The 72,089-nt window shown below is 39.5% G+C and overlaps 2 long non-coding RNA genes across 8 annotated transcripts; one reads left to right on the top strand and one right to left on the bottom strand.

The window, feature by feature from the left end:
* Nucleotides 1-42,520: 42,520 nt before the first annotated feature.
* LOC144589251 (uncharacterized) lies at nt 42,521-48,096 on the bottom strand. 4 transcript variants are annotated; one of them, XR_013545280.1, is made up of 3 exons: nt 45,847-45,884; nt 43,703-43,863; nt 42,521-42,821 (listed from the first exon to the last, which is right to left on the bottom strand). It is a non-coding gene; the product is annotated as an uncharacterized LOC144589251 (long non-coding RNA). The 4 variants fall into 4 exon arrangements; XR_013545282.1 differs by lacking the exon at nt 43,703-43,863 and adding an exon at nt 43,089-43,246 and having other exon boundaries at nt 45,847-45,883; XR_013545281.1 differs by lacking the exon at nt 43,703-43,863 and having other exon boundaries at nt 45,847-48,096.
* Nucleotides 48,097-48,199: 103 nt separating this feature from the next.
* LOC144589250 (uncharacterized) lies at nt 48,200-51,666 on the top strand. 4 transcript variants are annotated; one of them, XR_013545276.1, is made up of 3 exons: nt 48,303-48,340; nt 50,324-50,484; nt 51,366-51,666. It is a non-coding gene; the product is annotated as an uncharacterized LOC144589250 (long non-coding RNA). The 4 variants fall into 4 exon arrangements; XR_013545277.1 differs by lacking the exon at nt 50,324-50,484 and adding an exon at nt 50,941-51,098 and having other exon boundaries at nt 48,304-48,340; XR_013545278.1 differs by lacking the exon at nt 50,324-50,484 and having other exon boundaries at nt 48,200-48,340.
* The last annotated feature ends 20,423 nt before the right edge of the window (nt 51,667-72,089 follow it).

Raw genomic sequence — 72,089 nt, 5'->3', positions numbered from 1 at the left:
TAGGATTTTTGTTGATGAAACACATGAGACAAGTAGCAATAATTATTTGGGCCATGTTCTTTATAATTTGTACAAACTATCTCTGTGCAAAACCAGTGTCCTTTTTCTTTGGGAATCCAAGAACACATGTACACAGCAAGCATTAATTGACTGGCTGATTGTATAACTAGATAATACAACCGTCAGATGCTTCTTAGTGGTCCTTGCAACAAAATCCAGGCAGTATAGTGGCAGTGACTGCCATTTTGTGCAATGCACATAATTTGCTTTAAATCATGATTTGCACAAAAGTAATGCTCTTGGTGAGAGTGCTGTAAAATACTCTATGAATGATGAGAATCATTTTGTGGTTCCTCATTCTCATGTGCAAAGGTTTCTGTTCCCAACTAGGGCATTTACAACACTTGGGAAATGTTACATTTTTTAAGTAAATTTTCTAGGATCTCACAGCCAGTATAGGCTTCAGAGAATTTTAGTATTAAAATGTAACTTTTCCAGGCTATGGGGACGTAGATGAGATTTAGAAGCTTTCTGGCATCCTCCTTGAGTTCTGGATGGAACATTTTCATGATTCCTCTTTGCTTCGGCTGTGGATGATCAGGTCATACAGGCCAAAGAAAGAGAGTGTTGCTTTTCTAATCCAAGGATATCATCAACACATTAATATTTCAAGTGAATGAAGTCTCATTCTGTCTAGTGAGAGGCACAATTAAGACTCTCCTTTGCCATTCACAGACTTTGAAAAAAATCACCACTGTGAACGCCACTATTTGGCTAAAACCAAACTGTCAACAAAATACACAGTGGCATTTAGGCAGCCCATAAAATAAAGTTTCCAACACGATTTTTCACCCTGGAATTAATTGTCTGTATACAAGGTGGCTTACTAGCTCGATGAGGCATTGTTTGCCTTCAGGCATAGTCCTATTGTAAACAGGCTTATTTCCTTTCACAGATGTTCTTGCAGAAACATTTCCTGACAAAACGTTTTATCAAACTAACAAAAATATCAGCTTTTATTGAGTTGGTAGAGACTCAGCAATGCTTAGAGCAAATCCATAGAAATCAATTGAACATTTTGACCAACACTAATATTTAGGTCCTATTGATTTTAATGGTTCTTAATGCAATTTTCTTTGGATGTATAAGAAGATATTTAAACACATAAACATATTAACACTGTGTAGGATAAATCAGGGAATGTCATCATCTTGGACAAATATGAGTTTTTCAATTGTTACACTTTTTGAGGAGTGTTAAGAATGTCTCCTGCCTCTAAAAATGCATGTTTGAGGTGAAGCATGATATAATGATTTCAGTCCTCTCCTGTCTATTGTTGTTTGCAAATAAGCCATATATTTGTAAATTGGCTGCTCTTGCTGGAATATGCATCCAACAATGCTGGATGAGTACCAAGTAAAACTATTATGAATACCAAATTGTATTATTTTATTTACAGAATCATATTTTCATCGGCTATTTTCCCAGCCCAAAGAAAAGGAGGTGGAGGGTATTTGAGAGTGGTTGAGTGTTTAGGAAAGAGAGATGAGTAGAGAGAGAGACAGATAATGTTTGGCTCAGATAGGCTTCAATATAAATTGAGAAGTTTGGATTAGATTTAGGATAGATAAGAGGCTATATGAAAGATGGTTAGGATGGTTAGGATAGAGATGATTGCAATAGTATGCTAGATGGATGATTCACATAAACGTTACAAAGAGAGTGAATAATTTGGTGGTGCATCATATAAAGAAATACAAAGGACTTTCCCATTTTCCCCCATCTGACAGTTTAAATCATCCTTATCCTGTTTTTCCCCCAATTATCATTTGCACCTTTTGTGATTTAATTTGTTATCAACTATCACACATACTAACTGCTTAGTCTCAACTGAAATAAGAGAAATAAAGGGATGGGGAGAGGAAAAGGTATCTTTTAAATCTTTCCAGTTTGAAAACTAATGGTAGCAGTGTTACCTGATGGTTTAAGTTTCTTCAGAGACATGAAAGTTACCCCACAAAAGTACAGTAGTGGCTTCATGGCCACACACACACTGTCACAACAGAATAACACATTGCACACTAAGGGTGGCAGGGGGTGGAAGAAAAAGTCCAGGTGTCCCAACTGTGTGAAGGCAACAGTGTGAAAGGGCACACTGAGTATCTGTTAGAGCAGTGATAGGATCAGATCAAAGGACCAGACTCCATGTGCTCTCTGTAAAGTGGCAACTCAGCTGAGGCTTCATGAGATTGTCATGTATGGCATAAGAAAACATGTATGTTTCTCTATTTGTTCAATGCAGTGCTTTAATTAAAATAATAATAAGAGAAAGCTTCACAATTTAATGGAATCCCTATTTTCTTCATATCCATGCAATATAGATCATTAAAATTTATTTTGTCCACTAAGGTTATACTTTAAAGAATACTTACCAGGAAGTATGTCCCAATGAGATCAATGCAACTGAGCTCTGATTATGCTTACTAGGTTGCGAAGTGAAAGTACCTCCTGAGTTCATAACTAAACTGTCTTTGACCTTCATATCCAACTACTGTATAGTATTCGTTGATATCAAATAGAATGATTGTACATTCAAGCCACTTGCAGTTGTTTGAGCATAGATAATCTGAAGCCTCCAAGTGGCAACTTGAGGGAGGCTTCAAGTCTCATATCTTGCACACACACATACCACTGCACACCATGCTCTGACACAACAGAAGAAGCCATGACATTCTATTTGCAGGTTAGCACCTGAACAGTGTTGACAAGGATGCAACCCTTTGGAATTCATGAATTCATATGATCACTGTAAGGTCAGAAGGAATTAATGCATTTTGAACACAACAACAGACTTGATATACTTAATAACACCACACATTTGCACACGTATATTTAACCTGGATTATGGTGAAATTCACTTCTTTAAAAATTTCCAGTTTATGAATGTGGGATATTGTGATTCGACTATATCCATGATTCAAAATGTCAGGAAATGCCCTGATATTGCTCCACCATTCACAAAGTGACATCAAGCTAGAGAAAATCCCAGAAGCAGATTCCTTTTTTCATCTTTTTTAAAATTTTGATGCAGTATCTTGAAAAGGATTTGTTTGTTTTTGTTTTTCAAAACTGCACACCAACTGTTACAAAGAGGATTGAAAGTCCATTGCATGACGTGTGAAATAAGTGTAAGTGACTCTGAGGTAAAAAAATATATAGCAAAGAACAAAGATGTGAAACTTTATTAAATGTACCAACTGAACATACTCACCAAATAAAAAATACTCAGTGTAAATACTTTGTTTTACCAATCAACAAATGATCTTTTAAAAATAGAAATTGCAACCTTAATTTGAACTCTTGTTATCCAGCAACCTTCAAAAAGCCTTACTGTTGTCTTAAAAATCTCCCCTTTAGCATTTGCTTTGAACTTCAATGGTATGCAGAGGCAGAGGTTGGGAATTCAGTTCCCTGCTGTGCTTCCTTGGTACAGGCTGGACTCAATGATCCATCGTGTCCCTTTCAGCTCTGCCATTGTAAGATTACTGCGGCTGCTGCTACTTTCCATGCCAAGTGCCATTTAGTCATGTCTTCAAAATTGTAACTTGATATTTTACTAGGTTTTTCTGTTAATGTTTGCTTCATCTCACACATAAATGTTTTGCTTGACATTTACTACTTACCAGATTTTATGTTTGTTTCTCTGTGTGTGTGTGTGTGTGTGTGTGTGTTGTGTTATCTGTGTTGTTTACTTGATTATCAAATGATAAGCAAAACCAGAGTTCTTTGCATCTCAAATAATGTCCTCCACATAAAGCAACTCTTTACCCAAAGCCACTTAGGAGAAGTAACCATGCAGAATGATGGCAGGAATTAGGTTTAAAGTCTTCACTGCTGATGTGAAGAATACTCACCGAATTTCTTTTTCTTGTCCATTTCAGCTATCTTCATACAACCTCAGGGAGAAATCATCAAACACTACAAGTTTCCTCACTTCTGAGCAAGAGCAAGACAATGTTTCCACAATTTGCACATTATTTCTCTGTGCAAAGATAGTGTCCTTTTCCTCTGAGAAGTAAAGCCCACCCATTTCAAGTACAGAAGGACAAGGCGATAGTTCAGAGATGCAAAAGGGCAAATGCCATTCAACATTTTTAATGCCGAACAGTCCAGGATTGCTTAGTAATATGGAATAATTGTTACAGTGGTTGCTATAATAATATGGAATAATTTTATTTTTAATTATTTGTGCTATTGGGTTACTTGCACCATTTTCACCATCTTTCCATCTTGCAGGGAAGAAAAAAAATGTGGTGGTTTCTTGTTCTCACGCATGACGAAACAAATGAAAATGTATACTCTTATTTTCCACCTCTGTGGTCCAGGTATAATTCATTCCAACCTCATACATATAGCTTCTATTTATGCATTTTAAATGGCCATAAAGATTGAATTTACTTAGTTAACATGACCGCCTAACTTGAGTCTTTGTTAACCAAACCTCCCTTCAAAAAATAAAAAAGCCAGATAATCTATCATGCATTTGTAAGTTAAAGGTAAAGGTAAAGGTTTCCCTTGACAATTTTTGTCAAGTCGTGTTCAACTCTGGGGGGCAGTGCTCATCCCCGTTTCCAAGCCATAGAGCCAGCGTTTTTTGTCTGAAGACAATCTTTCCGTGGTCACATGGCCAGTGCGACTTAGACACGGAATGCTGTTACCTTCCCACCGAGGTGGTCCCTATTGATCTACTTGCATTTGCATGATTTTGAACCGCTAGGTTGGCGGGAGCTCGGACAAGTGACGGGCACTCATTCCGTCGCGTGGATTTGATCTTATGACTGCTTGGTCTTCTGACCCTGCAGCACAGGCTTCTGCGGTTTAGCCCACAGCGCCACCACGTCCCCTATCTGTAAGTTATCCTCCCAATAATTTGCATTGTTTCCTGACTATTTCCAGTGGGCCTGGGGCCCAGAGTATGTGACTTCGCATTCTTTGAAACAATTAGAAACATTAAGTACCCTAGCTGCTGTCTCTTTCTGCAATTAACATTAAAGTGTATTATTTCTTAGAAAATGCCACTGAAAAATGCATACAAAGGAGGAACATAAGACTGGAATGGCTTCCATCAGTACAAACATAGAAGTGAGAGAGGGGATGATTAGAGAAAAACATTCCCATGATTGTCCTTAAAATCTCCACCTGTACAAAGTCCACTGAAAATGACTGAAACCTTTAGCTGAACAGTTTGAGGATCAGGATCTCAGGAGCATATTCCAGGAGAAGATATGAAACATTTAATTTTAGGCTTTGCCACTTCACCGGAGCAGAAAATGAAAGTAGAACAATTAAGACCTTACAGAGCACCAGCAATCCCCCTAAGAATAATGTTTTATGATAAAGGTAGGAGGAAAAGTAAATGAGAAGAGCCTAGGGCTTCTTCTGTGTGATATTGAGCAAAGGCCAAAACAAAAGTTGTTTCCTTGTGGGGTTTACACTTACAGACTTTGCTTTAAAATATGGTGGAAAAAAGAAAGCCTTACTAAGAATTTGGAATCCTAAATTCAGGGTTTGTTTTTCAGTTAGACTTTGGGCCTGTTTACCCAATAACTGGTCATAATACCTCTGCGCAGTGATAGCTGCTTGCTGATGGAAAACTGCCAGAATCATGTGTAATTAGCAGAACCTCCTATTCTGCATAACATTAATTCCAGCATCCTGATTCAGCAGGCTCAAAGCACAGATGCAAATGGGAGCTGTGTGTGCATTTCCTGCAATTTTTAAGGTCTTGCAATCAGAAAAGTCTAATCCAGGGATCTGTGTCGCTTCACACAGCCTCTTGGAATCTCTGTGATGGCTTCAAACTTGAGGGAGGGGGAAGCAGAAAGAAATGTATCCAACTTCTCCTCTTAGACGTGGTCTAGAGGGGCGGGGTATAAATTTAATAAATAAATAAAATAAAATAAAATTATCCCCAAGTATAGTATAGTATAGATGTATGCTATTATTACGAAGACTGTGAGGAAGACACTGGCTTCTGAATCAGCTTTTTATTTTATTTTTTTTTTAATCCTAGAGAAAACCAAACACAGAACCAATTAACATAAAAATGGGGAGGAAGACATAAAGTGACCCATTATTGTTTTAATGAGAAATGTGAAATGAATACAGATATGGCCTGGTGCCCAAGCCGTTCCAGACCAAATCAAATGGACACTTCAGGCTTTGATGCCGATGAAGCACCCTGTCCAGGTCCTCCTTCTCCAGTGACTGTCCAGTCCAGGAAGGTGCTTGGGCTTCCCTGCCCCATCTCCTCCATCAGACACTCACTCAAGGGCTACGCAGTCAGAATCTCCGTCCCACGTCCTTTTCTGAGGAGCCAAAAGCAGCACTGGTGTTTTTAGGCTTTGCTATGTCACAGGCTAGAGAGATAGATCCACTGCCTAGTATGTTTACATCTAAGAGCAACTTTCCTGGCAAAATCCATCTTGCTGTGAATTTTTGGACCTCAAGTTCTTCACACTAGTACAAACCACAGAAGCTTGCACATTGTATAATGATTTCTTAAGTGGTTTATAAAAGTATTGTCTATTTTTGCATTTGTATTTCATTGTGTTTGGACCACACAGGTACCCTTTATTTCAATGCCTAGTTCTAAATAGTGCAGGTCTACTGAATCACTGCCACTTCCATTGGGGGTGACTTCCCAAGTTCCAGTAATTCAGTGAGTCTACACTGGTTAGGATTTTTCCCGTGTGCCCTGTCCCCTCAGGATGAATAAGGTAAAACATAACATAGGCAAATTCTGCAAGTCAGAGCTCCAGACTTTTTAATATTATTGCAACACTATCTGCAGTTAAGGATAATGAAATACATTTATATTAGGTTAAGGCATAAGCACACTCCTGACCATTTTGCTCACCCAACATGGGTGGCTAATTTGCAGCTGTCAGACCTCTTTGGCAGGTCCTGCTGACAGTAGTGTCCACACATTTTCAACAGGCACATCCAGCCTTAGTGTTTTGTTTTTTTTCAATGCCACACAGCTATTCTTTCCAAAACATGCTGCTGCTGCTAATAAACATAGATTAGCTAGCTGGCTCAGAATTTCTAACAAACGACCCAAAGAATTTACTCAACCTCTCTTTCTTTCTTTCTTTCTTTCTTTCTTTCTTTCTTTCTTTCTTTCTTTCTTTCTTTCTTTCTTTCTTTCTTTCTTTCTTTCTTTCTTTCTTTCTTTCTTTCTTTCTTTCTTCCTTTCTTTGCCTGATTTCAGAGCATATTCATTAATCATAGCCATGGATGTTTTGTCTTGGTAGGAAATAAAATATCATTTTCTGGAATCCACTCAGGTCCCTGGCACCAGATGGAAGGAACAGGACGACACATTGTATATGGATGGGAAGCTACACAATACTCTCTCCCATGCTTGGTGCTGAAATTAGGGAGGAGAAAGAAGAGGAGAGATGGAGGGGGCAGTTCCTGCTTTTGAGACAGAGTGTCACATCTGTACACTTCATTGCAGAGGAATAGACAGACAAAGGGACAAAAGAAATTACTGCTGCAGTTAGTACTGAGAAGACCAATTTGAGCATCTCAGCAAGATTTCTCAAAGCAGCAATGAGTAATATTTATCTGGCAGGCAATAATGTAAAGGTATATGTGTCAGTTTTCTCCTATGCTGGAAACAACCAGAAATATCAGCACCCACTTTTATATTGTATTAAAGACAAGTTGCCTTTTGGATTGCAGGACAAGTCTGAGTTTGCTTACAGCAATGTGTGCATACTTACATGCAAACCTAGACATCTTAGAAATAACATGCATTTTGTGGGATTTATTCACAGGTTATTGAATATAGGATTAGAAAGCAGTTCAAACCCCTTACTGAAAATAAGCTGGTGAAGCTAAATGTTATTCCTTAGGGGTTTGGATGGAATAAGCCAATTTTCTTCTATGTTTTTAAGTGTGCATGTGCATTGGTTGTGAGTAAATATTTAAATCCAACAAATTCAAAGAGCTGATTCGCAACATCTTATTTATCATGCTATCTTATATGTATTTAATCACTGGCACATGAGCAAGAATCTTGACTGAGGAAAATGTTGCTTTACAGGGCTGTGTAGTCGTTTATGTTGGTGGCACTGGTTCAGGATTGCCATTCATTTTTTTTTCTAATAGGCTCCTCGTTAGAGATGGGGTATTTGTACTGTTATATGAATACCCCCACACAGGTGGAGATAACACCAAGAATAGTCCACTCACCGATGTGCTAACGCTGCGAGGCCCACACTCCCATCCTATTGCTCCGGAGATTGCAATCACTAAGCCACTCCTGGCTTAGTGATTGCAAGCCTCTCTGCCAGGTTGAAGAGTGGCTTGGCAATCGCAATCTCTGGAGTGAAAGAATGGGAGTGCGGACCCCATGGAGTTAGCACATCGGTGAGTGGACCGTCCGGCCCCATGGGGCCAGACCCTTGTTATCTCCACCTGTGCAGGAGTATTCATATTTAAATACGAATACCCCTATCTCTAGTCCCCATCTTAAGCAGTTACATGGCAGGCAGAAATAACATGATCTCATCTGTGCTTCTAATAATGGTTCCATTTCAATTTAGCTAGTATAATGAAAGGTGGGTTTTTGTTTTTGTTTTTCCTTTTTGGGGCATAAGAACTTGGTGAAGTCCATTCAATCCTTCAGGAGAGAAATAGAAACTTGAGTTTTTCACAATTATAACAGGAAAGAAAGTGAAATGCACAAATTTGTCCATTGCAAAGTTTACCACTGACCATTTAAAGGGAGTCATCTTAATTTAACATATGCAGTAAATGCAAGCAATAAATCTGCAGCTGAGAGAAAGATCAAATTGTATTGCGTGCTCAATGCATTTCCCCAGATGTTTATTTTTGTTTATTTTCATTATCTTTTAGACTTGTAAAGCAATTTCATATTTCTTAATGTTGTCAGCATGAACGCAGTCACCCTGTCTGCACAAACCTCAGTTCTAATAACCAATCAGCAACAGCATCATCACATGAGCTGTATCTCTGGGATGCAGCAGCTGTGAGATATTGATCTCTAGAGCACCCTATGGAGATAACAGATGGAAATCTCCAGAATTAGTAGGCAACCATGTAGCTCAATCACAATTTTACTTTCACTTTTTAACTTTTAATTTGGTATTTGTATAACTGTTGAAAGATTGCAGTATGTTGCAAGTGCCATGAATATCAAAAAAGAAAATAGATGCAATAAATTTACCTCAACAAACTAAGGCTCTGTCTTCCCAGTTTTATTTCTACATGACTAGTTAAGCCGGGGGGGGGGGGGATAATGAAATCATCTTAGGCTTCCCTGATTCCTCTATGTGCAGCTATCATCTTCAAAGTATTGAAGAGAAGGGTGTATTTTTCCAGGTACCACTCAATTGTTGTGATCTATTCTATACCTTAAGTAATGTATATGGCTTGGCCTTGAATGGTTAATCAAAACCAATGAGATTTACACAGAACTTGTGCATGGAGGAGATGACAACTGGGAGAATCAATTTATTGGTATGAATCAAGATAGCCCATGGCACTGTTTCAGTCACATAATGCTCCAAATTTACCCCATACCATTTGGCATGATTCAAAAAGTGAACATTTCTTTAAAGTGGAAGGTGCAACATCTTTTTTTAAAAAAAGTTAATAGGTGCAACATCTCTCAGCCCCATACTTGGAGGTCAGTTAGATTTTAAGAATCTCTCAAGACCCTTAACATCCCCAGCTTCAAGAAATCATTCAATTGGTTGTTAGTCCGCCTTTCCCCTTATCCAGTTTCTATCACAATCTGAATGGGTCATTTCCACATTAGCAAGCTGAGAATCACCACAGTGTGTGAACCCCCCCTCCTGCATTCTCAGAGCAGTTCATTATTATTTGGTGAGCTCAACATTCCAGAATGGATGCAGTCCTGAGTAGTTATCATTGAATTAAGGACTTCTGCATTCAACCAAAACTATGTTGGGAGTTAACTCAGTAGAATTTACATAATGAGGTTGGAACTGGAAAATGTTTTCTAAGAAGTTTAACAAGTAGAAGCAATAGCCTCCAGCATCATGACTCATCTGAAGCAATATTTCCCCCACTGATGCCACCATGTCACAAAAGCTGTTCTTTTGTGTTTTCCTTTATGGATTACCTATGTTACTGTTTGCTTTTCTCTTATGAGCAATCCCCACCCTCTGTCCTAGAGCCTCACAGTCTCACCTACACGTATTGATAAGAGTAGCAGCAGGTACAGCATAGATCACCTGATTGTGTAACTTTGCTACAGCAGGACACTGACATTCCCAGTATGTTCTAACTCACAGACTGTGTGTTTCCTAAGCAAGAGCAAGTTAAGAGCTTAATTGGAATAGACTTTGTTAATAATATAAATTAAAGATGGAGTCTCTATATTCTGCTTACCTTTCTTTCCATTCTTTTGTTAATTACTCCTTGCTCCTTGGTGAAAAATAACTGTTACTGCCAGCTAGGGCAGCCCATAGACTTTGGTTGGAAATGCCTCATCCTGACATTATGGGGAGGTTCCTCCCTGCCTATGACTGCAAGGCACACTTAAATGTAAATAACACGCCAATATTAGCTTAGTTTTAGCATACCAGCTGTTATTTCAGCAGTCTGATTTATCTTGTTTATCTTAGTAAAATACTGTTTCTTGTATCTAGAGCTGTGGTACATGGGTCATAGTTTCAAATGTTTTACTTCTTCCACCAAGAAATGAATGTGGACACAGGTTAAACACATTCAGGTGAAAGCAACAGATATTCTGCTCCTGCTCTGGAACATGTAATGAGACCAAAGGAATGTATACATTGCCTGGGTCTCCTGGGCTACCCACCCACTGGATTTCTCTTCTTATCAATTAAGAACACAAGCCAATTCACTAGAATAAAGCGACATGGTAAGAAAGTGGACTGCTCCATGGATCCATCTGAAAAAAGCTGGTGTGAGTAAGACCTAGACAAATATCAGCAACTGAAATTTTCTGCAAGCACCAGTATTTACTGATGTGATTCAGACAAGGCAAAAGTTCAACAGTATATCATGAGACTATAACTACCACTGGGCATCAGAGGAAAACTAGTTTTGCTTTTGCACTTGCTGGATGAACTTTCCTTATAATTTTCTTAAAGGAATAGTACACCACAATGGAGATTTACTGTCAAATTTCCACTTTGCTGAGAAGTGAAGGAGATACGGAGTGTATTTGAGCTGAGCTAGTTGAAAGGCACACAATGATTTTTACAAAAAGGTTTGAGCTGCAGGAAGGACCTTGCAAAGTCCTTGAACTGCAAGACCGGGTTTGCCCTTCTCGGATCCGGAGGACGTGAGGCAAGCTCCGGTCACGTGGAAAAGAAGGAGGGGGCGAGCATCTACTTAACAGGAATGCATGCCCCGAAGCATCCTCTTTCTTGTTCGGGCACCCACTCGCTCACCCTCTTTCTGGTGTGATTTTGGTCACCTTCATGGGACTGGATAGGAATATTTGACCTTTATACTGATTGGCCATCGGATGGAGGGATTTTTCACCTATCCCACACTAGAGAAGGGTTGTTGGCATTTATTTGGTGGTTATTCTTGGTCACACTGGTGGGTAGTACAGGAAAAAACTGGTTGTCTCAGTGTGTCCGTTTGATAATTATGGTCAGCCAACAGCGCATCCGACCTCCCGGCTTTGCGGATCGTGCGATTACAGGACCGGAGGCAGCAAGATGCGCTGGGCCACTTTCGGACCAACAGTTGTCAAATAAAGATGGCTCAAGGTCTGGGGTGTTTAAAAGAGGCCACCCGGGTTCCTGCTGTTGTCAAGACCACTGGAACCTGGGTCCTGGGACTTGCCCATTGACTGATATGGGTATCGTGGGTGCCCTGCATTTCTTTCTCCGCACTACCGCAGTCTCCCTCATTTGATGAGGACAATGATATCTATAATCGGAATTGATTTAATAAAGTATGGCCCATATTTAATCCATATCACTGTCTCGCGTCTTCATTTCGGGTCCTGGGAGGGCAAGACTGGTCAGCAGAAGTGAAATGTTTTCTTCTGATTTAACTTTTACCAAAGCTAGAGGAGAGTCTAAGGGCTTGTCAATGCCCTTTGACTTGACTGAGTTCCCATTCTCCATTGCCTTGCAAAGTCCTTCAACATCTCTAACAAACATTTAAAGATTCAAGTCTGCAAGTGATCATCTCTTTAGAGGGGCGAAACAGCCCAGTGACAGAAAAGATGCTTTGCATACAGAAGGTCACCACTTCAACTTCCAGCATCTCCCATTCAGAAGAACAGGCAGCATGTGATGGGAAAGACCTTGTCCTGAAACCCTCATGAGCCACTACCATTGAGAGGCTGGCAAGTAAAATTTGGTATAAAGCAGCATATGCAGCTTGTGGGTCCCAGTAGAGGGACACATTTATTCCCAAAATATGGGGGTCAGGTATCTCTTCAGTTAGTGTCATGAGCCCCTTCTGTAGGCTGCTTACTACATTTTCCACCATGTTCTGACCAAAGAATGGTACAAGAAATAGCCAGATTAACAGAGGAACTCACAAAATGATGCCCAATTCCTTTTAAAGCTTCTGAGTTGGCCTTACTTCTTGGTCATGACATTGTCTCCTTGATTTTGCAGAAGATTCATCTGACATCCAAATCAGTATGCACATGGTACTTTCGCTACACAATTTTTTTCATCTTTACAAACTGATATTTAATGATATTTGTGTTTGAACATGATAAAAGACAAAAATGGGAGGGACCTAACAGAAGCAGAAGACGTCAAGAAGAGGTGGCAAGAATACACGGAGGAATTATATCAGAAAGATGTGGATATCCCGGACAACCCAGACAATGTAGTTGCTGACCTTGAGCCAGACATCCTGGAGAGCGAAGTCAAGTGGGCCTTAGAAAGCCTGGCTAACAACAAGGCCAGTGGAGGTGATGGCATTCCAGTTGAACTATTTAAAATCTTGAAAGATGATGCTGTTAAGGTGCTACATTCAATATGCCAGCAAGTTTGGAAAACTCAACAGTGGCCAGAGGATTGGAAAAGATCAGTCTACATCCCAATCCCAAAGAAAGGCAGTGCCAAAGAATGCTCCAACTACCGTACAATTGCACTCATTTCGCACGCTAGCAAGGTTATGCTCAAAATCCTACAAGGTAGGCTTCAGCAGTATGTGGACCGAGAACTCCCAGAAGTACAAGCTGGATTCCGAAGAGGCAGAAGAACTCGAGACCAAATTGCTAACTTGCGCTGGATTATGGAGAAAGCCAGAGAGTTCCAGAAAAATATCTACTTCTGCTTCATTGACTATGCGAAAGCCTTTGACTGTGTGGACCACAGCAAACTATGGCAAGTTCTTAAAGAAATGGGAGTGCCTGACCACTTTATCTGTCTCCTGAGAAACCTATATGTGGGACAGGAAGCAACAGTTAGAACTGGTCATGGAACAACTGAGTGGTTCAAAATTGGGAAAGGAGTACGGCAAGGCTGTATATTGTCCCCCAGCTTATTTAACTTATATGCAGAATACATCATGCGGAAGGCTGGACTGGAAGAAACCCAAGCCGGAATTAAGATTGCCGGAAGAAATATCAACAACCTCCGATATGCAGATGATACCACTCTGATGGCAGAAAGTGAGGAGGAATTAAAGAACCTTGTAATGAGAGTGAAAGAGGAGAGTGCAAAAAACGGTCTGAAACTCAACATCAAAAAAACTAAGATCATGGCCACTGGTCCCATCACCTCCTGGGAAATAGAAGGGGAAGATATGGAGGCAGTGTCAAATTTTATCTTCCTGGGCTCCATGATCACTGCAGATGGAGACAGCAGCCCTGAAATTAAAAGGTGCCTTCTTCTTGGGAGGAAAGCGATGACAAATCTGGACAGCATCTTGAAAAGCAGAGACATCACCTTGCCAACAAAAGTCCGAATAGTCAAAGCTATGGTTTTTCCTGTCGTGATGTATGGAAGTGAGAGCTGGACCATAAAGAAAGCAGACCGCCGAAGAATTGATGCCTTTGAATTGTGGTGCTGGAGGAGGCTCTTGAGAATCCCCTGGACTGCAAGGAGAACAAACCTATCAGTTCTAAAGGAAATCAACCCTGAGTGCTCACTGGAAGGACAGATCCTGAAGCTGAGGCTCCAGTACTTTGGCCATCTAATGAGAAGAAAAGACTCCCTGGAAAAGACCCTGATGTTGGGAAAGTGTGATGGCAAGAGGAGAAGGGGACGACCGAGGATGAGATGGCTGGACAGTGTCTGCGAAGCAACCAACATGAACCTGACACAACTCCGGGAGGCAGTAGAAGACAGGAGGGCCTGGCGTGCTGTGGTCCATGGGGTCACGAAGAGTCGGACACGACTAAACGACTAAACACACACACACGTGTTTGCCATTGCATGTGAAAGCAAACATGTGCAAAACAGCACATAGTTTTCAAGCATTCCTGGTCATATTAGTCATCGCCATTACTTTTGTTTTTGTTTTTACAGCAGTTATGGTTGTTATGACACAACTGCCTGAATTTGCTGTAAAGCTTTTTCCTTTTAAAGACATGCTCCTCACAGCAGCCTTAAGGCACAAATTCGGCTCCATTGAATTGTGGCACTAGTAGGTAAACACACCATAAACTCGCAAGCTTTTAAAACTCTAAGAAACACTTTCCTGAAGCATTATCCAGTTTATTTCCTAGATTTAATTCAAAGCCTTTGTAATCTGATGCAATAAATAGAGGTTTATTTTTAAGCCTCACAAACCTTACTAAATATGAGGGCTGAGAACCAGACAAAGATGGGCAAAACTATGAGAAATCTTCTCAAATGAAAAATAAGTAAATGGAAGTGAGAGGTTTTCCTTGAGCCATTACGAACATTGACCCAGACACAGTTTACAAACTCCAAGTTTGACAGAATATACGTATATAAATATGTACATGGCTCAAGGAAAACCTGAATACCTCAAGGAAAACATTCTTACACAGCCCTCAAGGCTGTTTGTATGGCCTCAGTCTCCCATAGAGCCCCTCACAATTCTTCATGCAAAACCAAAGTTACTATAGGAAATGTTTTCTCCTTTCCCGGAACCCTCTAGATTTTGTATGCAGGAGTTGCAAGGCAACCAGTCATATCCAGTTGTGCCCCCCTGCCCCGGGGGGGGCACAACTTTTGTATTTCTGAACCAGATGGGGTTGCAAAGTCTCAGGGAATATACATGGAGAAATCTCAGGGCAAGCAGGCTGTTAAAGGCAATGTGTCAAGATCTCGGACATCAGCTAATTTCAAAAGAGAAACTCTGGTAAGTTTTGAAAGAGCCCTATACAAAGTCATACAAAGGGACTGAAGTAAACACATGAGGGAAGGAGATTGCTAGCCTTGCCCTCTCCCTCATAGCTCTCTGCTTCTTTACAGCTAAAACTGAAGAGGAGATCTGTGACTCTCTATGGACCATTTCCATACAATAAAAAAAGTCCTGGCAACAGCAAAACAAGCTTCCAGGAAGGAAGCACCAATACTAAACCCTTTATGAGCAAGAGAAAAAAAATAGAGAAAGTGTGTGTATCAGAGAGAGAGAGAGCTCCAGGAGAGGGTGATGGTGGCTCCAGTATCTGCAGATCAGTGAATTTGCTCAGGAGATTTGTTCTACAAATATGTATACAGTCGTGCCCCGCTTTACAATTACCCTGTTTAACGAGGAATCCGTTTGACAGTGAGGTTTTTGCGATTACTTTTGCTATCGCAAAATGATGGTTTGAATGGGGTTTTTCCACTTTGCGATGATTGGTTCCCTGCTTCGGGAAACAATTTTCGCACTTTACGATGATCAAAAACAGCTGATTGTCGGGTTTCAAAATGGCCACTGGCTGAAGAAAATGGCCGCCCACTGTGCTTAGGGACGGATTCCTTGCTGCACAGGCATGGAAAATGGCCACCTCTATGGAGGATCTTCGCTGGACGGTGAGTTTTCAGCCCATTGGAACACATTGAATGGGTTTTGATGCATTTCAATTGGGTTTTTTATTTCGCTTTACGATGTTTTCACTCTACAGCAATTTCACTGGAACAAATTAACGTCGTCAAGTGAGGCACCACTGTATATTTGTGGTTTTTTGAATGCTGTGCTGCCTGGAGCATTACAAGTCCAAAACTTCAAATTAGAACACCTCCGGACTGCAGAACACATAATAATGGCTTTAATTTACAGGAAGCCAGATTTCCATTGAATATCAGGGGAAACTTCCTAACTGTTGGAGCAGTATGACAATGGATCTAATTACTTTGGGCATTGGTGAACACTCCAGTGCTGCAAGAATTTTTGAAAAAAATTAGACAACCATCTGGCAGATATCTTCCAATTTTGATTCCTGCCTTGAGCAGGCTGGGCTTCATGGCCTTATAGACCCAGTTCCATTATTCTGTGATTTATTTATTTATTTATTTATTTATTTATTTATTTATTTATTTATTTATTTATTTATTTATTTATTTATTTATAGGCTGTGGAGGAATGCCCACATCACTCCTGTCCATCATATGGAGCTCAAGTGCAGGAGCTTATGTAGGACAGGAGGGGCTGAGTTAGGGGGACAGTTAGACAGTTAGAGAGGGAGAGTTAGAGAGAGACAGACAATTCCAGTGAGGAAGTGAGAGAGCATGGATACTGAATTGAGAGACTTAGGACAGAGATTGGAAAGTTGGAGCATTATAGAGAATAGGAAAGAGTTAAAGGGAATAGAGAACAGATAGATGATTAAAGAATATTGTTAAAGAGGTTAATGTGAATAAAAACTCTTACAAGTAAACGTGTGATCAAATCCTATTCAATGAATGATCCTCCACAACTGTGATTTACATCTGTGATTTACATACCAACTTAATGATCACTAAACCTGTTATATTGGCAGCACGTATCTGAGATATATTTGGTATATGGTGGACTAGATCCACTGGTGGCACCGTAAAAAGAGGCAACACATCCCGAGGGTGGACCTATGTTTGGGGAGAACAAACAAGGGACACTAGGGAGATGCGACACAGCCCAAATAGTGTCAGGCAGTAGTTTATTTATTTATTTATTTATTCAGTTTTTACCCCACCCCTCTAGACAACGTCTACTCGGGGCGGCTTACAAAAATTAAAACACCTTAAACAATGTAAAAAAAAATAACTAGCATAGTGCAATTATTATATTATGTTTCAACAGGCACTCTCCAATGTGTGGAACTCTTTTCTGGAAATCAGTTAAGCACCTTGGATAGCTTATTTAAGTTTCAGATGAAAACCCAATGTGGAGTCTCCACTCTACTTTGGAAGAAAGAGGACTGCAGGATGAACTGGAATCTGAAAACCATCTTTTTAGGACACAATTCTTTAAAAAAAACATAAATATTTGGCCTTCTGGTACTCATTTCCATAGTTAAATGGACCCAAAAGTTGGTCTGTCTTCATGGTGGGTTGGTAACCTTAAAAAAGGAGTAGATGGCTTTTCAGAAGTGAAGTGAACTTAGAACGAGAGAGAGAGAGACCCCATTTTTAATATGTGATATTTAATTGCTAACACATCCTATCTAGTATACCAGAAATTTTCCTAATGTGCACTAGAAGACACCAGTAAGCAATGTGCTAAAGGAAACAAAGCATTAGTGTATAATATTTCCTGAGCCATCCTCATTATCTATTGTTTGCAGTGGCCTGTTGTTCTTATAAAGCACGCTTAATTATTTGGAAAAAGAAGACACTTGTTGTAAAACAATGGTAACAAATTGGGAAGAAGATTTAACTATGGCATTAGGAATCATGATATTTTTGTCTGATTATATGACAAATGCCTCATCATCAGCCTGACTTTGAGATGTTTTGGCAATTGAATGTGTTTTAGCTGATTTGCTAAGGTTGATTTCCCCCCCCCCCACCCAGCCACCTTATCAACTATTCAGCTCCTGCAATAACAACCAAATACTGATGCAGTTCTCAGGGATTGCCAAGGAGCAGCTAAGCAGATGCACTTGGACACCTCTGCCAGGCTTTTCTTTTTCTTCTTATTTGTTTATTTATTTATTTATTTATTTAATTTATACCCCGCCTATCTGGCCCACCGGACCACACTAGGCGGCTTCCAAATATAAAATCAAATAATAAAACATAGACAAATACATAATAATCAAACAAGAACAGCAGTAAAAATAAAAAGGAAAAGTAAGAAAAAATCAAGCGTTAGCTGGAGGGAAGGCCTGAATAAACAGCCATGTTTTTAATTGGGCCCAGCGTGGGGGCCGCGCGAATCGCCGGAGGGAGATTGTTCCAGAGGCGAGGAGCCACTGCCGAGAAGGCCCGGTTTCGTGTCTTCTCCTTCCGGGCCTCTCTCGGCGTCAGGCTCCTCAGCCTCACCTCCTGACTCGCGCGGGTGATCCGGGTGGACCTTGGTGGGAGGAGGCGTTCCGCCAAATATCGAAATTATATGATTTCAAAATGTATCAATTAGTACTAGGAAGATAACAAAGCAGATAGCTGCTCCTCTGTTGTTAATTGGTTATGCTTTGTAATCGCTAAGCAGTGAATAACAACCTAGCTGCACCTGGCTTTAGGCATGCATTTGTGAAAACCCCAGACAGAATAGAATGCTATTAAATGTCATACATCAGAAGCAAAGTCACACAGTCAATGCACCCTTCTAGAGACCACATTTGGCATATGTAAAAATACTCCAAGTCCTGCCACTGCATTCAGTTTTAAAATCAGATTAAGGAAATCCATTATTCACTGGATAAAATGATCATGATTATTTTTTTGTAGTTAATCCTAAACAACTTAGATTAAAGTCTTAATCCTGTATATACTTAAATTCCTGTAGAAAGATTTTGGGCACACACTTTACAGCCATCTGCTTAAGTGGATGATGTAAGGTCACATACAAAGTAATTCTTCAATGGATTCCCCTCCCCCATGAACATACCAAAGAAAAGTGGGGGGAGTCCAGTATTGCTGGAGCTATAGATGCTTTTGAATCATTTGTCTGTGGAACGTGAAGGCATACAGATGAAGTTATTAGACTCAGTAATTCAAAGACAAAAATGCATCATAAATTGGGGAATTTCTAATGGCACATCATTTGTGCTGCTTGTACCTGTTATTCGGTAAAATAGATGTCCCATCTTGCATATTTGAACTCAGGTTTGAAATAGCTCATTGTGAAATCACAGTGAATAATGTCACGCTTAATGTTGTGCAGTGGGTCACTGAAAAGGCATCACACATCAGGATGTCACAGTGAATCAAGCCAACCTAGTTCACAAAAAATCTGAGCAGCACAACATGAGCTAGTCTGGTGATAGTATATGAAGAAGATCCTGAAGAGCTGGCAAAGAAATAGGTTGTATTTGATAATGTTGTGAGAAGAATAGGTTTGGTTCAAAATTGGTGCAGAAACTTCCACCGCCATCAAAATGAAGGCAAGCAACCTAATCATGTTATCCATTGCCTTAAATCCAATTTTGGGAACTTCTTTCAATACAAGGGAATTCTGGGAACTGTAGTCCAAAAGCACAAATTTGCACATCTCTTATTTTCAGATAATTTCAGTGAACATAGAACTCTCATCGCATGCATGCATGTATGATGGATTTTTTGAGCACAACAATCCTTTTGCAGAGGCTGTGTGTTCACCCTTCACACAGTGATAGTTTACAGTACAATCACAGATCCTGTTCCATAAAAGTAAACTTATCAGACTGACTGGGGCTTCCTTTTGAGTAAATCAAAGTGTGCTGCTTATATATCACCCCATTGTGCTTAAAGCACACACTGGGAGATTTACAGTTTAATTATGCAGGCTACCCATTGCCCCCATGGGCTGGGTACTCAATTTACTGGTCCTCAGAAGGACTGAAGTCTGAGTCAGTCCTGAGCCAGCTACCTGAGTCTATCAGGATCAAAGTCAGGTCATGAGCAGAGTCTTTATGGCAGTTTGACCACTGCACCTTAGGGCTCCTTAGATATCTATAGGACTTCACTTGACCCTAGTGCTTACATCAGCTGATAGGTTTTAAGAAAACAAAAGAATACTTTGTAGTTCTTTCTAATCTGATGCTGTTTGGCCATTTGGCCATTTTTCTGCATTGCACATGCATACAAATGTGCACACACATGTTCAGTGTTCTTCAGAGAGGTCCTTGCATAGTTAATTCTACTTTTGGATTGCTGTGACGCAATAGCAGAGCATATGCTTGACACACAAAATACCTTAAGATTAACTCCAAGCATTGCTAGGAAAGATCTCTGTCAGAAGTCTATGCCTGTTAATGTAAAAAAATGCCAAGCTAAACAGACAGGCCAAAGATCTGACTCAATGACAGGCAGGTTCCTCTGTATTTGTGGATGTGGGAGAAGAGAATCAATAACTTGTGGTTCTTTGCAACCGAGCAATTCTAGGTAATATCTGTTAATGAAAAATATTATCACAGAAGAAAAACACAAACACTGGAATTTACCCTAAAGAAGTATCTGTTCTCTCTCGTTTTTAGCTGTGCCAACCAAATCCTGCAGCTTTCTAGGACCAATGTGAAACCATGTATAATATATATAATCCACAAACTGTTTTGAAAGATCTAACGAATGATGAGAAGGAATTTAGTTGAGAATTATTAATTCTTTCTCCCCCCAAGATCTTCCATGCTGCTGATGGATAAAGAGATGAAAAAGTAGTCATTTAGGATGCTTCCAGACAGAGCTTTTATTCTACAAGCACCTTGTATCATTCATGGACATTTTCAAGGAGGTGAATTCCAGATAGTGTTGTATTCACACTTTCAACCCTTTCATATTTTCAGCATAATACCTTGTGAGTGCAACGTGTAGGGAAAAAAATGAGCTCTTGATTTAGCACCTGAACCATCTCTTAAACACCCTAATCCTATGTACACCTCACTGTGATTTTGCAGGACAAAGAGAGATGGAATAGCATGCTTGGCAGAGATCCTGATTGCATGGAACAGGCCCTTTGTGTGTACAAGATACTCAGTGCAGATGTGACGATTGGGAGGAACATCACAATCCTGTTTCTGTACCTTTCAATACACTGCGAAATGTTGCTGAGGCCAGTGAGATAGCCATGTTTATGTGATTCGTAATAAATTGTGCTTTTCCTCTGAATAACTCCATTCTCTCTAAAATCCTTTTCTCAGTTGAAAGTAATATTTATACTCTGTGTGTGTGTGTGTCTGTCTGTCTGTCTGTGTGCGTGCGCACACACGACTGCATCTGTGCTTCATTTGTGTGTATTTTTTAACTGCCTTTCTGAATCACTAAAAGCAAGTGCTATTTTCTTGTTTGTCTTTAAAGCATGAACGGTTGGAATCTCAACTCAGTTTTCAAGCCCAATCTAAGACATGTACCATTTCTCTCACATTCTGGACACGTGGCTAACCCAGAGATTTTCCAGCATTAGCACTCAACTCATCGGGTTTTGCACCACAGCTGAATGAGCTTTGGTCACAGACTCAACCTTCATGACCTCCCCTCCCTACACTGTCCTTCTTTGCTAATCACTCCACCATCAGTCCCTAAAAAGCAATCTTACATAATCTGTAGCCAGCAAAGGGAACTGTAAGTAATTCTCATGAACCACCGTACTGCTCTCATCCAGTTACAAAACAAAAATTAAATGCTAAAGGCACACTTAGAGCTATTAGTATTAGTTTATTTGGGATTGAAATGGCAAGTTCAAGAGCATCTGAGGGTCCCAGATGATGAGGTCATCTGAAGAATGTGTTGCTTTGTACTGAATCAAGGTCAGTTTTCAGCTGTGGCATATAGTACTGTTCACAAAGTCTTATGCCTGACAGCATAATCAGACTGAGGGAGAGGAGAGGGAGGGAGAAACATTAGTCCCTTGTTGATCTTGCATTGTCCTGACATTTGTATCGCAAAAAATATTACAGGACTTTCACGGCCACTGCAGAAAAATTGTCATGTGTGCTTGTTATTTTGTCTTTCTTTGAAGAACTGTCTCACTCATGATTTGCAAAGCAGACAGCAACACAATGTTATTTAGAGAGAAGGAAAAAGACATCATATATTCCTAAATTCCAGTTTACCAATGGGATGAGTAAATTATATTCCTATATTTAATACTATAATTTTCTTTAGAATTCAGCTGTAGTTTACATCAGATTACAGCTTCTATGCAAAATTAATGTAGATCAAAGTCTTCAAAACCACATAAACTCACATGACCTAGGGCACATTTTCTGTCCGTAGGTAAGTAAGCAAGGATATAGCTTATAATGTAGATTCACAGCTAAACAGAGAGAACATCCACATAACACACTTGCTCTCAAGACATTTGCTTCCAAGATAATTGCTGGAATGATGAAAGTGGAACTATGGTGAGTTCTCACCAAATACTGTGGTGTGTTCTCAACCATCCTTCACTGCAGTCTCTTTCACCGGCTGCTTTTCTTTTAAGCTCCCTTATCTTCACTTTCTTTTTCCTTCTCTTTCACTTCTTTCCCCCATCTTTCCTCTGTGTTGTTTATTATTATATCTCATTTCTCAAAATGTGCTCTTGTTTTGAGTTCTCTCAGAATTACCACTTGATCGTCTCTTTCCCTCCTTTGCTTGTGCATGAATTGACATTACATTAGAGCTAGGTTGGCCCTCAAAGAAAAATATTTCTACATGCCAAGAATTCCATTAGGAGGAATCACAGAATAAGCTTTAGTCTCTCTAGGCCAGGTTTAATGATATTACTCAGGGACTCAGGAGGAGGAGAGATTGACTGGGAATATGTGTAATCATGATGTAGCCTTCAGATATTCTTTTCCTGACTACTGTTTGAAAATATTTTACTACCCACCTTTTTAATCAATAAGGTGACTTATTGATGTTATTAAAGGCCTAAACTGCTTTTCTTCAGAATTAGATGGAACAAATAATCTCCTGTGAATTGTTTAGGGTTCTGCTAAACTTCTTTCACACAAATGGCAAGAATATAAATTTGATCTTAATGTGACAAAGGCAGAAGCAGAACTTTGTTGGAGCATTACTCAGAAAGGAAATGGATTCTAAGCTAACATGTTCCAGGAAAAACAATCAGCTGAAAATTTCAGATTTCTCATTCATTCTCCTCACCATTCTGCTTCTTCTCCCAACCTTCTGTCCTGTCTATTCATGCCCTTTTAAAATTATCTCTCACACTGCTTTTTGCTTCTGACTACAAATGGGCACAAAGCAAAAATGAACCAAGAAATTTGTCTAAAATTGCTAATTCATTGATTCAGATCAGTTCAGGTTAATCCAAACTGAAGATTTTTATGAACCTCCTGGTTTATTACCCCCCTGCAGCCTGCCCCACCCCCTTCCCACTGCCCCCATTGCCTCCCTTCATTTTCCTTCCACTGCCTCTTCTTCAGCCACTGCCACCACCATCTTGAGAGCCCCACTGCAGGCCAGTGGCATTTGCGCATGTCTCTGCCTCTCAAGTAGTAGGCAGGGGACATGTATAAATGGCCCCTGGCCATCTGATAGGCCAGCTAGCTAGCTAGCTAGCTAGCTAGCTGACTAACTAACTAACTAACTAACTAACTAACTAAATAAATAAATAAATAAATAAATAAATAAATAAACAAACAAACAAACAAACAAATAAATAAATAAATAAATAAATAAATAAATAAATAAATAAATAAATAAATAAATAAATAAATAAATAAAATTCCTAAATATAATTAAGAGGGGGCCTTTGTTCATGTCCCCGCCTACCTGGTGAGAGGTAGGGACATGTGCATTTGGCCCCAAGCCAGCTGACAGGTGGCTGACTATAATAATAATAATAATAATAATAATAATAATAATAATAATAATAATAATAATAATAATAATAATAATAATAATAATAATAATAATAATAGTAGTAGTAGTAGTAGTAGTAGTAGTAGTAGTAGTAGTAGTAGTAGTAGTAGTAGTAGTAATTTTATTTATTGAATTTATACCTTGCCCATCTAGTCAACTGACTACTCTGGGCGGCTAACTACATATAATATAAACAATTTAAAATATTAAAAAAGTAACACATCAATAGACAGTACTCAAGATGGAAAGAAAAGTAAATCAGGTAGTGGCTGGAGGGAAGGCTTGCCTAAACAGCCAGATTTTCAATTGGCCTTTGAAAATACCCAGCGAAGGGGCCATACGGATCTCAGAAGGGAGGTTATTCCAAAGGCGAGGAGCCACTGCCGAGAAGGCCTGGTTTCTTGTTTTTTTCCTTCCGGGCCTCCCTCGGCGTTAGGCTCCTCAACCTCACCTCCTGGCTGGATCAAGTGATACGAGTAGATTTAGGTGGGAGAAGGCGTTCCGCCAGATATCAAGACCCTAAACTGTTTAGGGCTTTATAAGTAAGCATTAAGACTTTGAAATCAATGCGGAACCAAACAGGCAGCCAGTGTAAGGCGGCCAGAGTGGGAGTGATATGCTGATGTTTCCTCACCACACTAAGAAGTCTGGCTGCTGCATTCTGCACCATTTGGAGTGTCTGCATATATCCCAAAGGTAACCTCACGTAGAGAGCATTACAGTAGTCTAATCTCAAGATTACGAGCACATGGACCAGAGTGGTGAGCGACCCAACATCTAGATAGAGACACAGCTGGGCTATCCGCCAGAGATGGAAATAGGCGGTGCGGACCACAGACACCACCTGGGATTCCATGGTATGTGCCTGGTCCAGATGGATCTCTAACCTGCGAACCTCACTCTTCGCGTTGAGAGTCGCCCCCCCCAAAAAAGAGAGGGCGCCCACCCTCGTGCCCCTTTTGCTTGACCTTCAAGCCTCAGAGCACATGAAGGTAAACACTCACTTCTTTTCACTGCTGCCACCAGGCGATCTCTAAATCACCAGTACTTCAGAAAGATTCAGGTCCACACTTCAAGTTCCTTTAAATAAAACTTTGGTTTATTGATTACAGAGATTGTTTCATTAATTTCTTCAGTAGCTAATCACACCTCAGAATTTCCCAAACTACACGCTCTATTACTTTCTCTGACTTTTCTCTACTGCCTGACCTTTACATTTCTCTTACTTATTCAATCTACCCCTTGACTCTCTTACTTATTCAATCTACCCCTTGACTCTCTTTTAGTATCTCTCTCGGCTCTGCCTCTCAGAAACATTAATATGCATGAATCATTCCATTACATAACAGACATGAACCACTACATAATATAACATGAACCATTGACCTAATAAATATAGAACGCTACAGTGAGTTTCCCAAACTGCTGATGGTAGGTCCACCCACCCTCAGGACCTCCGTCTTGTCCAGGTTCAGCCTCAGCCCATTTTCCTGCATCCATTGCAGTACAGAGCTGAAACAGCGCTGCAGGGATAGAACAGCATCCACTCTAGTTGGAAAAAAGGAGATGTAGAGCTGTGTGTCATCAGCATATTGATGGCACGCCACTCCACACCCCCTGATGACCTCACCCAGTGGCCTCATATAGATGTTAAAGAACATTGGGGCGATAGATAGCTGAGAGGTGGGGACATAGACAAAGGCAACCAGCCTGCAGCAGGGCTCTCAAGATGGCAGTGTCAGCAGAGGATGAGGAAGCAGCATCCGGAAAAGGTAGGGAGGCAATGGGGGCTGTGGGAAGGAGGTGAAGGAAGGCTGTGGGGTGGGGATGCAGCCCAGTTGTCGTGAGTTTTTTAGATAATCAGTGGGCTATCTTTAAAAAAATGCAAACAGATCAACGCCCCAAGTCATGGTTTGTTCAGGGAAATTCATAAATTCATGGTTCATGGAAGTCCATGAACCATGAACCAAGATGAACCACCATTTTGGCTGTTCATGGCTATCTCTACTTCTGACTTCTCCTGCCACCACCCCCTCTCTTCTGCTCATCGGTTTTAGAAAGTCATATTTGAAAGCCTGTTCCAAGAGTAACCAATTTCAAACTGAGAGATAAAGACAATCAAGCAGATAAGTTGGGGCATATGTAGCACACATGTATAGTATAGTGCACAGGTAGTGCCTTTACCACCCCCCTTCCACAGAGTCATTTTTTGTACCTCACAGTTTCACAGGCTTCATCCAGCTGTTCTGGAATCTCTGGATTTGTTTTGGGGGGGCACTCAACCAGCAAGGGCCACACATGCTCAGCAGTACAGGGAATGGCAGGGAAGAGACTGGAGTATTAGGAGGAGACTCTTGGAATGTTTTTGCAAGGTTGACATTCCTCACCCTATCAGAAGAATTCTGCAAAATGGATAGAACAAGAAGGTATGCAGAAAAGACATGGAAAGATAGAGAGACCTAGGCAAAAAAAATCGGTGAGCTCTAAAATAAAGTCAGGAAGAGTGCTGTCTAAGCATTCAGGAAGTAGGGCAGTGACTTATGGAGAGGGTAATCAGGTCATAGCAACAGGAGAGAATTATTGTTTTGCAAATGCATTTGGAATCAAATGGAGGGGAGAAGCACAGTATGACAGAATGAGCCAAAGCAAGGAAGTTACAGAAAGGCTTAACAAGCAATACTTAGAGCATGAACAGGTGTTTTAACAGTTCATGCAGAGACCAAACAGTGTTAATGCTGAATTGATTTTACAATAATGGAGGACATTTGTACACCCTTTGCATCTGTGATGAGAAGTATAACTAAAAGGTGGATCCATGAGTTTGGGACAGAAACACTGGTAGTATCTCCAGTACTGACAAATAACAGTGGACTTGTCCATGAAACATCACATTAAAACATAAAGTTAGTCTTTAAGGTGCCACAACGTTTTGCCTTGAGCCCTTTGATTGGAAGAAAGGCAGCCTATAAATAAAACAAATAAAATAAAGAAAACAAAGAAGCTGGGCAAAAATAACAACAAAAAAACACAAGCAAGCATAGAGTAATTAGAACTTGACTCAGTATACAGATCAGAAGGCCTCTCCATGTTGCTTAAAACATTTGGGAGAACACTATACTCTGTCTAGCTCAATATTCTTATTGGTATTTCCATCATAAGCTATAGGACTTCAATGAGGGTTTTCAACTTCCTGAGCTTTCCTTTATTTGCTTAGGGATGATGTCTGAAAGGCTTCTGTCTTCATGTAGAAATGGCACAGTCACTGTGCACTGTGAATAAATGGTTCTAGCTCTCAAGAACACCACTAATAATTTAAGTGATTTTAACTAAATATCTTCTGTACTAAATCACTTATGTCTGAGGAAGTGGACTTGTCCATGAAATGTCACATTAAAACATAAAGTTAGTCTTTAAGGTGCCACAACATTTTGACTTGATGGCATACAGCAACATAACATTGATCATACAGGGATTTTTGAAAGTTGGTATAGATTTGCGAAGGCTTTCAAGGCCAGGATCTAATGGTTGTTGTGGGTTTTTCAGGCTCTTTGGCCATTTTTTTTGGGCTCTTTGGCCGTGTTCTGAAGGTTGTTCTTCCTTCAGAACATGGCCAAAGAACCCGAAAAACCCACAACCACCATTGGTATAGATTATTGGGATTTTTTAAAAGTGGTGTAGAGAGAGGTCTCAAAAAACAAATACCTAAATAAATGGAACCTCTATTCATGGGATGATATAGAAAGGCTTTCTTTCTTCCCTTTGGCAATGTACTCATGCAATATATTTCTTACATTTTGAATCCTTCTGAGGATGTCAAAGGTTGAACTGCAACGTATGCCTGCATCTCTAAGTAACTCAAGTGACATACAGGGCTGTTGGAAGTTACAGTTTTGTTCAGCCTCCATCCCTCCTTGGTACATTCAGCTAACCAGAACTGCTCTAACTAAAGAAATGAGATTGGCTTCATTGGTATTCCATCAACTCATTCCGCAGGAAGAAAAATGATGTTTGATTTGAGTTCAAGAGTCTGACAGACAGTCACACTTAAGAGCTTAAGCCATACAGCAGAATATATCAGAATCTGGACAGGTAGTCAACAAAAAAAATGAAACATGTGAAACTTTCCCCACCAGTATTCCAGAAATCAGGCAGCATAAGAAAGGAAAGGTGATCTTTCATAGAAGGAGATAGGCTATTAAAATGCTTAAATGCATAAATTAGTAGACATTTATTTCATCCTGTTTGCTCTTCAATATGTGAGATGTAGTGTTAGCAGTCCCCTGGGCATTGAAATGTAACCTTGCCTTGAATGTTTATATCCCCTTCTGGTCGCCAAGACCTAAAATTTAGTCATCATAAATTATCATCAAATATCATCATAAATTATCATCAAATGGAGAATGCAACCAAGAAAACAGAAGACTGAGACTCAGGACTGCAGCAGTGAAAGAATTAGAAAAGATAATCAAGTATGAGGAAATTATGTTTATTATGTAATATTTTTTTCTATTTTATCTATTCCCACTGTGTATTTTCATGTTGTAAGCTGCCTAGAGTGGTTGTGACTGACCAGATAGGCGGGATATAAATAAAATAAATAAATAATAAATAAATAACAAAATTTCTGGAGACCAAGGCCAAGATCATAAACAATGTTATACATTACTCCTGATTACTATGGATGGATGTGAAAACTTGACAGTGAAGAAAGCTGACAAGAAAAAAAATGGATTTGTTTAAATACGGTGCTGGAGGAGAGCTTTGTGGATACCCTGGATGGCCAGAAAGACATACTAGAGCTAATCAAGCTGGAACTTTGTCTAGAAGCAAAAAATGACCAAACTGACAGTATGAATAGATGGGCCAAATATCTTCACCTGGATTGATCTATATCATGTTAAACAGGGTCACTTTAAGGTGCAATATATCATTTGGTGTAATCCTTGCATCCACATGCAAAGATCAGCTATACAGAACATCAAGTGACCCTGTTTAGGACTATCTAAGCCAATCTCCTTTTCTGTGTATTCGCGAAGGCCTTCACAGCCGGGATCTAATGGTTGTTGTGGGTTTTTCGGGCTCTTTGACCGTGTTCTGAAGGTTCTTCTTCCTAATGTTTTGCCAGTCTCTGTGGCCAGCATCTTCAGAGGACAGCACTCTGTGCTCTGCTGTCCTATGAAGTGCTGTCCTCTGAAGATGCCGGCCACAGAGACTGGTGAAATGTTAGGAAGAACAACCTTCAGAACACGGCCAAAGAGCCCGAAAAACCTACAACAACTAATCTTTTCCTTTAAAGGAAAGAGAACAAAAACAAATCCCCTCCCATCTCCTGCTCCATGCTTTGCTTAAGCAGCTTAATGATCTTGAGAAATGAGTTGCATCATTTTTACTGACCTTGAGAAGCGAAGGGAAGTTTTCCATTTCTTTTTAACTGTTCCTATTAGATACAGTGTGTCAGTGATGCTTTGAAAGGGAAGTAGACTTGTTCACAAAAGCAAATGTGTGTGTGTGTGTGTGTGTGTGTGTGTGTGTGTGTGTGTGTGTGCACGCGCATGTGTGTGTGTGCGCGCGCGTGTGTGTGTTAATCTTTAAGGTGCCACCACATGTTAATCTTTTTTTATTTGTTATTTTTATTTTGTTTTCACTTATAATGCTTTGAAAAAGCCGTTTTGAAGTGTTGCTGATGTGTCAGCAACAATTAAAAAGAAATGGAAAACTTCCTTTCCCTACTCCTCCACAGGTGAGCACCAGGGAATCTTCCCACTTCTCAGGATTGTTAAGTGGTTTCAGCAAAGGGACAACCAGTGAATCATTTTGGTTGAATCTCAGCAATCACACATGCTGAAACTAAACCAAAACAGAGCAGTTCTATCTTTACCAAAAAAAAAAAAAAAAAAACAAGTCCCTGACAGGGACTGAAAAAGCTGCAGGTAGGCATTAATCATGGTGGGTTAATTCACTATGGTATGTACATAATGTGATTGCTAGAAAAAGGAGCAAACCATTCCATTCTCAACATGTCCTAACTGTGGGACAAATGCTTGTCTGATTAACCCTTGAAGCTGTCATGCTTTGTGCGTGAACACATAATGAGAAAGCAAAACTCATTGGAAAAGACAATAATGCTGGGATAAGTTGAAGGTAGCATAAAAGATAGGAAGACCAAATATGAGACAGATTGTATAGGGTCATCATGAGTTGGAAATAACTTCCATCAACAACAAATTATCATCCAATAAACAACAACCATGAGGTATGTCTGCATTTTAAGTACTGATCTTACTTTTTTTCCAGACAGCTAATTGCTACCATAAATGCAGATAGATGAAAATAATTTACCGTGGCTTCCATGGCCAAATCATCTGTTTAGTTTCCAGTACTTGTAAACTGCCATCTTCTTTCTATAAGTACATAAATGCTGGTTTAAAGAACAATGCTTGGGACTGAAAGCACCTCCATGAAGAACAGAGGACTGTGAACACATTCGGGCATCCTCTGGACAGTGACAGCACCTTGTTGGCTGATCCACTCCAGAAGTACCATTGGTTTGCTTCTGATACAAACACAGACAAATCAGTAAAGTGTCTGGAGTCATGATCTATTAAGGCAGCACCTGTTTTAAAACAACTTCCTAAAGGACCAAAATATTCAATACCTGTCAATTACATTCATCATTTAAAGATACACAAATTAGCATCCTGTTAAACTGAGATTTTCAATTTTCAACCACCCAGAGACCTTTGGGTAGTGTGGGCGGCATATAAGTTAAATAAATAAATAAATAAATAAATAAATAAATAAATAAATAAATAAATAAATAAATAAATAAATAAATAAATAAATAAATAAATAAATAATCTTAGATGTTAAAATTGTATATTGATTACTAGTTTCATTATCTTTTCATCAAGATGCATGTGTCTTGAATAGTACACTCATTATGGTTTCTATACTTCATACAATTTGAAAGATGTCATCCCATCCACAACAGAACATTAGGTTTGGAATTCTTCAGCTGCCCAACTCAGCACAGTTTCTTGTTATTCTGTGTTTTCCAGTACTTCCTGGATGCTTGTGTTAGGGTGTGATCAGATGTGTATTTAGCCCACTCTTTGGTCCTCTGTAAGGACATGTTGGTTTGCTCCTTTTCCCAGAAATCACACTGTGTAATTGCTGAAGAGAACAAGCTCATCCATGGAGCATTCCTACTTGCACCTTTTTAATCCCTGTTAAGGGCTTCTTTTTTCTTTTCTTTCTGTGCCAGAAGGATCATTCCATTTTGGTTCATTTCCAGCATGTATGATCACTGGAAACAAACCAGTGAGCCTTCAGCAGACAAGATTCCTTCCACTGTCAATTTGTCATATAGTGATGTGGCTTGAGAAGAGACTCTATTAGACTCTGTAAGGGCAATGCAGATGAACTGTTACTTTTTTAAAAATGAAAATTGAAAACTTCCTCTCAGAAGTGGGGGGAGACAGGAAGGGGCAATGAGGGCCTTTTTTTCTGTTCTTTGACTTATCTTAAACAGAGCATTTCCAGAGCCAAATCTACTACCTAAAAATGAATGCTGCTATAATAGAGTCTTTTTTTTTACTTCCCCTGCCCCTACACAGTGACGCAGAGAAAGTGTTTCATTTGCCAATATCCTGAAGCAGTTCTTTTCTTAAGCCACTTCATGACATGACAAATTGACAGTGGGAGGAGCCAAACCAAAAAAAGTCACTTGAAGTCCAGTGTGCCATTTGGATGTGAGGAACACACCAAATGGCATATATAATAGGCAATTCTATTTAGCCCAAACCAGCCCACTCTAAAAAAGCCAACTTGAACAAGCCCACAGATACAGAGCAATATTATAAACCAGTCATTATTAGCTCTCTTCTGTGTCCATAGGTGAGTTATCAGACTACATTCTTCTGCAAGAGAGAAGATAGTGCATTACTTTTTTACTCAAGTGGCAAATCTTTCTTAAAAATCTTTAATTAATATTACCACCAAATTTGAACACTTATTTGTAGCAACTGTTGAGCTTCTGAATTGTGTGCCATGGGGAGATATGAAAGGGCTCTGTGAAGTTTCAGGAGATTTTCCTAAAGAAAGCTTCTACTACCACAATCAGCTAATATCTAGTAGGGATGTAAATCAGATTTGCCCAAAGTCCAATGTCTGAGCAAACTCTTCAGACAGGTTCAAGGACCTCCCAAAGTGAATCAGATTTCCCTTCAAGTCAACAGAAACAAGCATGGACACAATTTGCAACATCATTCTTTTTTCAGGTTTCTTAAAGGCAGTCTTTGGAAAAGTGTGGGTTTTTTTAAAATGGGGGGACATTCAAGGCAGTGAAGAGAAGGAGTGGGATGACTGACTATCTAATCCTGTGGTATGTTTTGCCAACAGGTCTCCAACTACTGTGCTCTGGGAGAGAGACTGTGCTCCCTCTTCCTAATACCACCATTGTTCACCAAATAAAATCTGCAAAATCCTACAATATTATACATATTTGTGTGGGAGTAAATGCCACCGAATACAGTGGACCTGTTTCAGAGCAAGCATGCATTAGATTGGGCCATTATAGCACCTTTCTCTGCAAAATGAAATGCCCCCAATGCACTGGAGTAGGCATTTTCTGACGTATATCACTGTAAAAGACTCAAACGCAGAGATAGTGGCCTAAATTTAACTGCTATTTAAACTAGAGTAGACCCACTGAATAAATCCCTACATGGTAACTCAGCAGTTATGTACTCAATAGTTCTACTCTACCTGGGAACAGCAGTTGGATTTAAGTCAATATTTTTTTCAGCAATTAGCTCATCTTTTAGGCAGATCCTCAGCAGAACCATTCTTACTTTTAAATAATCCAAGCAAGGCAGTTCATGTCATAGGTGAGTCTTTTTATAATGCCACCCTGTTCAAATTTTGTTACATGAAAGTGGATGCCAATTCTTAATAAATCGTTGATTTTGCTAGTCCATACACATGTAGATATCAAATGCTGTCAGCTCCAGGGAAGGTTATAAGTGACAAACTGGTTGTCTGTTTTCCTTAAAATGTCAATGTGTGTACAACTTGAAAAGATTTTTCCCACACACATACCCCTTTATAAAACACAAATTCTGGAGGAACTTTTTATAACTCTATGCTGGATGATTTGACAGGAACACTTATTCTGTATTGTTACAGTGAAGTGAAACCTATGTTACTTTTCATGTCAATGAGGGTAAAATAACATGCTCCAAATTGATAATTTATATTATAAAGATAGGAGTTTACTCTATTATATGAGTGTGCCTTCTTATTTCCTTGTATATCCCGCAATGTTCCTTACTGAGTTGCTGTATTTGTCCCTACACAATAATATGAAACGGTCTTCTACGGTCAGAGTTAAAGCTGGATTTGCTCCCTGTTCTAACATACAGTATAAAACCTATGAATGTTATTGGCAAAAAGTAATAATTCTTTGTGGCAGAATGCCCACATCACTCCTGTCTATCATAGCTGAAGCTCAAGTGCAGGAGCCTAGGAGAAGACAGGAGGGGTGGACTCAAGTAGACAGTTAGACAGAGGGAGAGTTAGAGAGGAGGACTGGGGAGAGGAGAGAATTGGAAGGTTGAAGAGTTAGAGAGAAGGAGAAGGAGATAAATGGAATAGTAGAGCTAAATAGATAGTCAGAGAATATTAATGAGGTGGGTAATGTGAATAAGTAAATATAACACCTGAATAAGCAAACGTGTAATCGAATATAAGAAGTTTAACGAGTGATCCTAAACAACAATACCAGATCATCTGTGATTTAAAACCAAAAGATAAATAAACAAGTTATGTTGGCAGCACATCTCTGATGCTTATATGGTGCAGTGTGGATGAGAGATCCACTGGTGGTAGCGGAAGAAAAAGTAAACGTATCTAGAGAGTGAACCTGTGTTTGGGGAAAACAAAAAGGGAACACTGGGTGGAACGGCACATTCTTGTACCATGCATTCTTCATTATCAAATTGTAATAACAGATGTAAGAGCAGTTGTAGTAGTCTCACCCTTGGGTTCCCCAAATTCAAGTTTCTATCTACTAAGTGCTTTTAAAGCATTTATTATATCTTCCACTCTTGTCCTAGGAATTACTACAGCAGTGATCTGACTGGAAAGGTTAATCATAAATCATTAACTATTTAATTTCACCATGGTGCTTCTTTTCCAGGTCAAATCTAGTATACCTCTGAGCCTTGCCGGTAATAAGATTTGCTCCAGGGGAGTGTTCAGGTCTCCTGACGTGTGTCTATGAGACTTCACAGCCTGAACTTAACAGCTGGCCTTGCTGAATGAGTGTCAGTCTTCACAGCAGTGGGTTAAACTTCTGCAGTTTTGGTAGCCCTGTATTCACTGTAAAACCTCTTTAAACATGGAGAGAAAATTACTAGATGTCACACACCAATGGAGTAGGCCTTCACGTATTGAATTTCTGTCTCAGGTAGGTACTTTTCTAATCCCTAACATAATTTGTGTCCATCTCTGCATAAATCAAAGGAACAGCTGTCTACAAATAATAGTTTATCCTCTATACACACGAACGTAAATCAAATTCAGTTTTAAAATGCTTTTCTGATATATTTCCATGCTAAATTTGGGTCAGCAGAAACGAATGTCAAATTTCCAGCAGTTCTCCATCTGACTCCTCCTCTCTGTGCCCTTGTGTTCTGTCTGCTTGAGTCATCCATCTTCCACATATGCCACCCACAACTAAATGAATAAATTTATTGTTGGAGTATCAAAGGCATCATTCATAATCGTCCAAATTGACTTCAATAAAGTTTTTAGCCTGGGATTGGCCTGGAAACAACTTGAGTCACCTTGTTGGCCAATCTGCACCTTTTAAATGACAGAGAGACTGGAAATGTGCTAACTATCCAGCAACTCTCAATAGTTTCCACCATCTCTGACCATCATATCTGTGTGGGCAGCCTAACCGTGACAGTGCCATGTTCTAGTACAGGATTTCTCAAACTATGGCACAGCAGATTACTTACTTACTTACTTACTTACTTACTTACTTACTTACTTACTTACTTACTTACTTACTTACTTACTTACTTACTTGCTTGCTTGCTTGCTTGCTTGCTTGCTTGCTTGCTTGCTTGCTTGCTTGCTTGCTTACTTACTTACTTACTTACTTACTTACTTACTTATAATATTTAAATATACTTACTTATAATATTTTTAACCCACCATTCTCTTTAAAAAGGACTAAAAGTGGCTTACAATAATTAAAAAACAATATTCAAGATTAGTAACAATGAGTATACAATACTAAAAGGATCAATGAATACAATACAAAAAAAAACATTCTGTTAAGCTTTCATTGAGTGGAAAGGTCTGAAAACATAACGCCAGGATTCTGCCTTGCAAGAACAGTGAATCTCAATGATGAAAACCTGTCTCCATTTCTACAGTGACAACTTATGTGCAAATTCTGCAATTTCACATTTTTACACTGGTGGGATTTGCCATTCAGCACTTACTATATTTACCAAAAAGTTTAACTGATGATTTGGGGAACATAGAAAAAGCCTCCCTGAAGAGTAGGAAAGCATTGTGAGTACACCTGGGCATCTCCTGGGCAATGGCGTGCAGCCAAGCAATCCTCCAATTCCAGAAATGCTACAAGTATAAACATATTGATGAGCAAAAGAACCACAGGTGAAAATAATTTCTTTTTTTCTTTTTTTACTTTTTTAAAAGTTTTATTTTATTTAAACATATGAATACAAAACATCTATCATTCAGACAAACTACAACAAAGTATGTAATAAATAAAAAAGAGTAGACTATGTCTAGATGGGCGGCACATAAGTACAATAAATAAATAAATAAATAAATAAATAAATAAATAAATAAATAAATAAATAAATCCCAAAATAAACCCACCCCTCCCCCCTTCAAGAGGACAAAGATTCCAACCTCATTTGGATCCCAGATGATCCAATGCAATGGTGTGCAGCCAAGCAATCCTCCATTTCCTGAAGTTCTACAGTATAAACATATTGATGAGCAAAAGAACCACAAGTGAAAATAATTTCTAATTATCTTAACATTTAAACAATACACCTCTCCCTTCAACAATGCTAGACCCCTGTGCAGTTTAAAATCAAGGTATAACTCTTATACACCCCCCTAAACATAACTACAAAGGGTAAGGTAAAGGTTCCCCTTGACATTTAGTCCAGTCGTGTCCGACTCTAGGGTGCGGTGCTCATCCCCGTTTCCAAGCCATAGAGCCAGTGTTTGTCCATAGACAATTTCCGTGGTCACGTGGCCAGCGTGACTAGACACAGAACACCACTACCTTCCCACCATGGTGGTACCTATTTATCTACTCGCATTTACATGCTTTCGAACTGCTAGGTTGACAGGAGCTGGGACAAGCGACTGGAGCTCACTCCGTCATGTGGATTCGATCTTACGACTGCTGGTCTTCTGACCTTGCAGCATAGAGGCTTCTGCGGTTTAACCTGCAGTGCCACCATGTCCCCTTTAAACACAGCTACAAAGCATACAGTAAATACTGATTCACACAGAGAGAGATAAACAGAGAGAGAGAGAGAGAGAACAGTTCTCTCTGTCAGGATTCTCTTCAACAGCATTGACAATCCTTTCTATACAGTACTGTATGTAATGACCCCCTGAGCTGGAGGCTGAATTAGAGATGTTGTGCTTGGGGACAAGTAAAAACCACTTTGAGAGTTCAAAGTGTAAATCATCCAATATGACCAAATGTCTTATTATAGAAGTCACTATGGATATTTTGAAAACCAGCTAGCCACTCCTCCGCCCTCATCTTACCTGTGTAACTCTTACTGAAGAACATTCTGTAACATTACTCCTTTTATGCCCTATTTAATGCTACCGTGCATGAGTTCTAGATGTTTACCTCATTATCCCTCATGTTGGCCAATCCCCCATTAAAGATGGGCTCCAATAAAAGTAAAATTAGACATGGAGGGGAATGCACATTTCCTATGATCAAAACTAAAACTATATTTTACTGGATCAAGGTTGTCTCGTGTTGCTGCAAATTGCTTTGGGGATCCCTCCAAGCGTTGAATCAGTCAAATCAAGCAAGCAAGTAGCTTAGGAAGAAGAGTTAACATTCTAGAATGGGGACAGTGACACATACACGCCTCTATTTATGTTAATTTCCCCTACAGCTTTTGTGAATGGATGACTTCAAACATTTGGTGAATAGATATGCAAGTGTGTTTAAAGCTGCCACAGATCTACAGCTGGAATATTATATGTGTTCTGTTCACTGAAACCAAACATCAGGACATCCATTGGTGCAATGATGTGTTGCTTCCTTATACGAGGGTTTCTCTGAATGGCTGTGATGTTCTTTGCTGGGGTGTCAACATCTTTTGTGCAAATTAGCTTTGGCATCTAAAACATCATGTCATGTTTCTTATCAGGGACACCACTGAATGTTTGCTGTTCTCCCTGAGATCACTTTTCTCTTCCTCTCTGCAGGAGCTCACAATATGATTGATGAGTTGGCAGGAATAATCAAATGGTGACATTTTTAAGCTCCACAAGAAAATAGCAATTCTTTCACGTCACACTGCTCTGAGAAAACACTTCCTCAAAAAGCATTAATCTGCTGGTGGCCTTTTCCTCCAAGCAAAGCAATCTGAATATTACCTTAAATGAACTACAGCATGGTTCCAACACAGAATCCAAATAAAGTCTTATTATGTCATTTGGGGCCGGTAGACAAAAATGGGGGAAAGTGGAGTTCTGGAAAATAATGATAGTGAGCAATCCAGAGATCATTCAAGTTGCTTGTGACAATGTTCTTGGAAATAATAGATACTAACTGTAATGGTATGCCTTCCTGTGCAAATGTAAGTTCCACTGAATCAAACAGAGTTTCCTGCTGGTGAGGAGGTGTAGAAATGTAGCCTAAGGCTGTGATCCTCTTTGCACTTACCTTAGAATAAGTGGGAAGATTTCATCATGAGGGCTTGCCGGACGATTTTTTTACTGGAGGATTTTTTTTTAAGGGGAACGCCATGAAATTTCTGCCCACATCATGGGTAGAAGAATTAGCACCAGGGACATAAAACACTCTCGGTCATGATGTGGTTGCATTTCCCAGAATCCCCTCTGTGTTCTCATCTCATTTTTTGCTTATATCAAGATGCAATACTTTATTTTCCGTTTCTGCACTGAAAGGTGTAGGCCTTTTTCCTGTATGACTTTTTCCTAACACACGTATTTGTTTGCACATTTTTGTAATATTTTTCCTATTGACTGAAGTGTGTGTATTCTTTGATTGTACACATTATAGCCATTAATAAGTCTTTGAAAGATACACATGACTTTGGGCATATTTTTATTCCCAGTGCACTGGCAGCCTACCAAATGTGCAAACACCTAAGATAAGGAATACTTCATATCTACAGAAGATAACAATTACCCTTTCAGACCACAAGCCCCAGAGTTCTGGGAACTGAAATAAAAATAAGAAAAAAAAAGAAAAAAGAAATTAAAAAATGACATTTGCAAGTGTTGCTTGTATCAGAATGCTTAGGTTGGATGAAACAGGTATTTACATGATAATCACAATTCCAGCGAAATTCCTGTTCTTGATTTTTTATTTTATTTCTTTATTTATTGAGTACAAAGCAGGAAAAGAATGTTTATGCTGTACAGATGGCATTCCTTTAGAAAAAGAAGCAGTTTAGGCCTTTCCTTACACTGCAATTCCAGGAGCAGTTAATGTGTGGCATTAATATACTAGGATGACAGCTTTAGAGCCATACAGAAGCTTGTCTGGTATTGTATTCAGGCTTGAGAAGAGTAAATACAACTTTGGAAGAACTAGGGATTCAGAGGTAAGCTTATTATTAAATGGAATTCTAGTGTCGATGTTGATTTAACATCCCTAAATCCATAAGAAAGATCAACGACAGCAATTTCACTGAATATCCAGCCTTATCTCTTGTCCCACATAAAAGCCTACTTGATAAAAGAGTACTCCTTATTCCCCTTAAAGAAATCTGAAACAGTTAAGCCATGTTTCAAGGAACAGATATTGATTTGTGCTTCATTTCACTTTTCAGAGTTAATCGTTTCATGAGATCCCCATGTTTTTAGGATCATAAACAAGAAGTAGAAGTTGGATGTAGGAAGCAGAATAAACATGTGAAACTGCTTCATTGACATTATTTATATTTCCTAGTCAACTTGTTTATGATTCTTTTTTTCCCAACCAGAGAAATATAGAATAACTTGAGCATCCAGTCTGTTTGTACTTTTAATAAGACAGGGCCTTTAACTTCAGATCAATGTCAAAGATACATGTCAATTCATTAAGTCTGGGACCCCTGAATCCAACTGCAGGAACTTTAAATTTATTATTTGTAACATAAAGGCACTTTGAAAGATATTTATTAAAAGAAAGTTTTTTTTTCAAAGACTTCTTTGACATCAGCATCATAACCCATGGCAATTTCAAAGAAGGGTGTGAGGAAGGAGACAAGGTGAGAGAATATGACTTTAGAGACTGTAGGGAGAAGACATAATGAGCTGCTGCAAATGTCTGGTTAACTGGCGAGGAATGGAAGGACATACAATCACAGAATAATTGAGTCGGAAGGCACCTATAAGGCTATCAAGTCCAACCCCCTGCTTCAATGCAGGAATCCAAGTCAAAGCAGATCTGACAGATAGTTGTCCAGTTTTCCCATGAACACCTCCAGCGTTGGAGTGCTCACCACCTCCCAAGGTCATTAGTTCTATTGTTGTACTGCTCTAGCCTGTTTGGAGGTTTTTCCTGATATTTAACCAAAATCTGGCTTCCTCTAGCTTGACCTTGGTTGGTTGAGAAAAGATCCTGCCCCTCCTCTGTATGACTACTTTTCAAGTATTTGAGAAGTGCTATCGTATCTCCCCTGAGTCTTCTTTTCTCAAGGCTAAACTTGCCCAGTTCTTTCAGTCTTTCCTCAGAGGGCTTGGTTTCCAGCCCCCTGATCATCTTTCTTAAAGTGTAGTGTCAAAAACTGGACACAGTACTCTAGATGAGGCAAAACCAATGCTGAATAGAGGGGAATGAGAACCTCACAGGATTTGGAAGTAGTAGGGTAATGGTAGCTTTATTCAAACTCAAATTTGACAGGTGCCACGCCCCCTTTTGGACCCCTGCAGCGGAAGGGGAGGGACTTCCGGCGTCTAGGCTCGACCCAGGCCCCTTCCGAAGGAAGGGGCGGGTCGAGCGGTGACGTCAGGGGTTGTGGGGGTTCCCGTGGGCCTATAGAGGTCTTTTCCTAGAGTCTGGGGTCCCCCGTGACCCTAGGGTGGCCTGAGGATTGGTCCCCGAGGGGTTGTGCCACCCCCTCGGCCCTGTAGGCCAATGGGGAGCAGTTCAAGGGGTTTGGCTAGAAAGGGGTGGCCGTAGGGCATGCCTCAGCATGCCTTTAGGCCGCTGGGGGCTGAAATTCACACCAGGGATTTTGGAGGCCCTTCTGATATGCTGTAACAATACATTAATTAGTAAGACCTTCTAACTGGGAGACAATTTTAAAGCCATGGTTAGTAAACAAGAACAGCAAGCTTCTTCTCTTACGAATGATTTTGTGGATCTTCTGATATACTGTAACAATACATTAAATAGTAAGACCTTCTAAATAGGAGACAATTTTAAAGTCATGGTTAAAAAACAACAACAATAAACCTGTTTTCTTATGAAAGATTTTGGGGACCTTCTGATATATTGTAACAATACATTAAATAGTAAGACCTTCTAAATAGGAGACAACTTTAAAGCCATGGTTAAAAAACAACAAGAACAAGCCTCTTCTGTTATGAATGATTTTGGGGACCTTCTAATATAGTGTAACAATAAATTAAATAATTAGACTTTTCTAAATAGGAGACAATTTTAAAACAATGGTTAAAACAAACAAACAAACCTTTTGTTACGATATAGCTGTTTAAGCCTTTTTCACGATTTCTACTCTTATGTTATATAGAAACTAGGATTTCTCATTGCAACAAATCAAATTTACCCCAAGGGCTTCCCTTGAGAATGTGCAGTAACAAAGGTTGCAACTTAAAGACCTGTTTGTAATTTGCAGAAGGTTGGGCGAGGCTGAAGGGGGTTTGGCTAGAAAAGGGGTGGCCCTAGGGCATGTCTCAGCAAGCCCTTAGGCCGCCTGGGGCTGAAATTCCACAGCGGGGATTTCAGGGACCTTCTGTGCATGCTCACAGCAGAGACCGGGACACTTGCACCCACCCCAAAGTTGCTACCAGGGGCTTGTGGGGTTTTTCATGCCCCCTGTGCCCCCTCCAAGTCTCAGAGAGAGCTTGCCTGAAGACCCAGAACATCTAAGAATAAAATGCAGATCTGCAGAAGCCCTATTCCTATTTATCACAAAGCCAAAGCAGACGCTGAAAAGTGCAAAAACGTCATCCTGCACTCTGATGTGGGGTGATGATGAAGATGAGGAGGATCTTTATTTTATTTATTTATTTGATTTATACCCTGCCCATCTGGTCTAAAAGACCACAATACAAAAAAGCACACACAAACAGAATACAACAATAGAATAAAAAATACATAAGGAGAGAATAAACAGAAAAGACAGATATTAACTGGAGGGAAGGCCTGAATGTATAGCCATGTTTTTAATTGACTTTTAAAGTGCCCAAAGTGGGGACCGCACGGATCTCAGGAGGGAGATTGTTCCAGAGGCGAGGAGCTACCGCTGAGAAGGCCCGGTTTCGTGTTCTTTCCTTCCAGGGATCCCATGGCGTTAGGCTCCTTAACCTCACCTCATGGCTCATGCGGGTAATCCGAGTAGATCCGCCATATTTATGTGTGGCTGCTGTTGTACCTGGTCACAATGAAATAAATATACCTACCTTCTAGTACCACTATCAAAATCATCAGTGTTTCTAGAGTGTGTTAAGTTGTATTTCCACAATGATGGGTGATCAAAGATATTGAAGATTTACCAAGTAATATTTCTACATTGTCACCTTAACAAATTACCAACCTCTGTGGCTCCTTCTGCAAAATACAAAAATAAAACCCACTTAGGAGTACACATTTATAATAGGTTAAAACAATTATTGATTACAAAAATTCAACGCAGTTTGGCTGTGGGGTGAAAAAATAAGTCATTTCTGTTTCCCAACGAAAATCGGTGGACAGCAGGATCACTGAGCTTTCAGACGCTTGAACGTAGATTTAGTAAGTGGGCTTGAAATTGTGAGGAGCAATAAGTTGAACAGTACACAATCCCCCCATGCTTTTAGTAAAATGACTTTAATGCGATTCAAAGAAAAATGTTTTCCACATGTTTATACCCAAGGAAGATTCCTAGAATCTCTCTATGTGTGTGTGTTTGTTAAAGCCCCTTTTGATTTTCCAGGCATCCTTCATAGAGCTTTGAGCCATAGCCTTCTCAACATCTTTCACAAACAGAATCGTCAAGTTAAGAAAGTCAAAGTGACCATCCGCCCTCAAATGCCTAGAGACTTTTGAAATAAGCTTGCAACTTAAAAGACCATGTGCCACCAATCTTCAACATCTCCGGCTCCTTCTGCAAAATACAAAAAACACCCACTATGAAGTGTACATTTTAAAAAAAGTTAAAACAATTATTTATTGCAAGGAATCAGCACAGTCTGGCTGTTAGGTGAAATTTCACTGAGATTTCAGACGCTTGAATTCACATCACAATCAGGGCAGCTCAGGACCAAATAGGTCCAAAGCCGAACTGTCAAAAGGGTGCTCCAGAGAGAGCTGCGAGGGAGTGCTAATAGTTTATGAATTAAACTCAGTTTCAATACTCAAAATCCTCAGTGCTGAAAAAAGTGTTAAGAAATTCTAAAGTGTTGAGCTTGCTGAGCCTGTCCAGCCGTTAGTACACTTTCCTGCAACACAGAAAGGGAAAAGAAGGGTTTATTTCTTTGCACATCTAGTATAAGTGAAACTCTAACCATGGCACATGTAAAGCAAAAGGCTACATCGTTTTGTTTTGTTTTGTTTTTTTTGTCTGAATGCAATCAGAGGGTTAGAGCAGGTCAATATACAGCTATGGTTCTCAACCTTAGTATTGGTACACCACAAGGAGATGTGCTGAGGCCTCTGCACCATGCCCAATATACATAGGTTTGTATTTCTGCTTTTAACAGCCATACCAGTGTGAAGTTCACAGAGGATACCACAGTAGGGTGCCTCATACTGGAGGAACTGTACAGGGCCCGTTGTCTTTCAAAAGCACAAAATACTCTAAAGGGCACCTCCCCTCCTGGACATTCTTTGTTTGAACGACGGTCATCAGGAAGACGATATAAATCTATTAAAACAAGGACAAACTGATTTAAAAACCATGCATAATGGGAACTTGAGTGTCTTGTTATGCCCAACCTGTAACAAGGTTCCTAATAATTTAGAAGGGATGGTTTCCAGGGAGGCCGGCATGCAGAGGGGTAATCTCCCTAAGAGCTGTCCCACCTCTCTTCTTTTCTCTAAATATTATCATTTAGGAAAAATTGCAGGCCGGGGCAATGAACCTGAATCTCACCCTCCCTGAAACATCAACCATGTAGTGCCCAAGGCACACAGCCCTTCTCCCCTACATCCTGTTCTGTGCCATTATTAGCACTTTTCTACCACAAGCAACAAAGAGATGTTTATAGTTCTGTTTGTTTTAAGTCATGGTTTCTACAGTTTCATCCTGAAAAGAGGTTTGAGACATTTGAACCCACATCAGAATCAGGTCAGCTCAGGACCAAATAGGTACAAAACTGACCTGTCAAAAGGGTGCTCCAGAGAGAGAGCTGCGAGGGAGTGCTAATAGTTTATGAATGAAACTCAGTTTCAATATTCAAAACCCTCAGTGCTGGAAAAAATGTTATGAAATTCTAAAGTGTTGAGCTTGCTGAGCCTGCCCAGCATAGTTAGTCCACTTTCCTGCAACACAAAAAGGGAAAAGGGGGGTTTATTTCCATTTTTTTTCTCATCACAGTCAGAAGGTCTATCTAATAGCAGCAGCACCTTTGAATTTCCTGTTTGGGGATACAGATCCCAGAGACCCCAAACCAGCATGGCAGCTGTTCTGTGAGATGTAGTCTAAATTCTGAATTAATATAAATAATAGTCACAAAGAACTAAAAATATCAGCGGTAATTTTGTTGGAGTTATTTCAGCCTTTAGTAGATATGATGGGAGATACCTTTCTGGCGGTGAGGTGACTATCAGTAACCAAATATTCCTGACCATGTCTCCAATATCAAAGAGGACATCTCTTTATGACCAAATGTTCCTGCCCTGTCTCCAATGTCAAAGAGGGCATCTCTTTGTTTAAGTGACTTTCCCCCTCTTTTTAGTCAATGTTGAAATTGTAAATAGTCTGTTGAGGCCCTGTTGTTCAAAACAGGCTTGTTTTTAGTTTTCTGTTAGCTGTTCAACTGTAAGTAAAGGAAATCTTTTTATTTTGTCTCCTTCTAATGTTTCAGTGTGGGTTACTGCAGTATGGGGTACTGAGCCTGTAAGGGCCATCTGATGAGCAAAAGGGGGTGTACTAACCTTGGGGGAACTTGAAGCTATTCAGTTTTGTCAAACCTTACAATTAACCTGAGCAGATAGAGTAATTTAACCAAAAAACATTGAAGCTGCAAAATACAAAAAAGGCCAAAATGATTTTAAAAACATAGCACAATGGGAATTTGAGGGCTTTTGCAACTGAAACTCACCATCCCTGAAAACATCTGCAGTATAGTCATAGCGTGCCCTGAGACCTGTTTGCTAACATGAATGTTCAGTTATATAGCAGTCACAGCAAGGCAACTTCATTTTCATGACATACAATACTTTTACACAACTAAATGTATCAACTAACTGTGCGTGTTAAAATCCCTTTTGATTTTCCAGGAAGTATTCTAATTATTCAATGTGATTCTAAAACATTCAAAATATGCCTTTTGCACTCATCTCTGGTTATTGGGTCTTGGTTACCCCTCGTTTACAGATTCTAGGCACGGGGTTGGTCTCAATGGCCTTATAGGTCCCTTCCAATTTCATGATTCTATGCTTCCATGTTGTGCAAAATTAGAGAGATGGTATGTGGAGACAGTGTTATGTCAGAACACCAGAAACATGGGTTTAAACTCAGCCATAGAAATGCCTGTTTGCTAACCTGAATGTTCAGTTATATAGCAGTCACAGCAAGGAAACTTCATTTTCATGACATACAATACTTTTACATAACTAAATGTATTAACTAATTGTATCATAGTTAACTTACTCAACAAATGTCTGCTAGACATAACCTGTCTTAACTAATGTGGGTTTTAAGTCTCAAAGGACAAGCTTCTCCCACTTCTGAGACTATACATATTAGCTTGCTTTGTTTGGTGATTGGGCTTCAGAATTTAAGCATGCAACTCCTCGGAAGGCTGGTTTCACAAAATGTGTAGGATTGTTTTAATTATTGAACAGAATGGCATATTTTCTGTGTAGGACTCACCAGGAATTCAGAATTCAAGGTAACTTTAAAAAGTTGAACTAATTCCATCAGGAAGACGATATAGAACTATTAAAAAAGGCCAAATTGATTTTAAAAACATAGCACAATAGGGGCACAATTAAATAAAGTAAAAATGTTGCCTCATGTTCATTTGCCTCATGTTATCTCAGAGAAACAGACCACCCCTCCCCCACATGCTCTGTTGGGCCATTTAACCTTCACTATGTCTTTGAAAATCCGAGGGGAGGAGGCTCTGCCTTTGAAAAAGCAGGGAGATGCATTCTAAACTCTTAACATTCCCCCACCCCACCCCTTGCATAATGCTAAAAAACATGCCAATAAACTTATTTTTCAGTGGCCCAAATAAAATGGCTGCTCTATTTCTTCCCAGCCCCCCCTCCCTTGAGATTCAAAAGCAGGGATCTTACCTCAGCCTCCAACAGCCATGCGGGGAAAGGAAAGAGATGAACGACCCCGGGTTTTTTAAAACCCACAAGGCCCCTTAGAACAGCCTATCAGCAGGCTCGTATCCATAGGTGGGGGCTGAGGAGGAGGAGCTGAAACAAACAGTTAAACTACTACAAACAGTTTTTGGACTACAGATCCCAGAATGCATCTGGGCTAGACACAGGGACTAGCCACTTTCATCATTACATTCAAGACAGCAAACCCCCTCCCCCCAGGTTTCTCAGATAGATATACAATAATGGAATGAATTGTACAATATTTTGAAGTTTGTTTGTGGCCATGGGAGATAGGGAATGTTACAGAAAAATGAATGCAGACTTCCAAATAATAGCAAGGAGAGACAAGAGGAAATTCTTAATCAAACAGTGTACAGAAATAGAGGAAAATAATAGAAAGGGAAATCCAGAAAGCTGTTCAAGAAAATTGGAGCTGTTAAAAGTTAGTTTTATGCAAAGATGGACATGGTAAAGGGCAAAAATGGTAGGGCGGTAACAGAGCAAGACATCAAGAAGAGGTGGCAAAAAGACACAGAGGAATTATACCAGAAAGATCTGGATGGCTTGGACAACCCCAGATAGGTTGATTGCTGACCTTAAGCCAGATATCCTGGAGAGTGAAGTCAAGTGGGACTTAGAAAGCATGGGTAACCACAAGGACAGTGGATGTAATGGCATGCCATTGGAACTATTTAAAATCTTAAAAGATGAAGCTATTAAGGTGGTATACTCAAGAGGCCTGCCAGTTTGGAAAAATCAGCAGTGACCTTAGGTTTTTGATGTTGAGTTTCAGACCATTTTTGCGGTCTCCTCTTTTACCCTCATTAAGAGGTTCTTTAATTCCTCCTCACTTTCTGACATCAAAGGGGTATCATCTGTCTATCTGAGGCTGTTGATTCCAGCAATATTAATTACGGATTGGGATTCATCCAGTCCAGCCTTTCACACGATGTATTCTGTATATAAGTTAAATAAGCTGGGGGACAACATACAGGCTTGTCGGCCTCCTTTCCCCGTTTTGACCCCATAAGTTGTTCTATAGCCATTTCTAACTGTTGGCACGTATCCCACATAGAGGCTTTCTAAGGAGTTAGATAAAGTAGTCAGACACTCCCTTTTCTTTAAGGATTTGCCCATAGTATGCTGTGGTCCACACAAAGGTTTTTGCGTAGTCAATGACGGAGTAGCTGTTTTTCTGGAACTCTCTGACTTTCTCCCTAATTCAGCGCATGTTAGCATTATAGTTCCTAGACTCCCTTCAAATCCATATTTTATTTTTGGGACTTCTCAGTCCACATACTGCTGAAGCCTTCCTTGAAGATTTTGAGCATAATCTTGCTAGCGTATGAAACTATTGTAAATGTACAGTCGTTGCAGCTTTCTTTGCCAGAGTTTTGTTATAAGAAGTTGATGATCAGCGCCACAATCTTGTTTTTGCTGAATGAATAGAGCTTCTCTACGGCGTTAATGTTTGACTTTTCTCAAGGTTGATGCAATGTGTGTGTCTGGGAAACCTACGGTAGGCAGTAGATACACAATTTGATGCGGAGATGTCATCAATATATTAAATATAAGGTTTATTCTGCAATCCATGCAGAATCTTGCAGTATATGACCAAAATCCCCTTCTTTCCATTCATCCTCCTTATATCAATACAGCTGTCCTTCAAATTTTTCCTATCCTACTAAATCTTAAAAAGAACAATCCCTCTAATTGCTATCTACTTGCACAATCGTTCAGGGGTCTAAGTCTTAGACTGAATTTAAAGCAATAAAAATTTAAATACAAGAAAATATCTCTGGCTTTTTAGTCTATATAGGACAACTGAAACCACAATTAGGATATGTGAACCTGTAAAGTCTAATTCATTAGAAATATACATGCACTTCCATGTAAGTTTCAAAATAAATATTTTCCACTGCTGACCTTAAGCCTATCTCTGTACATTTTCTCGACATATCCATTTCTCCATACACGTTCTTTAAATACCCTGAGATGCTAGGAACAGAACCACCTACATCAGATCCATGTGCTCTGCAAAGGGGATGTGAATTCTCCCTCCAAGGGCTACCACATAACTAATGTTGTATAATTAATGCAAACCCAGTGAGTTGTTTGCCTGTTCCAATCTACAGTTCAGTTAAGCTGCAAGGCCTGTTACAACATGTTCACTATTCCATTATTGTATATCTATCTGAGAAACCTGGGGGGAGGGGGTTTGCTGTCTTGAATGTAATGATGAAAGTGGCTAGTCCCTGTGTCTAGCCCAGATGCATTCTGGGATCTGTAGTCCAAAAACTGTTTGTAGTAGTTTAACTGTTTGTTTCAGCTCCTCCTCCTCAGCCCCCACCTATGGATACGAGCCTGCTGATAGGCTGTTCTAAGGGGCCTTGTGGGTTTTAAAAAACCCGGGGTCGTTCATCTCTTTCCTTTCCCCGCATGGCTGTTGGAGGCTGAGGTAAGATCCCTGCTTTTGAATCTCAAGGGAGGGGGGGCTGGGAAGAAATAGAGCAGCCATTTTATTTGGGCCACTGAAAAATAAGTTTATTGGCATGTTTTTTAGCATTATGCAAGGGGTGGGGTGGGGGAATGTTAAGAGTTTAGAATGCATCTCCCTGCTTTTTCAAAGGCAGAGCCTCCTCCCCTCGGATTTTCAAAGACATAGTGAAGGTTAAATGGCCCAACAGAGCATGTGGGGGAGGGGTGGTCTGTTTCTCTGAGATAACATGAGGCAAATGAACATGAGGCAACATTTTTACTTTATTTAATTGTGCCCCTATTGTGCTATGTTTTTAAAATCAATTTGGCCTTTTTTAATAGTTCTATATCGTCTTCCTGATGGAATTAGTTCAACTTTTTAAAGTTACCTTGAATTCTGAATTCCTGGTGAGTCCTACACAGAAAATATGCCATTCTGTTCAATAATTAAAACAATCCTACACATTTTGTGAAACCAGCCTTCCGAGGAGTTGCATGCTTAAATTCTGAAGCCCAATCACCAAACAAAGCAAGCTAATATGTATAGTCTCAGAAGTGGGAGAAGCTTGTCCTTTGAGACTTAAAACCCACATTAGTTAAGACAGGTTATGTCTAGCAGACATTTGTTGAGTAAGTTAACTATGATACAATTAGTTAATACATTTAGTTATGTAAAAGTATTGTATGTCATGAAAATGAAGTTTCCTTGCTGTGACTGCTATATAACTGAACATTCAGGTTAGCAAACAGGCATTTCTATGGCTGAGTTTAAACCCATGTTTCTGGTGTTCTGACATAACACTGTCTCCACATACCATCTCTCTAATTTTGCACAACATGGAAGCATAGAATCATGAAATTGGAAGGGACCTATAAGGCCATTGAGACCAACCCCGTGCCTAGAATCTGTAAACGAGGGGTAACCAAGACCCAATAACCAGAGATGAGTGCAAAAGGCATATTTTGAATGTTTTAGAATCACATTGAATAATTAGAATACTTCCTGGAAAATCAAAAGGGATTTTAACACGCACAGTTAGTTGATACATTTAGTTGTGTAAAAGTATTGTATGTCATGAAAATGAAGTTGCCTTGCTGTGACTGCTATATAACTGAACATTCATGTTAGCAAACAGGTCTCAGGGCACGCTATGACTATACTGCAGATGTTTTCAGGGATGGTGAGTTTCAGTTGCAAAAGCCCTCAAATTCCCATTGTGCTATGTTTTTAAAATCATTTTGGCCTTTTTTGTATTTTGCAGCTTCAATGTTTTTTGGTTAAATTACTCTATCTGCTCAGGTTAATTGTAAGGTTTGACAAAACTGAATAGCTTCAAGTTCCCCCAAGGTTAGTACACCCCCTTTTGCTCATCAGATGGCCCTTACAGGCTCAGTACCCCATACTGCAGTAACCCACACTGAAACATTAGAAGGAGACAAAATAAAAAGATTTCCTTTACTTACAGTTGAACAGCTAACAGAAAACTAAAAACAAGCCTGTTTTGAACAACAGGGCCTCAACAGACTATTTACAATTTCAACATTGACTAAAAAGAGGGGGAAAGTCACTTAAACAAAGAGATGCCCTCTTTGACATTGGAGACAGGGCAGGAACATTTGGTCATAAAGAGATGTCCTCTTTGATATTGGAGACATGGTCAGGAATATTTGGTTACTGATAGTCACCTCACCGCCAGAAAGGTATCTCCCATCATATCTACTAAAGGCTGAAATAACTCCAACAAAATTACCGCTGATATTTTTAGTTCTTTGTGACTATTATTTATATTAATTCAGAATTTAGACTACATCTCACAGAACAGCTGCCATGCTGGTTTGGGGTCTCTGGGATCTGTATCCCCAAACAGGAAATTCAAAGGTGCTGCTGCTATTAGATAGACCTTCTGACTGTGATGAGAAAAAAAATGGAAATAAACCCCCCTTTTCCCTTTTTGTGTTGCAGGAAAGTGGACTAACTATGCTGGGCAGGCTCAGCAAGCTCAACACTTTAGAATTTCATAACATTTTTTCCAGCACTGAGGGTTTTGAATATTGAAACTGAGTTTCATTCATAAACTATTAGCACTCCCTCGCAGCTCTCTCTCTGGAGCACCCTTTTGACAGGTCAGTTTTGTACCTATTTGGTCCTGAGCTGACCTGATTCTGATGTGGGTTCAAATGTCTCAAACCTCTTTTCAGGATGAAACTGTAGAAACCATGACTTAAAACAAACAGAACTATAAACATCTCTTTGTTGCTTGTGGTAGAAAAGTGCTAATAATGGCACAGAACAGGATGTAGGGGAGAAGGGCTGTGTGCCTTGGGCACTACATGGTTGATGTTTCAGGGAGGGTGAGATTCAGGTTCATTGCCCCGGCCTGCAATTTTTCCTAAATGATAATATTTAGAGAAAAGAAGAGAGGTGGGACAGCTCTTAGGGAGATTACCCCTCTGCATGCCGGCCTCCCTGGAAACCATCCCTTCTAAATTATTAGGAACCTTGTTACAGGTTGGGCATAACAAGACACTCAAGTTCCCATTATGCATGGTTTTTAAATCAGTTTGTCCTTGTTTTAATAGATTTATATCGTCTTCCTGATGACCGTCGTTCAAACAAAGAATGTCCAGGAGGGGAGGTGCCCTTTAGAGTATTTTGTGCTTTTGAAAGACAACGGGCCCTGTACAGTTCCTCCAGTATGAGGCACCCTACTGTGGTATCCTCTGTGAACTTCACACTGGTATGGCTGTTAAAAGCAGAAATACAAACCTATGTATATTGGGCATGGTGCAGAGGCCTCAGCACATCTCCTTGTGGTGTACCAATACTAAGGTTGAGAACCATAGCTGTACATTGACCTGCTCTAACCCTCTGATTGCATTCAGACAAAAAAAAAAAAACAAAACAAAACGATGTAGCCTTTTGCTTTACATGTGCCATGGTTAGAGTTTCACTTATACTAGATGTGCAAAGAAATAAACCCTTCTTTTCCCTTTCTGTGTTGCAGGAAAGTGTACTAACGGCTGGACAGGCTCAGCAAGCTCAACACTTTAGAATTTCTTAACACTTTTTTCAGCACTGAGGATTTTGAGTATTGAAACTGAGTTTAATTCATAAACTATTAGCACTCCCTCGCAGCTCTCTCTGGAGCACCCTTTTGACAGTTCGGCTTTGGACCTATTTGGTCCTGAGCTGCCCTGATTGTGATGTGAATTCAAGCGTCTGAAATCTCAGTGAAATTTCACCTAACAGCCAGACTGTGCTGATTCCTTGCAATAAATAATTGTTTTAACTTTTTTTAAAATGTACACTTCATAGTGGGTGTTTTTTGTATTTTGCAGAAGGAGCCGGAGATGTTGAAGATTGGTGGCACATGGTCTTTTAAGTTGCAAGCTTATTTCAAAAGTCTCTAGGCATTTGAGGGCGGATGGTCACTTTGACTTTCTTAACTTGACGATTCTGTTTGTGAAAGATGTTGAGAAGGCTATGGCTCAAAGCTCTATGAAGGATGCCTGGAAAATCAAAAGGGGCTTTAACAAACACACACACATAGAGAGATTCTAGGAATCTTCCTTGGGTATAAACATGTGGAAAACATTTTTCTTTGAATCGCATTAAAGTCATTTTACTAAAAGCATGGGGGGATTGTGTACTGTTCAACTTATTGCTCCTCACAATTTCAAGCCCACTTACTAAATCTACGTTCAAGCGTCTGAAAGCTCAGTGATCCTGCTGTCCACCGATTTTCGTTGGGAAACAGAAATGACTTATTTTTTCACCCCACAGCCAAACTGCGTTGAATTTTTGTAATCAATAATTGTTTTAACCTATTATAAATGTGTACTCCTAAGTGGGTTTTATTTTTGTATTTTGCAGAAGGAGCCACAGAGGTTGGTAATTTGTTAAGGTGACAATGTAGAAATATTACTTGGTAAATCTTCAATATCTTTGATCACCCATCATTGTGGAAATACAACTTAACACACTCTAGAAACACTGATGATTTTGATAGTGGTACTAGAAGGTAGGTATATTTATTTCATTGTGACCAGGTACAACAGCAGCCACACATAAATATGGCGGATCTACTCGGATTACCCGCATGAGCCATGAGGTGAGGTTAAGGAGCCTAACGCCATGGGATCCCTGGAAGGAAAGAACACGAAACCGGGCCTTCTCAGCGGTAGCTCCTCGCCTCTGGAACAATCTCCCTCCTGAGATCCGTGCGGTCCCCACTTTGGGCACTTTAAAAGTCAATTAAAAACATGGCTATACATTCAGGCCTTCCCTCCAGTTAATATCTGTCTTTTCTGTTTATTCTCTCCTTATGTATTTTTTATTCTATTGTTGTATTCTGTTTGTGTGTGCTTTTTTGTATTGTGGTCTTTTAGACCAGATGGGCAGGGTATAAATCAAATAAATAAATAAAATAAAGATCCTCCTCATCTTCATCATCACCCCACATCAGAGTGCAGGATGACGTTTTTGCACTTTTCAGCGTCTGCTTTGGCTTTGTGATAAATAGGAATAGGGCTTCTGCAGATCTGCATTTTATTCTTAGATGTTCTGGGTCTTCAGGCAAGCTCTCTCTGAGACTTGGAGGGGGCACAGGGGGCATGAAAAACCCCACAAGCCCCTGGTAGCAACTTTGGGGTGGGTGCAAGTGTCCCGGTCTCTGCTGTGAGCATGCACAGAAGGTCCCTGAAATCCCCGCTGTGGAATTTCAGCCCCAGGCGGCCTAAGGGCTTGCTGAGACATGCCCTAGGGCCACCCCTTTTCTAGCCAAACCCCCTTCAGCCTCGCCCAACCTTCTGCAAATTACAAACAGGTCTTTAAGTTGCAACCTTTGTTACTGCACATTCTCAAGGGAAGCCCTTGGGGTAAATTTGATTTGTTGCAATGAGAAATCCTAGTTTCTATATAACATAAGAGTAGAAATCGTGAAAAAGGCTTAAACAGCTATATCGTAACAAAAGGTTTGTTTGTTTGTTTTAACCATTGTTTTAAAATTGTCTCCTATTTAGAAAAGTCTAATTATTTAATTTATTGTTACACTATATTAGAAGGTCCCCAAAATCATTCATAACAGAAGAGGCTTGTTCTTGTTGTTTTTTAACCATGGCTTTAAAGTTGTCTCCTATTTAGAAGGTCTTACTATTTAATGTATTGTTACAATATATCAGAAGGTCCCCAAAATCTTTCATAAGAAAACAGGTTTATTGTTGTTGTTTTTTAACCATGACTTTAAAATTGTCTCCTATTTAGAAGGTCTTACTATTTAATGTATTGTTACAGTATATCAGAAGATCCACAAAATCATTCGTAAGAGAAGAAGCTTGCTGTTCTTGTTTACTAACCATGGCTTTAAAATTGTCTCCCAGTTAGAAGGTCTTACTAATTAATGTATTGTTACAGCATATCAGAAGGGCCTCCAAAATCCCTGGTGTGAATTTCAGCCCCCAGCGGCCTAAAGGCATGCTGAGGCATGCCCTACGGCCACCCCTTTCTAGCCAAACCCCTTGAACTGCTCCCCATTGGCCTACAGGGCCGAGGGGGTGGCACAACCCCTCGGGGACCAATCCTCAGGCCACCCTAGGGTCACGGGGGACCCCAGACTCTAGGAAAAGACCTCTATAGGCCCACGGGAACCCCCACAACCCCTGACGTCACCGCTCGACCCGCCCCTTCCTTCGGAAGGGGCCTGGGTCGAGCCTAGACGCCGGAAGTCCCTCCCCTTCCGCTGCAGGGGTCCAAAAGGGGGCGTGGCACCTGTCAAATTTGAGTTTGAATAAAGCTACCATTACCCTACTACTTTTGGAGACTATACTTCTATTAATGTATCCTAAAATAGTATTTACCTTTTTTGCAGCACTGTTAGCTCATATTCAGACAGGGTGTTGACAAAGCTCTTCAGAATGGCTCAACACAACAGTCTAGTGAAATGAAGACATTCTTTACACAATTGGCACACCTCTATTCAATGGCACATATTAGCACATTTTTAACACCAGTATACTGTTACCTAATCAAACCTGCTCTAACCCCTCCCCTAATGCTTGTCCCCAACCAACCGTTACTTCACAATTCAAAATGGGCAGCCAATAGACGCTTGCCACAAGGGAAGGACAAAAGGGAAGGGGAAGGAGGAGTGTGGGCGTGGGGATATAGGGAAAAAGGCATGCTACTTGCTGGATAGTCTAACGGCTGAACTCGCTCTCCCGCAGTGAGTCTCAAGGAGAACTATTAAATAATGATTTTTTAATCTGTCCTTTCTCTTCATCTTCTTTTTGCACACCTCTATTCGCGCCTGTATCCCCTTAAGAATAAACTTAAATATAATCGAATTCCACTAGCGCGGCCATGCGGCTGGTGTGGGCACCACTAGCACACACCCCAACCCCTTCTCACTGCTTGACTAAATTAATTTGATATTAAATTAAGAAATAATCAGTCAAACTAAGAAAAAAACAGTAACTCCAAACAATACTAAATGAATAAACAACTAAATATTTTAATGCAAATCCAAACCAAGGGAGGACACCACTGTCAGCTGCAGACCAAACAGCAAACTCCTCTCGCAACAGGTGCCAAGAAGAAAGAGGAAGCGGGGGGGAACAGCCCTTATATGGCCTACTGTTCCCCCCTCTTCCAAAGCTGCTCATGGAGCTCATGGAAGACTGCATTGAGGTCTCATGTCCTCCAGAGAAGATGGCAAAGGCAAGCCACACTGTTGAAGCTTTGGCTCTGCAGCGGCTTGTTCAATTGTCTTGCAAGCCTTCACTCCAGTAAGTATCCTTTTAAGAAAAGCCTTGGTGATAGATTCTCTGCCCAACTTATTCCTGTGCCCCTACCAGCAAAATTGCCCATCCTTCCACCACTACATTCCATAAAAATACTTCCTGCTCACCCTGCCTTTTAGAATTATCCAAGCATTAATTATCCTGTTTTCCTTTAACACACCTTGAGGAAAGGCAGAAAACCTCTATTGGTCACTTCACACTTCATTTCTCTCTATTTCTCTAAAGGGGTGTTTCACAATTAACTAGCAATTTGCCTTCCATCTGCTATATCAATAAAAACCCCTTTTCTCACCTTTGTTTCCTGTCTTAGCAACCCTATAATGATGTTTGACTGTCAAGACCCCTTTCCCAACAGGGTGTCCATATTGATTGGGTAGCACATGCAAGTATCTCGGCCAGACTGATGCAGTCTATTTGCTGGCAGAAATAGGCCACAGAGGGAAAAAGCTTTCTTCACACCTGGTTTAAATTTCCTCCTCCACTCCTGTTCCTGAAGACCTTACTGTGTGAGATGTAAACTGACATGTATATCCCAACTAAGTGCAGCAACCTGCATGAGATGTCATGTCATCTAATATCCATCACTGAAACAGACTGACCCAAGTAACAGTCTATGAGGAGGTCACTACCATGGCCTTCTAGATCAAGGACTGCCAGAGCTGGAGCCCATCTTTTGTGCTGTGGCTGAACTGACTTGCACATTGAAGGATTGTCCCTGTCAGGAGTCTCCAGGCAGCTTCTCAGTGTTGAGAGTCTCAGGCCCTATACAGCTGATGAGCTGGTGCTGCAAACATCAGAGGGAAAGAAGGAGCAGGCCTACAAGGAGTGGGAAAGCAGCTAATGCTCACTGCCAGCTGCCTCTACTGGCCCTTGTTGATGGGTTCCAGCTTGCCTAGACCCAAATGAGGCTTGCTGATCACGGGCTCTTCACTGGCCTCAGTGATGGGAACTGAGACCAGTACTGAACTGATAGTCACCAAGGGACTAATGGCGGAAACTCAGTCCTCTGGAGGCAGTGACAAAGAAACATTGCTAAAGGCACTTGACTCAATAAAAAGTACTTAGAGCCAATAGAATTATTGGTAGAGAATCCCCAAGCTACCAGTTCCATATAACAAGGTTTGCAAAATTAGAAGGCAGCAACATTTATAATTGTCCCATTTGGTATATGGCTTTTTCCAGCTGGTGATGTTGTGGAGCATTATAAGTAGGACACCAAATGCCAGAACTTTAAGGGGAAAATAGCTGGTAAGTGTTGGCTGGTAAGCCTGGGAGGTGCAATCCAAAACAAGTAACTTTTCTAAGCTCTGCCAAGTGCTTCAAAGGTGCATGCACATGTATGTTCAATGCTAAGTATAAGGTGAAATAAAGAGAGGCAAACTATAAGCAAAGAATGCTTCAGAGGGGAATGTCCAATGTGAGCAGTACTTTGATATAAATGGGGAGGGTGTTATTTAAGGTAAGAACTCTATAAACGTATGCTTGTCAGCTTGTAAAAGGAAAGGTTAAGTAACTTGTTCAAGGTCATCAAGGAAGCTTTAAATCACTTTGGCTGAGCCTAGCTGAACATATTTAGGCCTTTCCCCTCTTGTCTCAGCAATTAATCCTTGCTGCTTTTACTCGGCCCAAGGTCATGACTAAACATTTTCTGAGACTTCTTTAATGAATTGCAAATTGGGAACATTGTTGCACATTCGCGGTTGAAAGAATCCCTTGCTGGTTCATACCTGAACAGCACCAGTACAGATTGCATGGAGAACAAATAATGAGAGCTATTTCGAGACACTATCGTGTATACGTTAATGTAAGTGAGGAAATGCCTTCCCCCTTCTTTATCAGTTTCTGGCATGATAGCATTTTTCTCCAGCTGTTCTAAATGTAATTATTGTTGTTGTCTTGGGCATTTTTTTTAAAAAAAAATACATATTTCTACAGCAAATGGAATTGGGAAAACTTGTAGTCAGTTTTGAACACATCTATACCTATGTGCATCATTAAAATGCTAGGTGTTCATGGTATTAATCAGATGACACCATTTAACCAGGTGACACCATTTTTGTGGCTACACTTTCTGTAATGACCGCATTTTTAGATTTATAGCCATAATGAGCTATTAGGAACCCATCCATCTCTCCTTTAAATTCATGGATGTAAAACTTGATCAAAGCTAAAGAGAAGGTAGGGTGAATCAAATTAAATTAAGATTTCAGCTCTTTATATTTAATCTGCTTGTGTGGCAACATGATTCACAGAAATGAGATTTAACAATTTCATGATAGCTCTTTGTTTACAGTACTAAGTTCAGAGGCCAGCATCCCACTGAAATGTCTTGTGTCCAACAGTAATCACACAAGTGGTTTGCAGAATCTGGCAGGGTGCCCATCACACAACCAATCATGCAATCAGCTGTATGGTCACTTGTACAAGCAGTTACAGGACTGATCATGTGATGGACACACCACCAAATGCTGCAAACTGCTTGCATGATTACCATTGTGCTTGTGGAGGTGTTTTTGAACAGGATACTGAAAATACTATTTCATTTCTTCTTCTTTTTTTCCTGCTGTTACCAAAACTTGGATGTCATCAAGGTCATCCTGACTTCAGGTGCAACAGTTCTAAACAATGGTGCTATATCACTTGCAAATCAGTCTCCCAGTTTTCTTATCCAATAATTACTTTGTTTTTTATATCTCACCTTCCAAAACTGAGACTATCATCCTTATGGTTACAGTGACTGTGGCGGAAGGCCCAAGTCATGCCTGTCTGTCGTATGGAGCTCTAAGGCAGGCGCCTATGGCAGGACAGGAGGAGTGGAGTCAGGAGAACAGTTGGAAACTGAGGAGAGTTAGAGAAGAGGTTTTTTTAAGTGTTAAGACAGAGATTGGAAAGTTGGTGTGTGTTAGAGAATAGATAAGAAATAAAAGTAATAGAAAATAGACAGTCCTAAGATATTGTTACAGTGGTTAATGTGAATGAATACAAACAAGCAAATGTGTAATCCTATCCAAGTTTAATGACTGAACAATAAAAGAACATCTATTACTTTTCTTCTGTGATTTATTAATCAAACCATAAATAAACCTGTTATATTTGGCAGCCTGGGTCGAAGAAATTTATTTGGTACAGTGTGGATAAAGATTCACTGGTGGCAGCGGGTAAAGGGAGAAAATAGTACATTGTGTCCGAAGGTGTGCCTGTGTTTGGGGGAAAACAAACAGGGAACACTGGGGGAATGCGACAGTGACCAACATTTTGAAGATTATTTCCAGCTTTATTCCCTTCCTGATGATCTAAAACAGCAGTTCACAGCTTTGGTTCCCCCAGGTGTACTTGGACTAAAGTCCCCAGAAGCCTTCACCACTAGCTGTGCTGGCCAGGATTTCTGGGAATTGTAGTCCAAGATCTGGGGATCCAAGGTTGGGAATCACTGATCTAAAGCAAACAATATGCAAGTTCATGGCACTGGAAGATGGAGGGAATGGAAGATCTACAGTTTGTTCAGTGATGTAATGTAATCCATTGCTTAATGAGGTTAATTTATCCCATCGAGCCAGCCATAGTAATGCCTGGAGAATAAGAAAAATAACCAGCTAATAAAAATCCACAGAAATAAATGCAGTTGTCCCTACAAAAATACATGCAACACCTTTCTTTCCTCTCAAAAGCTGAAGATTTACTTTCTCCATTCATGGCTAATTGTTTCGGTCAGATTAGTGTAATGGGTTCTTTGTCTCAAAAGTTATTTATTTCCCCCAGGACGCAACTTGATTCAGCTTTATTAGATTCAAGGCTTTATTCCATTTTAAACCTGATTTAAAGAGCTTTTAAGGGTTATCATGAAATAATTTATACACAGTTGTGAAAGTGCATTCATGCAAAAGGTTTCATATGACAAATTAAGCAGGCATGATTTAACTCTGGAAATTATCCAGCAAAAATAAATTCTTCACAAAAGTCTAGGAGCTGTTGCCCAGGCAATGGGGGCCATAGAGACCACTTCAACTTATCCTATATATGGCTGTTTCCATACACAGAATCATTTGTATGCTGTAGTACATGAAGTGTTATTTGAAGATTTATGTGTCATTGGTTTATTTATTTATTATATATTTATTTAGTTAGTTAGTTTGTACACCACCTTTTTCCAAGGTCTTAGATTCAAAGCCAACAACATAGTTAACAACAGAAACTAAAATCTTTTTGGTGTTTGCATGAGGAAACTTATTGTTGTTAACTGATGAGATGTCAGGACACATCTTGGTCTCATGATTACTCAGGCACAATTGCAGAACTGAGATGCACCCCATCACCTTGTCGATTAGTCACAATTAGTTGGACAAAGTTACCCAAACCTTATGAACACCAGCAGGGTTCCAGCCACTGTTATTACAGGGTCAAAGCAGAATTAAATATTATCATTTGAAACAGCTGGTTTTAAAATCATTTTAAATAGGCATCAATTTCAAAGCAGTCCAGCATCAGATTAACAATTAAAGGTCCTTTCCTCAGCAGTCCATCAGTTGCCAAAAGCCTGTCACCATTGAGTGGTAAATTGTTTCTGATTTACCTAGGAAACTCTGGAAAGTATAATGAATGAATGAATGAATGAATGAATGAATGAATGAATGAATGAATTAATGAATGAATGAATGAATGAATGAATGAATGAATGAATGAATGAATGAATGAATTAATTAATTAATTAATTAATTACGGTCAAAGACCAGTAAAAAGTATAATCATAAATTGGAATCAACTTGATGGTACATCGTTGTTCAACCTGAGCATCTACAACCTTACTTACAAGGAACATTTAGTTTGGGTATCAAACTGAGCTCCATAGTTTGAATTAACAATTATAGACATATAAGTTTACCAATTTTGAAAATTAGCTCGATTCTGAAACTCTGCAAAGCAATGCTACCGGATTTCCAGTACTGTATTTATCCCCCTTACTGCAGTTCTTCACCTTGTCACCTCAGGTCACTTCTGAGGGGGTTTCCACCTTTTCAAAGCATGTAATGAAATGGCGAAAGGCAGGAAGATCATGTTGCAAGAAGAGACTTCTGTTTGTGTTACTTCAGGACGCAACCCAAACATGCTTCAGCTGGTGATAAGAGAAAGTGCTGAGAGGAGGGAGAGCATTTCTTTCCTGTATTCAAAGAGGTAAGAGATGACCTATTGTGTACAAACTATTTCCCAGTACACATCTCCTTCAGATAATCAGTTGTGCAGGAGACAGCAAGTTGATGAAATCAACAGAATACAGTCAGGGAAAAGTTGGATATAAACAAGACAACACTTATGGATCTCCAAGGTCTATCACTATGGAGAAGTCGTCCCACAAAAATCACTGAACTATGGTTCATTGGCACAATCAATACGAAACACGTCCTGAACTCATGTTCTCTTGGGTGTCCCAGCTTTAGATACTATAATAAAAATTGAGGCATGCTTAGAAATAAAGTTCTATATATTTATTCTGCAGATAAGACTCACTTCCCACTCTGCGTCTCCAAAGTTCCCAGTAATTCAGGCACATTGGTATTCATTCTTTCAAAGGTGTGTAGGCAATGATTAAAGGAAGCCCTGTCCTCTTGTTTCTTCTCCTTTAATTGTCACAAGAAGAGATTGATTGAATCAAAAGATTTATATACTTTTTTGATGTCAGCGAGTTTAATAAAATATAATTTTTTGAATTTTTTTTAAAGGCTGAATGGAAATAGAAACAATATTTTAAAATTAGTTCAAAAGGCAAGGTCTTGGGTGTATGAGAGAAAAATGAGTAATAAATGCAGACATGAATTTAAAAGGAAGAACAAGATCCAAGCAAACTCTAGAATTAAACTGAGTCATTTTTGAGGCAGCCTGACGTCCAGTGTTCACACTCTGAATCATTATCATGTCATGAATCGTTAGCATGCAATATTAATGGCACATGGAATTTTTTACTTGGTGAAGCAGTACTATAAACTTTTAATTATGGAACAGGAAATTAGTGTTAATGACTTCTTAAATGTAAAACCCTTTAGTCAGAAAAGGAAGTTGGCAGAAATGTTAAATAAGTAATCTTCTGAGGTTCATGAGTCATCTAATCAGAAAAGGAGAGAAGGTAGGTACACATCCATCATACCCATTTGTTCCCTAAACCATAACAAGGTGCGCTTTTTATTGATGGCTTATACTAGACATTGGTGGTTTAGGTGTCTGATCAAACAACTTTGGCCAGAAACACAAGAAGAAGGAAAACATAACTCTTCAGGTCAACACCAAAAACTAATTTTAAACAACAAGAACAATTGGAACTTTCATTGGTGTCATCAAATGTCCCACAATTTGCTCAATGTCCCCCCCCCTTTTTTTCCCCAGTGATTATGAATGTTTATACAGAGGGTTAAAAATGAACTAAATTGTAACAAAGTAAGTAAATAGTATTAAGGTATATTTATTAGATGATAACGACTATGAGACTTTATCAGGTTGATGAACAGGGAGTGTTCCCAAATTTTGTTATTACCTCTAATGATGTTCATCTCGCAGCTTGCACCACACAGTAACAGACCCAATTCATCTTGTAAATAAAACCTTGGTTTATTTTGATAAATAGCTGTTTTGCACACTGGTACCAGTAGGCAGTGGGGTGATATCAAGGAACCATTTGATTCCATTAGCTAAGGAGTGGGAGGCTAGTGGGTTTCTATATGCATATATAGAGAGATTACAGTTCCCAGCATCTCTGACTATTCGGCATGCTGACTAGGGTTTGTGGGACTGACATCTAACAACATCTGGAGGTCTACAGGTTCCCCGTCTCTGTATTAGATATTGATGCTCACACTATCCTAAAATTAGAATCAGTTTAGACTGGCCATTCTGGCATTAGAGTATTAACTGAATGCAACTATTCAGAGACTTAAATGTGAATACAAAGAGAGATATTATTATAATCAGTGTTAAAAAAAAGGATGAGAAGAACAAAAGAGGAAGAGCTCTTTCACATTAAAACCAAGAAATCAAAGGGAAATTTAAACCTAAATTAGAGATGTTGAAAAATCAACAGGGAAATATTATCTGACCAGGAGAAAATAAAGAGCAGACTAAAGTACTATACAGAAAGCAAAAAAGCAAAGTATGCTGCTTATATACCACCCCATAGCACTTCAAGCACTCTCTGGGCGGTTGACAAGTTAATTTTGCAGACTACATATTGCTCCCTCCCAGTGAGCTGGGTATTCATTTTACCGACCTCAGAAGGATAGAAGGCTGACTTAACCTGGAGCCGGCTACCTGGGGTTGAACCCCAGGTCATGAGCACAGTTTTGGCTGCAGTACAGCAGTTTAACCACTGCGCCATGAGAGTCCTTGTGGAAGATATGCAAGGATGACTTATTCCTTGGGAGAAGAATCCTGTGATGAAGAACCTGAAATTTTAGAAAGTAACATAAAAGCTGATCTTAAAGAACCAGTTGAGAAACTGCCCACAGGCATGGAATCAGCTATGGGCTGTTTCTTGGCCAGCGCTTCAGACAATGCAAACAAAAAGTTATTTTAAAAAATTGTTTAGGTGATGGAGCAAATAGTGATGCTCGACTACAGTATAAAACATGTTTTCACTTCCCCTACCCCTCCATTGTGAAGCAAACCAGCTGATGATCACATGTGCTAGAAATGGACCAAACCAGACCAATCGTACTCACACCAAAAAAAAAAAAAAAAAAGTAGAAGCCTCTGACAGGGGCTCAGAAAGATGTGGGTAGGAAAATTCTGGGAATAATTTAGTTTTCTCCAGCAATTATGTTGTGTGATCACTGGAAAGAGGAGCAAACCAATCTGTCCTCACAGTGAACCAAACAGCAGGCTAAGTGCCAGTCTGATTGTCCATAGTCAGTCTGTGCTTTCCAAATTACATCAGGTTTTGACTGTATGGGTCATGAGAAGCTATAGATCATTCTAAAAGAAATGGGTGTGCTTGAACATTTGATTATTCTGATGTGTTATCTATACCCAGGACAAGAAGCTCATATTCAGTTACAGTACCTGGACAAAATCCAAGTTGTTGCCAATGGAAGATAATCCATCACAGAGTGTTTTTTCTGACTGGCAATTCCAGTGATGCCCAATCACTATTACCTATCTTAGAATACTGATTCCCAGGGATATTTCACAGATAACTGCATTAAATCTAACTAAATTGACTTTGGCAATATCCTTGGATTTAGATAGATGGGTATCTTTAAATTTATCCTTTTCGGGCAAGTTAAATACATTCAAAATGAACGTTATACCTTGAATTACATATTCTTCATTCATTTCTTTTTCATATACTTAGTAGGTATTTCCATAAAATTAATAATTCATTTTGAAAATTTATACAGGTAATAGAAATATATATAATTTGTTTTGGAAATATAACTGCACCATCTGTAATTTCTGTGAATGTAGCTTGCATTTACTGAAGATGGATTTGGTTTTCCTGATCTTAGTTTATATCATCAGGCATATCTATAAGATGTATTAATTACTTGAATTATGTTTCATAGTCAAATTAATCATCCTGGGCCCTTCTGGAAACCTCCTATCTAAAGCCTTCGTCCAAGTGGATGGCACATATTATCATCACAATTCCCATTTGATCTATTTTCACATGTTAAATTAACTTTATAGGCTAATGCACATTTTAGAAGCAGGAAGACGCCCTTTTTATGGAGGGTGTGGACAGACAGAGGAATTACCTTAGACCAATTAATTGGACAGAATGATGGATTTTTTCCCCATTTTCCTGCTTGAGTTATGTATGATCTATGATAATATTTACAAATGCACCATCTGTTAGCATCTACGTACGGTCTGGCTGAGTGCTTCAAAGTCTCTTACACTTTTAGAAATACTTATTGAATCAGTCCAAGAAAATAATTCTGCATCATTTCTTTAGAATTACTTACTGTTAGTTAACAAATATGACACACAAGGTCTCAAAGATAAATGGAACAGGGAAATAGATTGTGTTATTCTGACTAACCAATGGAAGACAGCACTCACCAGTATACCTGAAATATTTATAGACCTTAAGCTATGATTCATTCAATAAAGATCATATTTGGAATATACTGCACCCCACAATGCCTTTTTAAGAAGGGTCTGAACAAACTGTCTAAAGGTTGATGCTGTAATTCTTTTAATGCATTTCTTAGACGTATAGTATGTTATGGTCCAGTTATAAGCTCATTTTGGAAAGGAGTTATTACTCACATTGATTTTGTACTGGATCAATTTTTGATCTTTATTAATTCTTCTGTACTTTTAAATGATATACCTGCTTCTTGGAGATTAGCTACCAGCCAAGGTAGATGGGTTCTCCATGCCTTTACAACTACAAAAATACCGATTTTGCAATACTTGAAAGAGAGATGCTCACCATCAGTAATCCAGTGCATAGAAGACCTTACAACATTATCTACGTATGAGCACCTGGCATGCACATAACAATTGTGCAGGGATATATTTTTTATATTTGGAAGCCTTTTACAGAACCTCTCTAAACACGCCATTGTGGTTTGTTTCATTTGGGTTTTTCTTTGTCCCTCTCCCTTTTCCTCTTCCTTTTCTTTCTTTCTTTCTTTCTTTCTTTCTTTCTTTCTTTCTTTCTTTCTTTCTTTCTTTCTTTCTTTCTTTCTTTCTTTCTTTCTTTCTTTCTTTCCAATATTATTACTTTGTGTTTAGACCTATTTAATCTCCATTTTAGCTATTAAAAACAGGATGAAAAGCTCCTGTTGTAACAGAATATAGACAAACAGAATAATTCTCCATGGGAAAAGGTATCAAACAAAGATGTAACTTCATCCTGTCTGTACAGTCTGTATGCAGAACATATCATAGGGGAAGGCGGCTTAGATTCAGATAAAGGAAGGCTGAACATTAGTGGAAGAAATATCAATAATCTAAGATATGCAGATGATGTAGTAATACTGGCAGAAAGCAGCATCAACTGGAAAGCCCAGTAATATTGGCAGAAAGCAGTAGGTGGGAAACCAAATATAAGCTAGATTGCCTCCATAAAGGAAGTAATGGCCTTAATTTTGCAAGAGCTGTGCAGGCTATTAATTACAGAAGCTTTTGGAGGTTGTTCATCCATATAATAACAATTGTGTGGCTTCGAGTCAATTCTGACTTTTGGAGACTCTTTTCAGAGTTTTTGAGGTAGAAAACTTGGAACTATGCAGCTTGCCCAAGACCACACAGCTCTTCTGTGGCTCTTCTGGGATGCGCAATGAGTAACTGAACTCCCAACATATGGCTGCACAATCAGATACCTAACTCACTGAGCTGTCCTATAAATCAGAACTGACTCAATCACACATGACAACCACCATCTCCCACATTTAAAAAACAAGAAACGCACAACTGAATCTTAGTTCAACACTAGTGTCAGAGCAACATCCTCCCTTCTACTGGAGGAGCACAAACTACAGTGGGGTCTCTACTTAAGAACTTAATCCGTATTGGAAGGTGGTTCTCAAGTGGAAAAGTTCTTATGTAGAATCTGCATTTCCCATAGGAATGCATTGAAAGCCATTTAATCTGTATCTGCTCTTTTCCGTCCATAGAAACTAATGGGAAGCTGCTATTCTGCCTTCTACCACTAGAGGGGGATATTTTTCTCTTTTTTTCCCCTTAGGTCAGGGAACAGTGTTAAAAGCACTTCTGACGAAGCTAATTTTGAAGCAATGGACTGAAAACCAATTAATCTGTTCTGGCTGTTTTTTTGTTATGTAGAGGTGCGTTCGTACATTTAAGCATTAGTTCCCATAGGAACTAATGCAAAGCTGGTTAATACGTACTCTACCACTAGGGGGAGAACTTTTTTTTAACCTAAGATGACCTAAGGTTAAAAAAAGAGCAGGAAAGTTTTTTTCCTGTTCTTATCTTGGATTTTTGTTCTCAAGTAGAAGCAAAATTTAGCAAATGGAGCTGTTCTTAAGTGGAATTGTTCTTAAGTAGGGACGTTCTTAAGTAGAGACCCCACTGTAGCTTAGTGGGTGTTGGTCATGCTGTGTTCAGCTTTGTTCTTCAGTTATTCATTTCATTTCATATATTGCCTATTTTCTCATAAGAAACTCAAGTTGGCTCACAGGAAATTAAAACCATACACTGTTTATTTGCTGATTTATTTGAATTACATATTGCCTTTCTCCAAGGACCTGGGACTCACAGTTGATCACAACAAGACATGGCTATATAAAAACCAAATTGAAACCAGGCAAAGCTGGCTGGATAGCTCAGAAGGGTGGGTGCCTGGTTGAGGAGCCGATTATTTGGAGTTTGACTGGCCATGTGTAGCCTTGGGCAAACTACACAGTCCCAGGGCACCCCTAGAGGAAGGCAACGATAAACCACTCCTCCACTCCTCACTGTTCTACACCTAGAAAACCATGTGTTCAAATCAATTCCACAGCTCATAATCATTATTTTACAGGTGAAACAGAAAATTATAATGCCAGAATACAATTAAATGATTATAGCATTAAAGCACTATTCCATTAAAAACATTTTAAACATTTAAAATATCACATTCAACTGATATATGTATAGCATTAAAACACTATTATATATTTTTTAAAAACCCACTTTCTCAGTGGTGTATCAGAAACATTGCCAAAAGCTGCCTGAATGAAAAAGACTTTGTCTGTGGATGGAAAGACAAGAGGGAATGGGGCAGCTTTACTTAGCAGACAGTTCCACAAAAACCAGCCACCCCGAAAGCCTTCTCTTGGGCCCCCACTGACCATGCCTTTTGGGGGTGGCTGGACTGAGAGAAGAGCCTTCAAAGACAAAAGAAGGGAAATAGTTGTGGAGGAATGAACAAGGAGTGGATGTGGCGCTGCCTCTCTCAAACTCAGCACCCACTTCTTGAGATGGTTGCCTACCAAAACTGGTCCTAACAACAGCAAGCGAGGAAAGGACCAAAACTAATTTTCTTCCTATAAATACAACTCCAATGCGAACATTATTAAAATAAAGACCTTCGGTCTCCTTCCATGGGGTTAGTAAATCAATATATGGATTTATTAATTTGAAAAGGCAAAGCAAAACACCAAGACTGTTTGTGCATTTAATTGTTTAAAGGCCAAGTCCTTGAGGAGTTATTGTTGCCGTGCCTATCACAAAATTGTACAGCACTCAAGCATTTCTACTACTTCGCTCTTTTTTATCTTTGCAATTATTTAAACAGCCAGCAAAATACACAGAGAGAAAATGGAAGAAGCACACAATAGCGCCATTTAACAACATAAGACCCCCAATTCAGCACCTCAGAAAAGCAAGTAAATAAACAGCCTCTGTCCCTCAACACATTACTGCTAAGACAGTCAGTGTTGTGCTAAAACGTCATGGTTCACACAGAACAGGAAGAGAAGGTAACTTTCATTGGTGATGTAGTATCCGACCTTAGCAGTCACCTCTGCAATAATAAAGCGGAGCAAGATGCTGCATGAACCAAGCCAATAGGGTGAACATGACAATACATAGCTACATCTTTTTCTTCCTTACAGAAAGAGCAATCCTTGGGAACCTTTCCAGATCTACATGTCATGTCCCCACTCAGAAAAGTACCTAGACAAATACTCAGAACCTCCAAAGGCAGATGGCAAAGAACAGCAGGCAGACCCTGATGAGAGTCCAGAAAGGGTAGCAGAATCCCCACCCCACCCATGGAAGTAGAGATCTTAGAGCTGCCATCAGAGGAAAAAATAGGACCCTCTCCTAGCCAGAGCAGTGCCAAAAAAAAAGAGATACAACCAATGCTGGGGGATGACCAACACAGGGCTTGTCTACAAGGGAGGCCTCCTTGGGATTAGAGGCCTTTTCATGTGTAAAGGAACACCTTTAAAGGAGAAGCAGCCTGATGCCATAGTGAATGCTAGAGGACAGTTGAGGGAGAAATGCATCTGAATACAAACCCTGTTTTAAAAAGTAATGAAAATGAATGCCTGTTTTTCTTTTCAGTTGCAATTTTTTTTTCAGTCTTAACATATTCCATAACACCAAGATATGGTAATAGCCTGGAAGAAAAGCAGAATATGAAACAGCGTCGCGAAGTTTTCCATGTTCACAGAAACAGTGTTGAAAACTGAAATACTCTTTCATTAGTTTACTGGGGTATAACATGTACCCTGGCATAATGTGAGCAAGGTTTGAAAAGATGAAAGGAGGGAAGATAAGAGGGACTCTAAGCTTTGAGAAGATGAGAAGGAAAATCTAGACATTATGTACAAAGAAGTCTTAAGTACCCTCAAGGCAAATCTCCAATATATTTTGGATCAAGAATGAAGTACTTAAATATATGAATTCCTAACACTGCAGGAAGGATTTGATGTTAAATCTTTCTAAATTATACTTTAAAAAACAACATATTTTTTAAAAAAAGATTTTGTAACCTTTAAATTATATCTTAGGGTAATGAGCTAGGGGTTCAGGGACTTAAGCAAAAACAACAGACAGGGATTTAAAAACTCCCACTGATTGTAATGGGATTAAAATCTAAATCATCTGATTTATATAAAGGATTTCCATAAATTTTTATTTGCAGAAGTAGCTATCCTTCAAAATGAGATTTAGATAGACATCTAGCATGAAGATGAATATTCTTTTCAAAGCAGCATTCTGTCTCATTTGAAACTAATTTGGTAAAAGCTATTTTTTAAAAAGAAAAAGTAGTATTTTAAGGAAAATACACTTATTTTCTCAAATGGTTGTTAAATGCCCTTTCATATTCTACATATGGGCTTTGTGCAGCATATGGAAAAGCAAGCATACTTTTCAAATGTCCTTCTTTCGACTGGATAGCTCACTGGTTTAGATCTCTGGCTGGGCCAGAGGTTGGGAATTTGATTTCCCACTGTGCCTCTCTTGCAAGGTCTGGACTTGATGATCCATAGGGTTCCTTCAACCTCTGCAATTCTAAGATGATGGTGATGATGATGATGGAGCCCTTTGCCCTCTCACTGGGGAGGAAATCAAAAGCTCAAGAGATGATGTCAAACAAGGCACAACGTTTGGTTTTGTCCCCACCTGCCCGCAACCTGTCTAACATGCTGCAACAAGGGAAACAGCCTAGGATAACAATGAACATTTTGGCACTTATTATACAGGAGACAGTTGCAATGTAGCAAAGGGCTGCAATATCCTGGCTCTAAGTGATGGATTAGCCTGCTAAGCACTTGTCCAGCTGAATAAATAAAATAAATGTATTGTGAATTCTGTGGTAGTCACATAGCATGATGACTGCCCAATCTTTATAGGTAACTCAAGTGTCTTGGCCTGAGAAAAGTTGCTATTCTGTATTCCCTCAGGCTGGCTGGTTATCATCTTGCAGGTGCTGTATGGTTCACATCTACCTAACTTATAAACCCTTCTGTATCAAAATCATCTTAGAGTCATCTTAGAACAGCAGACAGAGCTGGAAGGGACCCTATGGATCATTGATTCCAGCCCCTGTCAAGGAGGCACAGGGGAGAATCAAGCTCCCAACCTCTGATTCTGCAGCCAGAGGCCTAAACGACTGAGCTATCCTGCAGAAGAAAGGCACATCACCAAATTCAAATTGATACACATTACCACTCACATGCAGAATGGGGGACGCGAAACAATACCTCATCTTGTCCAGTTGGAAGGATGCTGCTGCTCCAATCGTACTCCACCCATGAAACTGCAAATAGGAATAGAAAGGAAGAACAGGAGGAAAGAGAGAGTGGATATAGATAGGGGCTTGGAATGACTTTCTGAATCCTATCCATCTCCTGGGGCCTTTTAATTTTCCCTCTGGTTGTTATGTTTTATTCTTTGATACCTAATGCCTTGAATATATTATTTCAGTTTTAAATGGGATTGATTTATACCACATATCCTAATTTGGTCTGAGTTGCTCTGGGGACATACACGAAGAGTGAAATGGAACTACCAATGATTGATTAATTTGCTTCCTGTAGATCTCAGCTGATATGTAGCCAGCCCCCAAGTGCTAATAATCTGTGCCTAAAGTGATGTTTAGGGAAAACAAAAACATCAAGAAGATAGTAAATCCTAAATATTGTACTTCCAACCATCTATCTTTGAAAAGCATACCACAAGTGGTAATTCTCCTGGCCTCTGAGCAGCAACTTCAACAATGATGTTTGTCAGCTACATAGAACAGCCACCATTCTGAACCACTGTTCAATTTCTGTCAGAGAGCATTAGCTATTCTTTTCTATAGTCTCCATAGAACTACCTCTCTGGGGGGATCTCACATCTGAGTCTACCAAGTCTTTGAACCACAAAACCTAAATCCTTATTAGAGCAATTCCTTTTATTCACCTATTTTTTCCTTACAACCATCACCAGTAACAGCCATACCTGCAGAGGAAGACAAGGCACAAATGGGGTTATTTCACTTTGCAGGTCTAAATCTCAGAGGGTTGTATATTTTCTGTGCTAACTATTTTACCTCTCCGGCAAAATTGTCTTGCAGATGCATGCTTCAGTAATCTGTTTTAAAAAGTAAGCCCATGTTATTTTCAGGTGCCCAGTTGTGAAACAAAGCACTTCAGAATGCAAAATTTTGAGGTGAGGAAAAGCACTTGCTAGGACAAACAGGTTACCCTTCATTACTCAAGTGAACATGATTTCTTCAAAGGTGCAAAGTGTATCTCATCTGACATGACTTGCCTTTCTCTTCTCTTCAACCCTATTCTCTTCCTCCCTCTCTGTCACATCTATTTTTAGACTAAAATCCTTCAAAAACAGTACTATCTTTTCCTGATTGTGTGTCTGTAATTTTGGAAGTCCCTTCGGCTGAAGAATGGAATAGAAATGCCTTGGGTTAGAATGAATACAATGCACTTATTCCAAACCTGAACTGTTAGGGGAAAGTCTTTTGACACCTGGAGAATCAATCAGTATACACACTGCAATTCAATGGTCTTTGCTGAAAGGTGAATCCCTGATAACAAACTTTAATATGTTTTGTTACAGTCATAATAATTAACTTTACTAATATTTCAGGCCATCACAATTTTTACAGCTAATATTAGTTTAGTGGTGAATTTAGGAACATATTTCTGCCTCCCAGTCTATAAGAGAAATAATTTAAGCCAGTCACTCTTTGCAAACCAGACACCTCCTTTAGCACAGAATTTTTATGACCAATGTTTGGTTTGTGCTGGCTCTGAGTACCCATTTTAAAGCCCTCCAATAAAGCTGAGTTACCCGCTTTTTCAGAAGTCCATGTCTCCGAAGACTGTCTAAATTCATTATTTGTGATCACCTTTCCTGCCATTTTCTTGTATAGCCTTCAACAAAAAAGTTGAAGATGATGCTCATGACTAATCATGTTATTGTTGCTTTTATTGATTGGTATATAAACTGTTGTTAAAGTAAAATAATTGATTGATATAATTATTAGAACTACCACTAAGCATGCTTCATTAAAAAAAAATAAGTCACAGACAAATTATTTGATAGCTTAATTATAATTCAGAAGGCAAAGACCTGTAACAATAAGGAAGGCCAATCCTTAATATATCACAGTGTTCATGTTCAGTAGCTGTAGTAACCTTAACCTTCACACATTTTAGAGCCATCTAAACCAGTGTCCATCACTGTACAATAAAAACGAATAAATGAATGAATGGCATACTCAGGAATTCATCTAAAAATTAATGTGCTGCATGAAATAGGACTGTCCTGAACATGCCACTAAACAGTTTTACTGGATGAACCAAAATTCTAGTATCATCCAGGTGTGAACTCTTATTTCTCTATAATATTAATCTATAATATGCATCATTTTATACACTTTTATTAATTATATTTATTAATTATACTTATTATACACCTTATGATTATTTTAATGTCCATTGGTCAAAATCTCCTTTTTATGCCAGCATAAAGGA

This window comes from Pogona vitticeps, chromosome 4 (genome assembly GCF_051106095.1).
Source record: "Pogona vitticeps strain Pit_001003342236 chromosome 4, PviZW2.1, whole genome shotgun sequence".
NCBI classification, from domain to species: Eukaryota; Metazoa; Chordata; class Lepidosauria; order Squamata; family Agamidae; genus Pogona; species Pogona vitticeps.
Note: the sequence above shows the minus strand (reverse complement) of the source record. Positions and strands in the feature narration are given on the sequence as shown.